Below are 72,089 nucleotides of genomic sequence, written 5' to 3'. Positions count from 1 at the left end.
AAAACTCACTAGGAAGGCTGGTCTAATTACAACCGAAACTAGGGTTTTGCAGCCACCTACACATGAAATTTCTGCGGCACGAAACAACCCAACCACAAACACACGCATGGATGTATAGCAAGCACAACGCAAATTCTTAAACCATGTTGTGAGAGTGAAAGGTTGTGCAAGTAAAAGAAAATGTTTCGAAATCCCGAAAACTACCCTTACTGGAGGTGAGAGCACTTACCTTGGGGTTCTTGGACTTACAGCCGAAGAAAAGATCCTAGGGTTTTGGAGAAGCTCGCGATTTCGGCGTTCCCTTCGTGTCTGCGCGTCCTCCTTGACAAGGTGCTCACGAATCCGCGAAAGTTCCTCGGAACCAAGCCTTGGCCGGTCGCCGAAGAAGAAACCCTAGTTTCTTCGTTGCTCTCGGCCAGGGAGAAAACGCCGCACGCGTGCAGGGAGGAAAAGTTTAGGTCAAGAGAAAATTTCGTCCCATCCTCTCCTTAACTTATCCTTTTATAACCTAGGGTTATTTTTAGGTTCGGTTATTGCTTAAGATAGTTTCGCTTCCCTTCTTATCACGAAACACCCGTTGGGACGCCTGGCTAGCCGAAACCACTTAAGACTTGGAACGGTCGAAAGTCGCGGGTTCGAACCTCGACCAAACCTCTTTATTTTTTTGCAACTTCTTTCTTTTGGTAAAAATACCAAACGAACTCCCAAAATTACATAAAAATACTCTAAAAATTCCTAAAAATCTCTAGAATATTTCTAAAGCATTTCTAAATATTTTTAAGTACTATTAAGACTCGTAATGAGGAAATTTGGGTTGTTACAATTCCCTATACCTTATAAAAACTTCATCCTCGAACATAGAATAATTCTGGATATTTCTGTCTCATGTTATTCTCACGCTCTCAAGTAACTTCCTCATGCTTCTGATTCTGCCAAATGATCTTCACTAGTGGTACTTCTTTGTTCCTTAGTCTCTTAACTTCTCTGTCCACTATCTGTGTAGGTCTGCTCTCATAACTCAGATCCTCCTGGATCTGCACTGACTGAGGCTGAATCACTTGACTAGGGTCGTGGAGACACTTCTTTAGCATGGAAACATGAAATACATTATGTATTGCTGACATGTCTTGAGGTAAGTCCAGCTTGTAAGCTACTTTCCCAATCCTTTCTGTGATCAAGTAGGGTCCTACGTAGCGGGAACTTAACTTGCCCTTCTTGTCAAATCTCATCACTTCCTTCATCGGAGCAACTTTGAGAAAGACTGAATCCCCTACTTGGAATTCAAGAGGCCTACGACGAGTGTCAGCATAACTTTTCTGTCTACTCTAGGCAGTCGCAATTCTCTGTTTGATCTTCTGAATAGCCTGAGTGACCTCATCTATCATCTCGTTTGCCTGCCTAGCTCTGATTCCATCTCTTTTCTTTCTGCAGCCTCTAACCAGCATATAGGTAATCTATACTTCCGGCCATACAATGCCTCGTAAGGTGCCATCTTCATAGTGGCCTGGTAGCTATTGTTGTAGGTGAATTCAGCTAAATACAGATACTTGCACCAACTACCTTTAAAATCTAGTGCACAAGCCCTGAGCATGTCTTCCAAAATCTGATTTACTCGTTCTGTCTGTCCATCAATCTGGGGATGGAAGGCTGTGCTGAACTTGAGTTTGGTGCCTAATGCATTCTGAACACACTCCCAAAAATGAGAGGTGAAGCGCCCATCCCTATCGGAAACAATCAACTTCGGAACTCCATGAAGTCTGATCACTTCCTTAACATATAGCTGTGTCAACTGCTCTATAGAGTGGGACACCTTGATGGCTAGAAAATGGGCAGACTTGGTTAATCTGTCCACTATCACCCATATCACATCATATCCATTGGTAGTTCTTGGAAGACCTGTTATAAAGTCCATGGATATTTCTTCCCACTTCCACTCTGGTATTGGGAGAGGCTATAGAACTCCTCCTGGTCTCTGGTGTTCTGCTTTGACCCTCTGCATGTCAAACAGGTACTGACATATTTTGCAACATCTCTCTTGAGTCCAGACCACCAGAATCTCTGCTTCAAATCTTGATACATCTTGGTGGAACCAGGATGCATGGAGTACGGTGTACTATGAGCTTCTTCTAGAATCTTCCTCCTCAATTCCTCATCATTGGGAACACAAAGGTGACTCCTCTGATAAAGGATTCCACTGTCTGATACTCGAAACTCTGAATTTTCTTCTTTTTGTATCCCTTGCTTAATCTTCTAGATATCTGGATCTTCACTTTGCTTTCTCTGTATATCCTCAAGCAAGGTTGATTCTAAGGTTAATGCAGAGAGTTGCCCATAAACGATTTTGACTCCAAAATCTGACAATTTCTTCTGCAGTGGCAATGCTAATGATGACAAGGACATCAGAGTTGCACTGAACTTTCGACTTAGTGCATCTGCCACTTTGTTAGCTTTACCTGGGTGGTAGAGGATTTCATAGTCATAATCTTTGACCAACTCTAGCCACCTGCGTTGTCTCATGTTTAAATCTTTCTGGGTAAAGAAATACTTCAAGCTCTGATGATCTGTGAAGATTCTGCACTGGACCCATACAGATAATGTCGCCAAAGTTTTAATGCGAAGACCACATCTGTCAGCTCAAGATCATGAGTGGGGTAGTTATTCTCATAGTCTTTGAGTTGTCTGGAAGCATAAGCTATAACCTTCCCTTCTTGCATGAGAACTGTTGGTTGCTACTCAGAAAACCTAACGGTTCCACTATACAAAAATTTTGTACAAAGGTCTGAACCTTTTCCTAGCTACCATGTGTTCTTTTAAATTAAACTTGGATCACCTGCGAAACTTAACACGTTTGATCCTAAGTTTAATTTATTTGTTCTTTTAGGTTTTGACTTGGATCTCCTGCGGAACTTAACACGTTCGATCCAAATCACCTAGGTCACGAAGACAATTAAATATCTATTTTCAAAATCGGCTTCCAGTACTGCATGGTGAGGCACATGGCCTTCTTGGATATGGGATCAACCACCACCAACTAGACAAACCCTTTTAAAGAAATTAAATATTTAACCTTCCCATAGTAACCCTAGGTTAACCTCTAAGAAAAATCAAATCACAAGGAAAAGAAAAAAAAAACACAATTTCGAAAACTAATTCGAAAAACTAGAATCGCATGCCTCTTGTATTTGGAATTTTTACATGGAGATAAAACTAACATGATGCGGAAAACAATATTAGTTATACCTTACTTAGTCGTATATATGACCTCTTGATCTTCTACCGTATTCCTCTTCTAATCTCGAACGTTGTGTGGGTAACGATCTTCCGAGACGAGGACCACCTAGCACCTTCTTCTTCTTTCTTCAAGTTTCGGCCAAGCAAGACTTCCAAAGGATGAAGATCTTTTTCCACCAACCAAGCTCCAAGGGATGCAAGCTTTCTCTCCTTCTTCTCCAAGCTAGGATCCGGCCACCACTTGATCTCCAAGAGAGAAGAGAGTTTCGGCCACAAGGATGGAGAGAAGAGAAAGGGAAGAGTCGGCCACACCAAGGAAGAAAAGAGGGAGAAAAATAATAGAGGTTGTTCGCCTTGAAGGCACCCAAAACCCCCCTCTTTTATAATCCTTAGCTTTGGCAAATAAGGAAATTTAATTACAATAAAATTTCCTTAACTTTCCTTGACATGAATTAATTAAGAAAAATTAAATAAAATTTCCTAATTACCCATGTCATGGCCGGCCACCTCATGGAAGAACAAATAAGACAATTTTCAATCAACCAATTAAAATTCCTTATTTGTCTCCGGAAATTTTAAAAAATAAAATTTCCCTTTAAAATCCCTTCATAGTTGATAAAAAGAAATTTCTATAATTTTAATTTTTCAACATGTGAATAATTTATAAAGAAAAATAAAATATCCTTTCAATCTACAAATAAGGAAAGAGATTTAATCTCTTTTCTTAATCTTTTTTAGAAACTTATAAAAGAGATATTTTAATTTTTAATCTTTCTTTTAAATTATATCTTCCACATAAGAAAATTTTCAAATTAAAATTCTTTTCTAATTTAATAGGGCCGACCACCTAAGCTTGGGTTCAAGCTAGGGCCGGTCACCCATGGACCAAGGCTTGGCCGACCTTAGCTTGGTCCTCAAGCTAGCTTGGCCGGCCCCTACAACATGGGTATGAAGGTGGGTATAGGTGGGTATAGTACTCTATAAATAAGAGGCTACGATAGGGACCGAGAGGAGGAATTGGTTTTGGTCTCCCGATAAAATTAAGCATCCCGTGTTCGCCTCGAACACACAACTTAATTTTATCATTAATAATTCATTCCACTAGAGAACTATTATTGAACTACCGCACCAATTCCAAATTACATTTTTGGGCTCCTTCTTATTATGAGTGTGTTACTCTCCCTGTATTTAAGATGTCGAATGTCCACTAATTAAGTGAGTTACTGACAACTCATTTAATTAATATCTTAGTCCAAGAGTAGTACCACTCAACCTTATCGTCATGTCGGACTAAGTCCACCTGCAGGGTTTAACATGACAATCCTTATGAGCTCCTCTTGGGGACATTATCAACCAAAATCACTAGGACACAGTTTCCTTCTATAATCAACAACACACACTATAAGTGATATCATTTCCCAACTTATCGGGCTTATTGATTTATCGAACTAAATCTCATCCATTGATAAATTAAAAAAATAAATATCAAATATATGTGCTTGTTATTATATTAAGATTAAGAGCACACACTTCCATAATAACTAAGGTCTTGTTCCTCTATAAAGTCAGTATAAAAGAAATGACCTTTGATGGTCATACTCAATACACTCTAAGTGTGCTAATGTAATTATATAGTTAAGATAAACTAATACCTAATTACACTACGACCTTCCAATGGTTTGTTCCTTTCCATTTTGGTCGTGAGCTACTGTTTATAATTTATAAGGTACTGATAACATTATCTTCTATATGTGACACCACATACTATGTTATCTACAATATAAATTAATTGAACAACTACAAACAAAAGTAGATAATTTGACCAAATGCGATTCTTTATTCAAAATAAATGTCTATAAAAGCTTTGGCTTTCAGTATACACTCTAACAATCTCCCACTTATACTAATGTCTAAGTTGTCATATCTACTGCCATACATCTGATTCTCATCCCCTCTACATGCCGATCGAAAGCTTTTGCTGGAAGGACCTTAGTGAAAGGATCTGCCAGGTTATCTGCTAATGCAATCTTGGCGATAACAACTTCTCCTCGCTTCACGATATCTCGTATCAGGTGGTACTTGCGCTCTATATGTTTACTTTCCTTATGGGCTCGTGGTTCCTTCGAGTTTGCAACTACACCGCTATTATCACAATAAATTGTGATGATTTTGGGCAAACCAGGAATCACATCTAAGTCCATCAGAAAGTTCCTGAGCCATACTGCTTCTTTAGCTGCCTCAGAGGCTGCCACATACTCAGCTTCCATGGTTGAGAACGAAACACATTTCTGCTTAACACTCCTCCATGCAATGGCTCCACCTCCTAAAGTAAACACATAGCCTGATGTAGACTTACTGTTGTCCCTATCCGATTGGAAATATGAATCTGTGTAACCCACAAGGAGCAAATCATCTACTTGGTAAACTAGCATATAATCTCTAGTCCTTCTCAGGTACTTTAATATATGTTTTACCGCAGTCCAATGTCCTTGTCCAGGGTTACTCTGATATCTGCTAACCATGCCCACGGCAAAACAAATATCAGGTCTCATACACAGCATTGCATACATAAGGCTTCCTACAGCCGAAGCATAAGGAACTGCTTTCATGTCCTCTATCTCCTTTGATGTCTTCGGAGACATCTCTTTAGATAGAGCTACTCCATGCCTAAAAGGTAAGAAACCTTTCTTGGAATTATGTATGCTAAAACGAGCAAGGACCGTATCTATATATGAAGCTTGGGACAGACACAACATTCTTTTCTTGCGATCCCTTATAACTTTGATCCCAAGAATGTGTGCACAATCTCCTAAGTCATTCATATCAAATTATTTTGATAACCATACCCTTACGTCCGATAATATCTTGACATTGTTGCCAATTAACAAAATATCATCTACGTATAGTACAAGAAATACCACCACGTTTCCGTTACACTTCTTGTATACACAAGACTCATCCGGACACTGAATAAATCCATATGACTGGATTACTTCATTAAACCGGATGTTCCAAGATCTTGAAGCTTGCTTTAGTCCATAAATGGACCGATTAAGCTTGCACACTAGATGCTCTTTGCCTTTTTCAATGAACCCTTCTGGTTGCTTCATATGGATGTTTTCTTCAAGACTTCCATTAAGGAAAGTTGTCTTGACATCCATTTGCCAAATCTCATAATCCATATGAGCGGCAATGGATAAGAGTATCCGGATAGACTTAAGCATGGCTACCGATGAAAAGGTTTCCTCATAATCGATTCCCTCTTTCTGAGTGTACCCTTTCGCAAGAAGCCTTGCTTTGAGAGTTTCTACCTTCCCGTCTGTCCCTCTTTTCCTTTTGTAGATCCACTTGCATCCAACGGCTTTTACACCATCAGGTGGTTCTACAAGCTCCCAGACCTTATTAGAGTACATAGACTCTATTTCAGAATTCATTGCCTTTTGCCAAGATACTGCATCTGTATCTTGGAGTGCTTTGTCATATGTTCGGGGATCAGGTTCATGTTTACCCGAGATCAAGTCCAAAGACTCTCCCCAAACCATGAATCTATCAGGTTCCCTCACAACTCTCCCACTACGACGAGGCACCGTCTGTGGTTGTGTATCATGTGTGACACGTGTTGCAGTCTCTTGTGGTACTTCATCTTGTACTGTTGGTACTAAAGTAGACGTGTCCTCTCTAAGTTCTTCTAAAATAATTTTGCTACTGGGCTTGTGATCCATTATATAGTCTTATTCTAAAAACTAGGCATTGGTGCTAACAATGGCCTTCTAGTCTTTAGGACTATAAAATAAACCACCTTTCGTTCCTCTGGGATAACCCACAAACACACGAACTTCTGTATGAGATTCTAACTTATCAGCATCTGGTTTCAGCACATGTGCTGGACTACCCCAAATCCGAATATGTATTAGACTGGGTTTTCACCCATTCCACAATTCTGTGGGAGTAGAAGATACTGATTTAGAAGGTACTAAGTTCAGAATGTGTGCTGCCATTTCCAGAGCGTATCCCCAAAATGAATTTGGTAATTCTGAATAACTCATCATCGATCTAACCATTTCCATAAGAGTCATATTCCTTCATTCTGCCACACCATTCTATTGGGGTGTACCAGGTGCGGACAATTGGGATTGAATCCTAGCCTCTGATAAGTAATTCATAAATTCTCCTAAGAGGTATTCGCCACCATGATCAGACCGTAGTGTCTTGATACTTTTACCTAGTCGTTTCTCCACATCAGCCTTGTACTCTTTGAACTTATCAAAGCACTCGGACTTGCGGTGCATTAGGTAAATGTATCTATATCTTGAATAATCGTCTATAAAAGAGACAAAATATTCAAAACCACCTCTCGCCTGGATAGACATAGGACCACACAAATCAGAATGAACCAATTCTAATGCTTCTTTGGCTCTATACCCCTTGGCCTTAAAAGGCCTCTTGGTCATTTTACCTTCCAAGCAAGATTCACAAGTTGAAAATTTTTCCAACTCTAATGAACCCAAGAGTCCATCAGCTATAAGCCTTTGAATCCTACTTAAGTTAATATGTCCAAGCCTTAGATGCCAAAGATACGCTTGGTTCATTTCAGAAGCTTGTTTTCTCTTATTAGAGTTAGAAGATGCATTATAAATTTCGATACTTTGCTTTGTGGGAGAAATTAGATTTAAAATGTATAACTCCCACTTAATGCACTAGAACAGATAATCACTTTATTTCTCTTTATAACTACATTGTTATTAAAGGAAACAGAATATCCATCCAGATACAGTTTAGAAACTGAAATTAAATTCTTTCTAAAACTGGGTACATAAAGACAATTTCTTAAAACCAATTTTCTATTTCTATCAAAAGATAAGTAGACGTCTCCCACTGCAACAACCACCACCTTAGTAGCATTTCCCATGTAGACGGTTATTTCTCCTTCATATAGTCATCAGGTTTCCTGGAACCCCTGCAAAGAATTGCAGACATGATCAGTGGCTCCTGTATCTACACACCAGGTGCTGGTAGATAACACCGCTAAACATGTTTCAACAACTAGAGCATGAGATATACCTTTATTGTTTTGATTCCTACGAGGACAGTCCACCTTCCAATGCCCTGACTGCTTGCAGATAAAGGACTTGCCCTTCGGCTTCTTCACTCTAGCTTTAGGTCCTGTACTCTGTGATTTATTCACCTTCTTTACTGAGCTAACTTGTTTCTTCTTCTTCTTTCCTTTCAGTTTAGAAGTAGAACCATTTTCAGCATAGTGAATATGAGAATTGTGACGAAACAAACCTTCTGCTGCCTGAAGTTTTGTTAGTAGTTCTGCCAATGAATATACCCTTTTATTCATATTGTAATTCAGGCGGAATTGCTCAAAACTTTTAGGTAGCGTTTGGAGGATCATATCGATCTGGGTTTCCCCATCAATTTCTCCTCTAAGGATTTGTATCTCATTCAGATAAGCCATCATCTTTAGGATATAATCCCTCACAGGAGTACCCTCTTGCATGGTGGCTGTCATTATCTTTCTCATGGCTTCTTGCCTAGAGGCCCGATCCTGGTGACCAAAGAGTTCCTTGAGATTGTTCATAATATCATAGGTTGTTGGTAAATCTTGATGCTGATGTTGCAATACATTTGACATTGAAGCCAAAATGTAACACCGCGCCATCTCATCTGTTTTTACCCATTTCTTATGATATTCAATCTCCTCTTGGGTAGATTCACCAGTGGGTGCATCAGGGCAAGGCTCAGTTAGTACAAACTTATAGCTTTTAGCAGTAAGAACAATGTCTAGGTTCCTTTTCCAATCTATGTAGTTAGGACCAGTAAGTATGTTCTCTTTTAGTATGATGGCCAGTGGGTTGAAAGTCATCTTAAGAATCACAAATAACTTTTGGTCAGAACTCTAAATTTAGAATAATATTGATTCCTCAAACAGTGTTATTTTAAATTAACCAACACCTCAAAACACCGTGAATTTTGTATGCCACGATAGTGTGGACGTATACAAATTCAACATTTGTAAAAGGAGAGTGTAACCCATTAATTCTATTATCTTGTCAACCTAACTTTTTGACAAATAAAATTAATAGTTGGTTTCCTTTGGTCACACGAATAATAGCAGTGACTCCGATGGGGAGGATACTATTAGACGTGCCTAAGTGTATACCATTACTTGACACTAAGTCCATTAATAAGATTGTGTCCCTTCTGATGGGGAAGATCATACGCTCTTAATTAACTTCCTATAGTCATCCAAAATGGAAGTTTGTTCTAGTGATCCACAAACAAACTCATCCGATATGGAGGAAGGCACTCAGAGTCAACGCGCAAGTTTGTTTGCATCACTTACAAACTAGTAATGGAGACCGTGGAATTTATTTAAAATCCCTCTCCCACTTAGTTATTTAAAATGAGCAATTTTGACTATGCTAGCCTACTAAACATGTATACTAACATGCACACACAGCACAATATAAAAGCAATAAATAGAAAAAACTAATTTTCAACTATTATGGCTTTTATCTATTGTTGTCCTCCGTGTGTCGCCATCCCTAGCTGCTGTCATTTTTGACCACCACCACCAAATCTAGTTGTCGCATCCATCTTGCTCCATGTTGCGCTGCGCCTCTGGTCCTCAAAAGGTTCCACGCCTTGCAAGATTCGATCCGCGACATAAATAGAATTTTACATTTTTCGATCCTATATTCCTCGAAGGAATGTACATGTATCTAGATCAAAAAATAAAATCCTAATAAAACTAAATACAGCTCCTGCTGTATTTTATAATACAATCATGCACACACAATAAATGCCCTTCACATGTCCAAGGGTCCAATCACACACAATTACTATAAGTCATAATAGTTGGATCCTGCATCCACAAAGTTAGCACATCCTACTATTATCCTGCCTAAATTATGTATGATATGTGCATAATTAAACTAATACCAAATACACAGAGGCAAAACCCTAGCTCTGATACCAATTGTTGGTTGCTACTCGAAAAACCTAAAGGTTCCACTGTACAAAAATTTTGTACAAAGGTCTGAACCTTTTCCTAGCTACCATGTGTTCTTTTAAATTAAACTTGGATCGCCTGCGAAACTTAACATGCTTGATCCTAAGTTTAATTTATTTTTTCTTTTAGGTTTTGACTTGGAACTCCTGCGGAACTTAACACGTTCGATCCAAATCACCTAGGTCACGAAGACAATTAAATATCTATTTCCAAAATCAGCTTCCAGTACTGCATGGCGAGGCACATGGCCTTCTTGGATATGGGAGCAACCACCACCAACTAGACAAAGCCTTTTAAGGAAATTAAATATTTAACCTTCCCATAGTAACCCTAGGTTAACCTCTAAGAACAATCAAATCACAAGGAAAAGAAAAAAAAAAAACAAAAGAACACAATTTCTAAAACTAATTCGAAAAACTAGAATCGCATGCCTTTTGTATTTGGTATTTTTACATGGAGATAAAACTAACATGATGCGGAAAATAATATTAGTTATACCTTACTTAGTAGATAATGACCTCTTGATCTTCTACCGTATTCCTCTTCTAATCTCGAACATTGTGTGGGCAACGATCTTCTGAGATGAGGACCACCTAGCACCTTCTTCTTCTTCCTTCAAGTTTCGGCCAAGCAAGACTTCCAAAGGATGAAGATCTTTTTCCACCAACCAAGCTCCAAGGGATGCAAGCTTTCTCTCCTTCTTCTCCAAGCTAGGATCTGGCCACCACTTGATCTCCAAGAGAGAAGAGAGTTTCGGCCACAAGGATGGAGAGAAGAGAAAGGGAAGAGCTGGCCACACCAAGGAAGAAAAGAGGGAGAAAAATAATAGAGGTTGTTCACCTTGAAGGCACCCAAAACCCCCTCTTTTATAATCCTTAGCTTTGGCAAATAAGGAAATTTAATTACAATAAAATTTCCTTAACTTTCCTTGACATGAATTAATTAAAAATAAATAAATAAAATTTCCTAATTACCCATGTCAGGGCCGGCCACCTCATGGAAGAACAAATAAGACAATTTTCAATCAACCAATTAAAATTCCTTATTTGTCTCCGGAAAGTTTAAAAAATAAAATTTCCCTTTAAAATCCCTTCATAGTTGATAAAAAGAAATTTCTATAATTTTAATTTTTCAACATCTGAATAATTTACCAAGAAAAATAAAATATCCTTTCAATTTACAAATAAGGAAAGAGATTTAATCTCTTTTCTTAATCTTTTGTAGAAACTTATAAAAGAGATATTTTAATTTTTAATCTTTCTTTTAAATTATATATTCCACATAATAAAATTTTAAAATTAAAATTCTTTTCTAATTTAATAGGGTCGGCCACCTAAGCTTGGGTTCAAGCTAGGGCCGGCCACCCATGGACCAAGGCTTGGCCGGCCCTAGCTTTGTCTTCAAGCTAGCTTGGCCGGCCCCGACAACATGGGTATGAAGGTGGGTATAGGTGAGTATAGTACTCTATAAATAAGATGCAACGATAGGGACCGAGAGGAGGAATTGGTTTTGGTCTCCCGATAAAATTAAGCATCCCGTGTTCGCCCCGAACACACAACTTAATTTTATCAATAATAATTCATTCCACTAGAGAACTATTATTGAACTACCGCACCAATCCCAAATTACAATTTTGGGCTCCTTCTTATTATGAGTGTGTTAGTCTCCTTGTGTTTAAGATGTCGAATGTCCACTAATTAAGTGAGTTACTGACAACTCATTTAATTAATATCTTTGTCCAAGAGTAGTACCACTCAACCTTATCGTCATGTCGGACTAAGTCCACCTGCAGGGTTTAACATGACAATCCTTATGAGCTCCTCTTGGGGGCATTATCAACCTAGATTACTAGGACACAGTTTCCTTCTATAATCAACAACACACACTATAAGTGATATCATTTCCCAACTTATCGGGCTTATTGATTTATCGAACTAAATCTCACCCATTGATAAATTAAAGAAATAAATATCAAATATATGTGCTTAATTGTTATTATATTAAGATTAAGAGCACACACTTCCATAATAACTGAGGTCTTGTTCCTCTATAAAGTCAGTATAAAAGAAATGACCTTTGATGGTCCTACTCAATACACTCTTATTGAAGTGTATACTTAAAAGTTTAGCTTTTGTACACATTTAGTTTGAAATAAAGAATCACATTGGTCAAATGTTTACATTTATTTGTTAAATGTAATTGCTCAATTAATTTATATAGTAGATAACATGGAGTGTGGAGTCACACTTAGAAGATCATGTTGTCGGTTCTCTATAAATTATAAATAGTTGCTCACGACTAAGATGGAAAGGAACAAACCATCAGAATAGACGTAGTGTAATTAAGTATTAGTTTATCTTGACTAATAAATTACACTGATACACTTTAAGTGTATTGAGTAAGATCATTTAGGTAAGTTCTTTTTGTACTAACTTAGTAAAAGAACTAGACCTTAGTTATTATGGAAGTGTGTGCTCTTAATCCTAATATAATAACAAGCATGTATATTTAATATTTATTTCTTTGACTTATCAATGGGTGAGGTTTAGCTCGATAAATCAATATGCCCGATAAGTTGGGAAATGATATTACTTATAGTATGTGTTGTTGATTATAGAAGGAATCTGTGTCCTAGTTATCTAGGTTGAGAATGTCCCCAAGAGGAGCTCATAAGGATTGTCATGTTAAACCCTGCAGGTGGACCTAGTCCAACATGACAATAAAGTTTGGTGGTACTACTCTTGGAGCTAGATATTAATTAAATGAGTTGTCAGTAACTCACTTAATTAGTGGACATTCGTAATTTTAAACACAGGGAGACTAACACACTCATGATAAGAAGGAGCCCATAATATAATTTGGGATTGGTGTGGTAGTATGGTAATAACTCTCTAGTGGAATGAGTTATTATCGATGAACTTCAGTTGTGTGTTCAGGGCGAGCACGGGATACTCAAGCTCATCGGAAGGCCAAAACCAATTTCTCCTCTAGGTCCCTGTTGTAGCCTCAATAAAGTCTCAAGTCCATCCAAAGAAAAGCCTATCTTGGTGTCCAAGAAGGGGTCAGTTCATTGCTTGGTGACCAAGCAATGGTCGGCCACATATTCTCTAGAAGTGGCCGGCCCTTGCCTTGGGCAAGGGGGTTGGTCGTAATATTTAAATTAGGAAGGTTGTTTTTGAATTTTTAAATTTCCTCAGATATTTATAATTTGTAAAAAGAGATATTTTAAAAATTTATAAAATTTTCCTAATTTAAATTAGGTCACAAGGTTTTAAAAAAGAGTTGTAAAATTTATAAAACTTTCTTTTTAAAAAATATATATTATTAGAGATGTTTTAAATTTTAAAACTTGTTTTTAAATTTTAAAACTTTCCTTTTAATATCCACATTAAAAAAAAAAAGAATTTGTAAAATTTTATTAGAAGTTTTCTTCTTTTAAAATTTTATAAAAAAATTTTCTTTCTTTCTTTCCCTTTTAATAAATGGTCGGCCACCTTGCTTGGTGCCCAAGCAAGGGGCCGGTCAAATAATTAAACATTAGCAAATAGTTGTTTAATTAATAAATCAATCTAGGATTGTTTAATTAATAAATCAATCTAGGATTGATTAATTAAAAGGAAAGAAAAAGAAAAATTAAAAGGAAATAGGAATGAGTCTAATTTTTTATAAAACTCTTTCCATAATTTTCCGTTGGGAAACTAATATAAAAGGGGGGAAGGGGAGGCCTGGAAAAATATAACAATTGATATTGTGTTGTTGGAGATCATCAAGTGGTCGACCCCTCTCCCTCTCTCCCTTTGCTCTCTTTTGCTCCTTTGTGGTGGTGGTGGCCGAATTCTAGAGAAGGAGAAGAAGCTTTCCGGGTGGTATTCGTCTTGGAGGATCGTCGCCCACACGACGTCTAAGAGGAGGCGAGGGATACGGCAGAAGATCTCGAGGTTTTTAGCATACAAGGAAGAGGTATAACTAGTATTTAATTTCCGCATCATACTAGTTAATTTTTCTTTGTATAAATACCAAATACAAGAGGCATTCGAGTCTTGTTTTTCGAATTTAATTTCGATGTTGTGTTCCCTTTCTTTTTTCCTTGTGATTTGATTGTTCCTTTTGGTTAACCTAGAGTTATATAAGGAAATTAAATATTAACTTTCCTTAAAAGGCTTTGTCTAGTCGGTGGTGGTTGCTCCCATATCCAAGAAGGCCAAGTGCCTCGCCATGCAGTACTAGAAGCCAATTTTGGAAACTAATATTTAATTGAATTTATAACCTAGGTGATTTGGATCAAACGTGTTAAGTTCCGTAGGAGATCCAAATCTAAACCTTAAAGAACATATAAGTTAAACTTGGAATCAAACGTGTTAAGTTTCGCAGGAGATACAAGTTTAACTTAAAAGAACACATGGTAGCTAGGAAAGGTTCAGATCACGTACAAAATTTTTGTACAGTGGAGCCATTGGGTTTTCCGAGTAGTAACCAACAATTGGTATCAGAACTAGGATTTTGCCTCTGTGTATTTAGTATTAGTTTGATTATGCACATGTCATACATAATTTAGGTAGGTTAATAGTAGGATGTGCTAACTTTGTGGATGCAATATCCAACTATTATGGCTTATAGTTATTATGTGTGTGATTGGACCCTTGGACATGTCAAGGGCATTTATTATGTGTGCATGATTGTATTATAAAATACAGCAGGAGCTGTATTTAGTTTTATTAGGATTTTATTTTTTGATCTAGATACATGTACATTCCTTTTATGGAATATGGGATCGATGGATGTAAATTTTATTTTATGTTCGATCTAGTTTACATGTACATTCCTTCGAGAAATATAGGATCGAAAAATGTAAAATTCTATTTATGTCGCGGATCGAATCTTGCAAGGCGTGGAACCTTTTGAGGATCAGAGTGGCGCAGCGGAACAAGGAGCAAGATGGATGCGACAACTAGACCCGGTGGCGGTGGCCAAAGATGGCAGCAGCTAGGGATGATGACACAGGGAGGACAACAATAGATAAAAGTCATAATAGTTGAAAATTAGTTTTTCTATTTATTGCTTTTGTATTGTGCTGTGTGTGAATGTTAGTGTACATGTTTAGTAGGCTAGCATCATCAAAATTCCTCACTTTAAATAACTAAGTGGGAGAGGAATTTATTTTAGTGAATTCTACAGTCTCCATTACTGGTTTGTAAGTGATGCAAACAAACTTGCGCGTTGGCTCTGAGTGCCTTCCTCCATATTGGATGAGTTTGTTTGTGGATCACTAGACCAAACTTCCATTTCGGATGACTATAGGAAATTAATTAAGAGCGTGTGATCTTCCCCATCGGAAGGGGCACAATCTTATTAATGGACTTAGTGTCAAGTAATGGTATACACTTAGACACATCTAATAGTATACTCCCCATCGGAGTCACTGCTATTATTTGTGTGACCGAAGGAAACCAACTATTAATTTTATTTGTCAAAAAGTTAGGTTGACAAGATAATAGAATTAATGGGATATACCCTCCTTTTACAAATGTTGAATTTGTATACGTCCACACTATCGTGGCATACAAAATTCACGGTGTTTTAAGGTGTTGGTTAATTTAAATTAGTATTGTTTGAGGAATCAATATTATTCTAAATTTAGAGTTCTGACCAAAATTTATTTTGTGATTCTTAGGATGACTTTCAACCCACTGGCCATTATTCTAAAAGAAAACAGACTTACTGGTCCCAACTATATAGATTGGAAAAGAAACCTGGACATTGTTTTAACTGCTGAGGGCTATAAGTTTGTACTGTCAGAGGAATGCCCAGAAACACCTAGCAATGATTCTACCCCAGAGGAGATTCAACATTATAGTAAATGGGTAAAAGCTGATGAGATGGCGCGGTGTTACATAATGTATTGCAACAGCAGCATCAGGACTTACCAACAGCCTATGATATAATGAACAATCTCAAGGAACTCTTCGGACATCAGAATCGGGCTGCTAGGCAAGAGGCAATGAGAAAACTGATGACAGCCACCATGACTGAGGGGACTCCCGTGAGGGATCATATTCTCAAGATGATGGCTTACTTAAATGAAATACAAGTTCTTGGAGGGGAAATTAATGGGGAAACCCAGGTCGATATCATCCTCCAAACGCTGCCCAGAAGTTTGAGCATTTTTGCCTGAACTATAATATGAATAAAAGGATGTATTCATTGGCGGAACTTCTGACAGAACTTCAGGCAGCCGAAGGGTTGTTTCGTCAACATTCTCAAATTCACTATACTGAAAATGGTTCTACTTCTAAGCCATTTGGTCCTACTCAATACACTCTAAGTGTACTAGTGTAATTATATAGTTAAGATAAACTAATACCTAATTACACTATGACCTTCCAATGGTTTATTCCTTTCCATTTTGGTCGTGAGCTACTGTTTATAATTTATAAGGTACTGATAACATTATCTTCTGTATGTGACACCACATACTATGTTATCTACAATATAAATTAATTGAACAACTACAAATAAATGTAGATAATTTGACCAAATGTGATTCTTTATTCAAAATAAATATCTACAAAAGCTTAGGCTTTCAGTATACACTCTAACAAGAACAGCTCCAAGGCCCATCTTGGAAGCATCACTGTAAATGTCAAAACTTTTGTCACTCTCTGGAACAGTCAAAATGGGAGCACTGGTCAGTCTTTTCTTCAATGCTTGGAAACTTTGCTCACATTTGTCTGACCATTCAAACTTCTTGTTCTTCCTAGTTAGGGCTGTTAGTGGAGAGACTATCCTGGAAAAGCCCTCCACGAATTTCCTGTAGTACCCAGCTAAACCAAGGAAGCTTCTGATCTCCCTAGCGTTCTTGGGTCTACTCCAGTTGTTGACCGCTTCTATTTTGGCAGGATCCACTTGAATACCTTCTTTAGAAATGATGTGACCTAGAAACGCCACCTGCTCCAACCAGAACTAGCACTTCAAGAATTTAGCATAAAGCTACTTTTGTTGAAGGGTCTGCAGTACTATTCTCAAGTGCGTGTCATGCTCCTCTGGGGTTCTTGAATAGATCAGAATGTCGTCGATGAACACGATGACAAACTTGTCAAGGTATTCTCTAAATACTCTGTTCATTAAGTCCATGAAGACCGCAGGTGCATTAGCCACTCCAAAAGGCATGACTACAAACTCGTAGTGTCCGTATCTGGTCCTGAAAGTTATTCTGGGTATATCCCTTTCTTTCACTTTCAACTGATGGTACCCAGAGCGCAGATCTATCTTATAGAATATTGTTGCCCCCTTTAACTGATCAAATAGATCATCTATTCTGGGAAGAGGGTACTTGTTCTTAATTGTCACTTTGTTTAGTGCTCTATAATCTATGCACATTCACATAGATCCGTCTTTCTTCTTAACGAACAACATCGGAGCTCCCCATGGTGAGTGACTAGGACGGATGAAACCTTTGTCAAGTAGCTCCTGGAGTTGTTCTTGTAGCTCTTTCAGTTCTGCTGGAGACATTCGGTATGGAGCTTTTGAAATTGGACGGGTACCAGGAACCAACTCAATTTCAAACTCCACTTCTCTGTTGGGAGGTAGTCTAGGTAGCTCTTCTGGAAATACCTCTGGATACTCACAGACTACCCGAACATCTTCTTGCTTGGGTCTTTCTTGTTCTTCTGCATTCACAATGTACGCAAGAAAACCAGTACACCCTTTAGCTAACATCTGGTGAGCTGTGAGGGAAGAGAGGAATTTCTGGGTCTTCCTCTTCGGCACTCCCGTGAACTCAAAGGATGGTTCACCTTCTGAGCTAAAAATCACTTTCCTTTTGCGGCAGTCCACCGAAGCACTATACTTGCTGAGGAAATCCATGCCCAGAATGACATCGAAATCTTGCATCGCAAGGACTACTAGATCAACATATAGCTCTCGGTCTGAAATTTTGACTGGTACAGCTCGAAGCCATTGGTTGGACTCCATGACTTCCCCAGAAGGTAGGGTCGTCAAAAACTTGGAGTTCATGCTCTTTGTAGTCACCTGTTACGACCGTGGAGGCACTAGCAGCTTTCTCTTTAGTGAGGGAGAATACTCTGGCACTGACTGAAACTGTTGGGGCTTCCAACCTTCCTTGATTGAGCTGAGGTCCGTCCAGAGTTGCAGGCATGTAGTGTAACTAAGACTTGTTCCCGTATTGCACCGCCTGCTGCTGGGATGCTTTATACTTGTTAGGGTATTCCTTGGACATATGTCCTTCTTGCCTGCAAGTATAGCATCCTGTGACACCCAAAAGACACGTCCCTGGGTGTGTTCTCCCACATTTAGGATAGGGAGGGTGCTTGACTTGCTTGCTCCCTGAACCTCCCTTCTGACTGCCTGGCCACTGCTTCCGCTTATTACTCTTGCCCTTCCAGTTCTGATTACTTGACTGGGGTTTCTAACCTCCTACTGTCTTGTCTTTTATCTTAACTAGCTTGAGTTGCATTTGTTGTACCTTGATGTTGTTCAGATAGTGCCCAGCGATTAATGCACTACTGACCAACTCTTCACCAGTCTATGGTTAGTGAATTCCACTACTCACATTAAGTGTTATTTCTGGCCTTTCAAAGTAAAATATCTTAATTACTTCTTCTTTAAATGCCTTGGCATTTTAACAAACACCTTGTGTGTCAAAATCCTTAAAGTCTTGACTTCGGGATCTACTTAAAGTCTTGGCATTTTTCATTCTTTTCTTTATCTTTCTTATACTTTTCTTAAACTCAAAATACTGATAGGGAATTTTTCCCATATGCATCTATAAGTGAAACTAACTATGTAACACACAATCATGCATAGAACTCAAAAGAAATCTGCACATATAATCAAATACTTCTAATGATTTCTCTATTCTGCAATTAATAAGGAAAAGCATACTAAATAAAAGAATTTTTAAATACTTTCTTACTTGAAGATGGCAAGGTTGGTGCTGATGTGTGATGCTGGAGAATGGGGACTGCTCTGATACCAACTTGTAATGACCCCACCCTCCTCCCTACTAGTCTGTGAGGGTGGAGCGCTACTGGACTACTAACTATGATTAACTAATGTTACTCACATGAAAATTATCTATGCTTAAAACTCTCAAAACTCAAAGCATACAATATGTAACAGCGGAAAACATACTACTCAAGCATACGTTCACAACTAAAACTATACATCAATCTGAACATGCTAGAAACTATATATATAAATCTACACAAGCATGCAACAATGGAACAACTCAGATAATAAACCAATGTGCATAGCAATTAAAAGAAAGAGTTCTAAACATAAAATATCCAATGCAAATCTAACAACATGAAAGAATGGTTCCAATATTCTGAATACAAAGTCTTAATGAATTATTAAACTAAATCCCAAGGCTTCCATAGTCCAAACATCACACATCCATCCGCACCTCCTTGTCGCCTTCCTTCGCTATAGCTTTTTCTTTCCTTTATCTGCAGTAAGAGGAAATGCAACTATAAGAAAAATTGCTTAATAAGTGCTATCTAACTCACAAAACTCGAATATGCATGTGAATAAGAATAAATCTAAAACTGAATGCTTTAAAGGAAATACTACACATGTCAGAAATGGACCCAAGAATATTAAGTGAAACTCTCTCTAGTCCCAGCACCCCATTGTGGAAAGAAGCTATCAATAATGAAATCGAGTCCATCATGAATAACCATACTTGAGAATTAGTGGGCATTCCTTATGGTACTAAACCATTAGGTTGTAAGTGGATACTAAAATACAAGTATAAAGTTGATGGATTGATTGACAAGTATAAATTCAAACTTGTAGCCAAAGGATACAAGCAAAAGGAAGGTATTGATTACTTCAATACCTACTCAGCAGTGACAAGGATTACGTCCAAATGAGTGCTGATAGTCATCGCAGCACTGTTTAACCTTGAAATACACCAAATGAATGTTAAGACTGTGTTCTTAAATGGTGAGTTAGAAAAAGAAATTTATATGAAGTAACCCAAGGGGTTTGTAGCTCTAGGAAAAGAGGAAAAGGTGTGTTGACTTGTTAAGTCATTGTATGGACTTAAACAAGCGTCTAAACAATGGCACGAAAAATTTGACAAAACAATGCTATCTAAAGAATTTAAAATAAATGAATGTGACAAATGCATTTATGTCAAACACATACCTAAAGGTCATGTAATCATTTGTCTATATGTAGACGACATGCTTATAATGGCCAGTAATCATGAGTATAAAGAAAATGTTGACCAAGAATTTCGATATGAAAGATATGGGTCTAGCAGATATTATATTGGGAATTAAAATTCTCAGGATATCCGATGGGATAGTTTTGACATAATCCCATTATGTAGAGACAGTGTTGAAAAGGTTCAATGCGTACAATCTCTCTACAGTAAAAACACATATGGATTTAAGTCAACACTTAGCAAAAAACCATGGTGAGCCCATATCGCAATTGGAATATTCTCGGATAATAGGCAGTTTGATGTATCTCACAAACAACACACGTCCAGATATTGCTTGTGTGGTAAACAAGCTAAGTCATTTTACGAGTAATCCAAACGACACCCATTGGAAAGTACTAATGTGAGTTCTTAGATATTTGAAATATATTATGAACTACGGATTACATTACAGAACGCATCTCGTTGTCTTATAGGGCTATTGTGATGCTAATTGGATATCATATACAAAAGATTCCAAATCCACTAGTGGGTATGTTTTCACAATCAGTGGAGGAGCGGTATCTTGGAAATCCACAAAGCAGACATGCATTGCTCAGTCAACTATGGAATCAGAGTTTATAACACTAGACAAAGCAGCAGAAGTGATGGATCGAAAGCGCTAGAGGGGGGCGAATAGCGCTCGTGGCTATTTTATTTTTCGAAATATCGGAATCGTAAAATTAAGTAACGCAGCGGAAAAAATAAAGCAAGCACAGAATGACGCAGATGTTTTACTTCGTTTGGAGCCTATGGCGACTCCTACTCGAAGGCCCGCGGTCCTTGACCGCTTTCGGTGGGCAACAACTATAATATTGGAAAGATTACAATTTGAATTACAATTAATACAATAAGTAAACTGATACCGACAACAAAAGATCGAAGAGTCTGAGCTTCGGGTCGTCGACGTCAAGTAGTAGCACTTCAAGGTCGTCTCGTTGGCAGCACTTCACAAAAGAAAGCTTAGAATTTGTTGTTCCTTAGCTGTTCCCTCGACCCTCTTTTTATATGACATTCCGGGCGCCTGGATCCCTTCCGGGCGCCTGGAGTGTGACGTGGCCAACCAACTAGGATGCTCCACGTGGCGAAGTCGCGGCAGGGATAAAACTTGGTCCCGGGCACCCAGACCTGTTCCGGGCACCTGGACCTCCGGGCGCCCGGATCCATCCCGGGCGCCCGGACCACCTTTTTCCAGCAGGTTCCTCTCCTGCAAAACAAGGTTAGTCCGAGCAAATACCTTGCAAGACAGTGTTAGAATCTGATAAAACATAGTAAAGAAGAACTAAGAGTCTTCGGACTGTCCGAGTCTGACTTCGGATTCCCAACCGGAAACCCTAGGTCGACCCGACGCCTATTGTTCCCTCTACAGGGAACGCGTCCTCACCTAGTCCCCTCAGGAGAGATTACCTGATGCCAGTCCGGTCCTCCAAACCAACTGGACTTTCCGCCTAGGGTTACCACCCCCTAGGACCTAGGGTTACCGCCCCCTAGGGTTTTTCTCTACCTAGGGTTGCCACCCCCTAGAACCTAAGGTTGCCGCTCCTTAGGGTTTTCCTTCACCTAGGGTTACCGCCCCCTAGGACCTAAGGTTGCCGCCCCTTAGGGTTTTCCCTCACCTAGGGTTACCGCCCCCTAGGACCTAAGGTTGTTGCCCCTTAGGGTTTTCCCTCACCTAGGGTTACCGCCCCCTAGGACCTAAGGTTGTCGCCCCTTAGGATTTTCCCTTTGCCTAACCGCAGCTAGGACTTTCCTGAAACACTTATTCAACATGTTAGATCACCACAAACCTTAACTTTGAATCCTTTGCCATTATCAAAACTTAGGTTCGATCGTCAGATGCTTCCCGCACCAACAATCTCCCCCTTTTTGATTATGGCAATCGAAATTCAAAGTTAAGTAATAATATGCAGTAAGGTATAAGTACAAGGAAAAAAAATGGGCATTACAAACTCCCCCTTAATATGACCTCCCCTTTGGATTTTTGTGCATTACAGACTCCCCCTTAATATGACCTCCCCTTTGGATTTTTGTTCCCTTTGAATTTCTCTACTCTCCCCCTTTGCCATATATCAAAAATAAGCTAGTTTTGAAAAACTTAACGTTTCAAGACAAAACATTGATTTTGCTAGAGGAGATTTTTCGTTGTGATATATTCAGCTCTTTTTAACTTAGTGAATTTTCTAACAGAATTCAAAAAAAAAATTTAAATAAAAGAGACTTGAAAGTTTTAAATTTGAAAAACTTTTTGAAAAGCTGCTCAAGATAAATGAATTTCAAAGATACCGAAGGTAAAGGAGAAGCGTTAGCCTTAGTGCTTAATAGTTTACAAATTTTGTTTTAGTAAGGTATCAGAGCCCTAAGGTCCAAGCATGAGTTAAGATTTGTTTTGATCAGGTATCAGATCCCTTAAGTACAAGCATGCTTAAACTTATTATTTCCTTCACCAACTGTCTAACCTTTAGCTACTTGCTGATTGCCTAGACAACAACAGTGTTCACTTGGTTAGTCAAGTCAAGTCAATTGATCCAGTTAGATTTGACTAGGGCTGGAAGACTTGATTTGATTACTGTTAATAAAGTATTTAACGCCCAGACTCATATTGATGCACAGAAATAAGCATTCTTGAGTCCAGGCTTTACCCTATGCATCTCACACTGTTCTATGTTTTGCAAACACAATCAAGGTAAACCTAGGTGTTTGTGAGATGCTCTGGCTGAGTCCTGGGGGAATATGATTTCTAGGGGAAAAGCCTAGGCTAAGTCCAAATTTAGAAAGTCTAGTACAGTGGGGATTTTGAAAAATTTTGCCTAGAATTTTAGAAATGTAATTTTAAACCAAAAAACATTAAGAGGACTAATTTGAAGATACCTATTCTACCCAACACATTCCTATTTGTCTTCTGAGTGTACTGAACTCAAGATCAGGTAAGGGTTTTGTAAAGATGTCAGCTAGGTTTGATTTGGACTCAACACAGTTGAGTACAATATCACCCTTAGCTACATAATCCCTTACAAAGTGGTGCTTCACTTCTATATGTTTAGTCCTTGAGTGATGAATTGGGTTTTTTGTTATATTTATTGAACTTATGTTATCAATTGAGATTTTTGTTTTTTGATATTCAAGTTGATAGTCTTTAAGGGTATGCATCATCCATAGTAACTGTGATATGCATTCACCTAGTGCTATATATTCAGCTTCAGTGGTAGATAAGGCAACACAGTGTTGCATTCTACTTGACCAACTTATTAGGCAGTGCCCTAAAAATTGACAACTGCCACTTGTGCTTTTTCTATCTAGCTTACATCCGGCATAGTCAGAGTCAGAGTAGCCGGTTAGATCAAGGGTGCAAGATCTAGGGTACCAAAGTCCTACATTTAGGGTTCCCTTAACATACCTAAGGATTCTTTTTACTAGGGTTAAGTGAGATTCTTTTGCACAAGATTGGTATCTTGCACACATACCTACTGTAAAGATGATGTCTGGTCGACTTGCAGTTAGGTACAGTAGACTTCCTATCGCACTTCGATAGTATTTCAAGTCTACTGGTTTACCTTCTAAGTCTGAGTCAATTTTAACATTAGTAGTCATTGGTGTATTAATGATTTTTGAGTTTTCCATTCCAAATTTACTAATTAGTTCCTTAGCATATTTGGTTTGATAAATATAAATTCCATCTTTGGTTTGCTTAATTTGTAACCCTAAAAAGAAATTAAGTTCACCTACTAGACTCATTTCAAATTCATTTTCCATTAGTTTGGTAAATTCTTTTATAAATTTTGAGTTGGTTGATCCAAAAATAATATCGTCAACGTAGATTTGGGCTATAAAGATGTCATTTTCAAAGGTTTTTACAAAAAGAGTTGGGTCTATTTGACCTTGGTTGAACCCTTTTGATATTAGATAGTTGGACAGTCGTTCATACCAAGCCCTAGGTGCTTGTTTTAGTCCGTACAGGGCCTTTTTTAGTCTAAAGACATAATTTGGATGTTCTATGTCCTCAAATCCTGGGGGTTGACCTACGTATACTTCTTCTTTAATAAATCCGTTTAAGAATGCGGATTTTACATCCATTTGGAATAGTTTGAATCCTTTGTGTGCTGCATAGGCCAACAGCATCCTAATGGATTCAAGTCTTGCTACAGGAGCATAGGTCTCATCATAGTCCAGCCCTTCTATTTGATTGAATCCTTTGGCTACTAACCTGGCTTTATTTCTGACTATTTCACCTTGATCACTTAAGTTGTTTCTAAAAACCCATTTAGTGTCAATTATGGTTTTGTTAATGGGTTTAGGCACTAATTCCCATACCTGATTTCTTTCAAATTGGGTCAATTCTTCTTGCATTGCTATAGTCCAATCTGGGTCTGGTAGGGCTTCTTCTATTGTTTTGGGTTCAATTTTTGAAATTAGGGCTATTTGACTCTGGTTTCTATAGGATGACCTAGTTCTGACTCTTACAGTTGGATCACCCAAGATTTGGTTAGATGGGTGATTTGTACTTGTTCTGGTTGGTCGTGTGTCATTTGAATTAGTGATTTGTTCTTCAGATTCAATAGGTTCAAGTTGAATTTCGTCATCTTTTTTGTTTATTGGATTAGCATTTTCTGTATTTTCAGTTTCATTTATAGTGTTTTCATCAAATTTTATATTTGTTGTTTCTTCTACTTTTAGGGTATTTTTGTTATATACTCTGTATGCTCTACTAGTGGTTGAGTACCCTAAAAATATTCCCGGGGTTGTTTTTGATGTAAATTTTCCTAAATAGTCTTTAGTGTTTAAAATGAAAACTCTACACCCAAATACCTTTAAATAGTTTAAGTTAGGAATTTTATTATAATAAATTTCATAGGGTGGTTTATTTTGAAATTTGTTAATTAAAATCTTATTTTGAATGTAGCATGTTGTACTAACTGCTTCAGCCCAGAATTGATTAGATAGTTTATATTCATTTAACATGGTTCTAGCAGCTTCTTGTAGGGTTCTATTTTTACGTTCTATTAAACCATTTTGTTGGGGGGTTCTAGGGCAGGAGTATTCATGTTTGTACCCATTTATCTCACAAAATTTAGTGAAGTTGTGATTCTCAAATTCTCCTCCATGGTCACTCCTTATTCTTTTGATTTTGGTATCTTTTTCATTTTTTGTAAATTTACAAAAATTGTTAAATATTTCAAAGGTTTCATCTTTTGTTTTTATAAACTTTACCCAGGTGAACCTGGAGTAGTCATCGATTATGACTAAGCAGTACTGGTTCTTGCTTAGTGACTTGGCTCCATGTGAATCAAACAGATCTAGGTGAAGGAGCTCAAGTAGATAGGTAGTTCTAACTGAATTGGTTGACTTGTGGGTGGACTTGGTTTGTTTTCCTTGCTGACATGCATTACAGATTGAATTTTCAATCACTTTTAGTTTGGGCAACCCTCTAACTAGTCCATTTTGACTCATTTTTGAAATGAGTTTTGTGTGGGTGTGACCGAGTCTTCTGTGCCATAGCTCAGTTTCCTCTTGTTGTGTTAGAAGACACTTTATTGAGGAGGTTGGTAGATAAACGGTGTAGACATTATCTGTAACACCCCAAATTTCATGATTTGGAGTCCTAAAAGACCTTATTAAAATCTAGAAATGCTTTAGAAAAATTCTAGAGATTTTAGGAATTTATAGAATATTTTTATGCAATTTTTGGAGGTCGTTTGGTATTTTTACTAAACGAAAGAAGTTTTGACAAAAAAAATGTCCAAGCTGAGGCTTGAACCGGAAACCCCTGACCCGAGCAAAACCCGGCTAACCAACTGGGCTAGCAGTTATTACTTGATCAAATAAGGATTGAATTGTATTTAAGTAATAAATAGTTAATAGCAGAATAAAAGGAGAATAAAAGGCTCGGCTGGGAATTTGAACCTGCGGCCTTTGGCTCGGTCAAATCCCGACTGACCAAGTGATCCAGCCACCGGTTCTATTTAGAAAAGGTAGGAAATTTTATTTAAGGAAGTTAACAGAATACCGGGTTATTAAAAAGAGAAACTTAAGGCTTAATTTTCCCATGACCTAAACCTAATCCTTTTCCCTCCCGATCCCTTCCTCTCTCGCGCGACAAAGGCAGCTCGAGCGGAAACAAGCCGCGGCTAGGGCACGATTCCGGCGGCCGGCGGGTGGCTAACTCGGGGTGGTTCTTCACCGTCGTGATCCTTTCATCGAGGAGGGTCGGTGAGCACAAGAGGAGGCCAGAAATCTCAAGTTGCCCGAACCCTAGAAGCACTAGAAGGTTCCTCCTTCGGCTGTGAGTCAAGGAAACGAAGGTAAGTCGCTTACTCACCTGCGGTAAGAGTGGTTTCGATTTCGTTTTGGTGTTTCCTTGTTTGGTTTCGAGTTTTGCTGTGGAGATTGTGGTTTGAATTTGTTGTTGTGTGCTTCAAAAAAATAGAGAATAAGGGTTTTGTTGTTTAGCTTGTGCTTAATTACTTTGGACCTTGTTTCCTTTTTGTTACTGCCGGTTTCTGAGTCACGCCATGAAGAAGAAAGAATTTGGGGGTTTTGGATGCTTTCTGCCGTAGCCTTCATGAAGGAAAGGGAGAAGGAAACACTTTGTTTTTGTTAGGGTACTCCGCTGGTATCTAGAGCAGTTGCCTTAGCTTGGTTAATCCTTTGCTGCCTTGCTGGTTAAATTCCCTATTCTATCTTAGCTTGGTTGATTTCCTCTGCTGCTTTAGCTTGGTTATCAATTCCTTTGCTGCCGTATATTTGTATTCTTGAATATAAGGCTTGTGAGTTAGATTATTTAGTCTTATGATTTAGCATGTTGTTGGACTTTCCTATTTGTTATTAGTTAAGCATGTGTAGTTTCTTTATTACTAGAAGAGCATGAGCAGTATTGAATTATAATGTTTCTCCTTGCTATTAGAAGAACATGAACAGACTTAGGTTTGGGTTATCTTGAAGCTTGCTGCCATAAAGCCAGATTTAGTTGTTTAGGAGAGCATGAAACATCCTCGTATTTGATTTTCTTCTTTGCTGCCATGTGTAGGAATAGGCCTTTTAACGAGCATGCAGTAGAGTGGTTTTGTGCTGTTAGCATTTCCATTGCTTAGTTTTGATATAGATCCTTCCTTATTAGTTTTATGTATGCAGATTTCAAGTTTATGTAGCTCCAATGAGTAGGAACAGCTATGTCAGTGCACGTTGCAGTTTTGGGTTTCCTTTGCATTATAACAAATCTGAACAGCTTTCATTTTAGCATACTTAAAGATTTCAGAATTGTTTCCTTTGTTTTAAATCTGTTGTAGCATGTTTGAAGAAGTTAGATATGCTTTCTTTTGATTTGTCTCTGATATAGCATGCTTATAGAAGTCAGATTTTCTTTCCTTTGATTTGATTCTGTTGTAGCATGCCTATATTCTTTTTAAGAGTTTAAGAAAAATATAAGAAAGATAAAGAAAAGAAAGAAAAAGGCCAAGGCCTTAAGTAGATCCCAAAGTCAAGACTTTAGGGATTTTGGCACACAAGGTGCTAAAGAAAATGCCGAGGCATTATATATTAGAAGTATGAAAAGATAACAAGTATTTTACTTTTATCAGTGGCACTGTACTGGACTCTCTGTCCTTGGGCTGGGCTCCCATAGTCGTCCCTAGGTTTAGATAACCTAGTAGTAACGGCTCAGCCGACGGTCGATGGTCGACGACCATAAGGTCACCAAATGGGCCGCCAAATGGGCCGCCAAATGGGTCGGGTCGTTACAAAAGTAAAAGCACAGTTGTCGGGCCCAAGAGAAGTTGATTATTATTTTGAAGTACTATAAGTATAAGTTTTTGAACAAGTAAAATGAGTTTTACATAAACATAAAGTATTAAAGATTAAGTTAGAACAAATGAAATAAAGTTTCATATAGTTCTAAAAATCAGTAAGTTTAGTTCTTTGTTCTACCATGTTTATCTAGTGGATGAGTAGTTTTCATGTTTACCTATTAGATGAGTAGCATGATTAGCCATTAGAATTACATGAGTAGATTCCTTAGCATTTCTTTGCTATTAGTTTGACATGAGTAGTTATGTTTATGCTTTATTTCTTTTTAGAGCATATAGTTTCTAGTTCTTTTCGTATACATGCACATTCATGATTTTGTGAGTTAGATAGCGCTTACTAAGCAAATTTTGCTTATAGATTGCACTTCCTCTTACTGCAGATATAGGAAAGGAAAAGATATAGCAAGGAAGGAGACAAGGTGGCGCGGATGGTGTGTGATGTTTGGACTATGGAGTAGACTAAGAGATTGAACCAGAATTTATTTAGAATGTTTTGGTTTAAGTGTTTAACATATTTAGAACTTGTGCATGTTATTATTTGGTTTGTCTTGTCGTGTATTCGTTAGAGTTGATTTTTCCTTGGTATTGTGCTTCTTTTTGATATATAAACTGCGTGGTTGATTGATATGTGTTCCAGCCGCTTGTGGCTGTGTATATTATGTCATGTATTAATGATTATGGTCACCGGTACAGGGGAGACTCTGCCGAAATTTTTCGGTAGGGTTTCTTCGAGGATTTTAATTATACCGGTTAAGTAGAGTTCGTAGATAAGTAACGGTCATCCTTAGAGAGTAGTAGTAGTAAGAAGGGTGGTCGTTACATTATCTTTCCTAGTACCCTTAAGTATGATTTTTGGATTATCAACATGTTTGACTATACATTTGGACTTGGTAAAATTGACTGAGTAACCAGTATCACATAATTGACTTATACTTAATAAATTGAAATTAAAATCTTCAACTAATAATACTTTTTGAATAATGAAATCAGAGTTAAGTTCGATATTACCTTTTTCGATTACTTTCAGTTTTCCATCGTTGCCGAATGGAACTGATCCTAGGTTCTTTAGTTTTAGCTTAGTGAATTTCAACATATCTCCAGTCATATGTCTGGAGCATCCACTGTCCAGCATCCATTGATCCAATTCCTACACATAAAGTAGTTAATGGATCAAAAGACAGTTTGATTTTGATTTTAAGTTAAATTAATTTTGAAAATATTTAAATTTTAGTCATCTCACCCGATCTATGTTTTCAATCAGGGGATCCTATCATTTTGTGAGATGAAATAGTTCAATTTTTTTTTGGGGGGGGGGGGGTTTAGTTTAACTTTATGTTAGATTCGGGTTTAGCTTTGGGTTCAACAAGTAAGCGTTCTTTGGATAAACTTCTGGACTATGGTGAGTCACAAGGAGCTCATTAAAGTAACCATGCCTTTGAGGTTTTCCAAATAGTCCTACCCATTGAACTTAATACTGAACCTTGGTCTAACTAGTTAGGATCCATTTAAGGGTAGCTTCGGTTAGTTCCACTTGGCCAAATGCACCAGGTAGAAGTCATATCTTCCTAGACATGCGATGCCCAAGCTTCCCCAACGTACTATCATCCAAAAACTTCACCAGTACTGTGTTTCAAGTTAAATCTGACCCTTTTAATCTATCATTACTTACCCTGTCGGGTAATCTACTCTTGTTTACCCATTTCGGGTAGAATAAGTTCGGTTACTCATTCGGGTAAATAGATTTTGGAGTTGTCAGCTATTCTGGACCCTCCTTCTATTTTGATTTTTGAGTTTTTGAATTAATTTCGCATTTTTGAAATTGAATTTTAATAATTGATTTCAAATTTGAATTTTGAATAATTAATTTCGAATTTGAATTTTGAATAATTAATTTTGAATTTTGAATTTTGAATTTTAATAATTAATTTCAAATTTTGAATTTTAATAATTAATTTCGAGTTTGAATTTTAATAATCAATTACGAATTTTGAATTTTGAATTTTAATAATTAATTTCGAATTTGAATTTTGAATAATTAATTTCGAATTTGAATTTTGAATAATTTTAAATTTGAATTTTGAATTTTAATAATTAATAATTAATTTCTAATTTTGAATTTAATAATTAATTTCGAATTTGAATTTTAAATTTTAATAATTAATTTCGAATTTGAATTTTGAATTTTAATAATTAATTTTGAATTTGAATTTTGAATTTTAATAATTAATTACGAATTTGAATTTTGAATTTTAAATTTTAATAATTAATTTCGAATTTGAATTTTGAATCTTAATAATTAATTACGAATTTGAATTTTGAATTTTAATAATTAATTTCGAATTTTTATTGTTTTAGCTCCCCCTGGATCATAGCCTCGATACGGTCTATTGAGGTAATGTATTTGATCCTTATGGACCCAATACTGTCCAAGTCCAACTTGATTGATCAGGTTGGACTTGGCAACCCATGCTTGGACCATTTTTCTATTTGTTCTTTGTATGAGAGATAGGTATGACCTATATTTGTTTTTCGTTTTGTACCCTAGTCCAGTTCGATTGTAGATTGCCCTTTGTGTTCCAAGAATCAAATTAAGATTCTTGGATCCCAAGGAAAATCGTTCTAAGGTTGTCTTCAAATCCTTGACTTGACTTTTCAGGTTGGAATTCTCTTCCTCAAGTTTTTGAACTTGAGTTGAGGTTCCAGTCTGATCTGGATTAGTCAAGGATTCGTTATTAGTCGTCTCTTTAAGGAGTGTTACCTCCTTTAAAAGCGACTTGATTCGAATTTTGGACTTTGCTACTTTATGCATTAAATAATTAATTATGCAATATAACCTATTTTGACTTACAGAGGGGTTTGGCCCTTCGGAAACGGATGAGGATCCGTGGCTTCTCTCGGACTCAGCTTCCGATTCGTCCTCGCTTCCGGATTCGTTAGTGTAGTCCCGGGCTGTCAATGCGAGAAAATTAGTCTGCTCTAGTTCTTCGTCGTCGGATTCCTCGGAGGAAGACTCGTCCCATGTTGCCTTCAATGCCTTCTTTCTCTTTGGTTTCTTTAGATCCTTCTGGTTCGGGCAGTTAGCCTTGATGTGCCCTTTCTGATTGCACCCGTAGCAGGTCACTTCGAATTTAACCTTCGAGCTTGGTTGGGCTTCTTTAGACTGGATGGCCTTTCTGACATCCTTTTTGTTGAAGCCCTTCTTTTTGCAGAGCTTCTTTACCAAGTTGACTATTTCGGTTGTAAGTTCATCGTCGTCTTCCGATTCTGGTTCTTCTTCTGACTCAGGTTCGGTTCTGCGCTTGATTTTTGATTCGCGCGTTCTCCCTGTTCCTGCAACCAAAGCCAACCCTTTCTCGGTCGGGCGTGCATTAGTCTGTTCGTGAAGTTCAAATTCTGCAAAAAGTTCATCTAACTTAATGGTAGACAAGTCCTTGGAGACCTTGTAGGCATCTACCATGGATGCCCACAAGGAGTTCCTTGGAAAAGCATTTAAAGAATACCTTATGATGTCCTGATTGTCTACCTTCTGTCTAATTGCATGAAGACCATTGAGCAGATCTTGAATCCGAGCATGGAGTTGGGCAGCTGATTCACCTTCCTGCAATTTGATGTTAAATAATTTATTGAAAATTAAGTCTCTTTTACTTACTTTGGTGTCGGATGTCCCTTCGTGAAGTTCAATGAGCTTCTCCCACAACTCTTTGGCACTGTTGAAGGGGCCGACGCGGTTGAGTTCTTCTTTTGATAGGCCGCACTGGAGGGTGCAGGTTGCCTTGGCATTAGCTTCCACCTTCTTAATCAGAGATGCGTCCCAATCCTCATATGGTAGTGGTTTGCCGGCATTATCAGTTGGTAGTTGGAGTCCGGTTTTGACAATCATCCAGACTTCAAAGTGAGTCTGGAGATATGCCTCCATCCAACCCTTCCAGTACCCGAAGTCGTCTCCGGTGAATAGCGGAGGCGGGCTGTACTGTAGCCTTCTTGAAGGGCCATTTCAAATCAACCTAAAAACAACTGAAAAAAATGTTCCAGGACTTGGTCCTGGCTTAGTAGTGCGGAAGGAAGAAAAATGGATCACGAACTCGGGTGGTGCTGTACCAACTCCGAGCAGAAAGCCGATTTGAGAAAAAGAATTAGAATCTAGCTATGAAGCTAAATTCTAATCGACTCCGAAAAATCTGAAAATACCATGAAAAGTATTTTGAATGGTGGTTGCACCGATTCAAAATGACCCCGCTCTGATACCAATTGATGGATCGAAAGCGCTAGAGGGGGATGAATAGTGCTCGTGGCTATTTCATTTTTCGAAATATCGGAATCGTAAAATTAAGTAACGCAACGGAAAAAATAAAGCAAGCACAGAACGACGCAGATGTTTTACTTCGTTCGGAGCCTATGGCGACTCCTACTCGAAGGCCCGCGGTCCTTGACCGCTTTCGGTGGGCAACAACTATAATATCGAAAAGATTACAATTTGAATTACAATTAATGCAATAAGTAAACTGATACCGACAACAAAAGATCAAAGAGTCTGAGCTTCGGGTCGTCGACATCAAGTAGTAGCACTTCAAGGTCGTCTCGTTGGCAGCACTTCACAGAAGAAAGCTTAGAATTTGTTGTTCCTTAGCTGCTCCCTCGACCCTCTTTTTATCTGACATTCCGGGCACCTGGATCCCTTCCGGGCGCCTGGAGTGTGACGTGGCCAACCAACCAGGATGCTCCACGTGGCGAAGTTGCGGCAGGGATAACACTTGGTCCCGGGCGCCCGGACTTGTTCCGAGCGCCTGGACCTCCGAGCGCCCGGATCCATCCCGGGTGCCCGGACCACCTTTTTCCAGTAGGTTCCTCTCCTGCAAAACAAGGTTAGTCCGAGCAAATACCCTGCAAGACAGTGTTAGAATCTGATAAAACATAGTAAAGAAGAACTGACAGTTCTGACTTCGGATTCCCAACCGGAAACCCTAGGTCGACCCAACGCCTACTGTTCCCTCTATGGGGAACGCGTCCTCACCTACTCCCCTCAGGAGAGATTACCTGATGTCAGTCCGGTCCTCCAGACCAACTGGACTTTCCGCCTAGGATTACCACCCCCTAGGACCTAGGGTTACCGCCCCCTAGGGTTTTTCTCCACCTAGGGTTGCCACCCCCTAGAACCTAAGGTTGCCGCTCCTTAGGGTTTTCCTTCACCTAGGGTTACCGCCCCCTAGAACCTAAGGTTGCCGCCCCTTAGGGTTTTCCCTCACCTAGGGTTACCGCCCCCTAGGACCTAAGGTTGCCCCCCCTTAGGATTTTCCCTTTGTCTAACCGCAGCTAAGACTTTCCTGAAACACTTATTCAACATGTTAGATCACCACAAACCTTAACTTTGAATCCTTTGCCATTATCAAAACTTAGGTTCGATCGTCGAATGTTTCCCGCACCAACAAGAAGAAGCTGAATGGCTGAGGAATTTCTTGGAAGACATTCCGAGTTGGATGAAACCTGTGTCCGCTATACTTATACACTGTGATAGTCAATCGACGATTGGAAAGGTACAGAGTAGTATATATAATGGTAAGTCTCAACATATATGTCGTAGACACAATATCATTAGGCAGTTGATCTCGAACAGAGTAATTGCAATCAATTATGTCAAGTCAAAAGATAACTTCACAGACCCTCTTACGAAGGGTTTAAGTCGAGATCAAGTATACTTCTCATCGAGAGGAATGAGACTAAAAATCTACAACTAAAATGACTATAGCGGTAACCCAACATTGTTGACTAGAGATCCCAAGATCTTGGTTTAATAGGACAATGAAGTTACAGAAGTTGTGTTATAGGACATGAGATATATTATCTCTATCCCAATCCTAGAATAAACTTGTGCTATCCTACCACATGTAGTGAGGTTAAGTGTATACTTTTAATGACTTCTATACCTTTATAAGGTGGAGTATGGTAGGAAACTCTTGATAGAAGTGTCACCTATGTGAGTGTGAAGACTGACCGCTTCAATGAAACACTTATGATCCAAGATGGTGTCCATGGCCAAAACCGAACCAACTATGAGAACCAAAAATAGGTGAGATAAGTCTTTGTGTGGGTGTTATTGTCTTAGTATACACAAACAGTTGAGCAGTTCAAGACATCACGTTCACTGCGCACCCTAGTATGCTCGATAACATTCCATTACGAAAGGTTCAAAGCCACAAGCTACCTCTCCTGATACATTAACTTATCGATTGAACTCTACTTAGGTGATAACATGCATGTAATAATTTTCGTTTATGTGGGGGATTGTTAGAAATTATAAATGAGAAATTAAAAGGTTTAAGTGCCTTTTGGATAGTTAAAGGTGACATCTTATGAAGAGGTATTGTCCCTCTTAAGAAAGGATGTGATCTACATCATCCAATTCAAAATGGATGGAAAAGATCTAATTGAACCAAGAGGTTCTTATATCCCTTCATTTAGTATAAATAAAGTCCCTCACATCCTCATTTCCCTCGGTCAATTCCTTCCAAGCAAAGCAAGTATTGCATTCCATACTTGCATTGGAGAGTTCAAGAAGCTTCTTCGGTTCGGAGGTCTTGCGATTTGTAGTGCTGCTATCGCAAGATAAAGTCGTTATATCTTGGGAGATGATTGCCGTGTTCCATGAGCACCATGTGTAGGAAAAATTCGTCTTAAAGAGATAGAGTCTAACTCTAGCCTCGACTTCGCTAAAATGATAATATATCGTCATTTTGCCCGTGCTCAGATTGCACCAATATAAAGATCCCAACAATCAATGGATGAAAATAAACATGAATTTAGAATTGGAGCTTATGCGATTGTGTCGCTTCTAGGGCTCCTGAGGCAACCATTGAACACGAGTGTTTCCCATTTGGAACAGTCATTAAACCTTATTGAGGTTGTTATTAACTCTGGCCTCTCCAACAAAGCTGACATTTCACTTGAGCAACAAACTACGCAAGACACACCATTATATATCGATGTTGTCGTGTCTTCTGTTGATGAGGATGTTAAATTGGTCAAAGCGGATGATTCTGGAAGGCCTTCTACTTGTGGTATGAACAATGAAAGAAATACAAATGATATTTTACTAAGTATATCCCGGAAGAACAGCTTCTACTTCTATTACCATTGCTTGCATGTGGAAAATTATCAGATAATGCTTACAATCTTGTGGCTGAGGTGTTAAAAAAATGGTGGCCAGTGCTCCTACAAATTGCCATTTATTCACTACAGGGCTGGTCACTTATGTGGGGAATTTAAGCATCTATGCTATGAAAGAATTTAATTTATCTGATGATGTAATGTGTGTCATGTAATGTGTGTCATAACGGAGGATAGTGCGGAGGAGAAGTTTTCAACTTACGGATACAAAAGTCCAGTAGTTGTCAGTGAATTTTATCGATTTGGTATCCGATAATCTTCCACTGAAACTGTCATTTGATAATACTTTAAACTCGAGGACGAGTTCTTTTGAATCTAGTATGACTAATACAGAAAGATTTATTAGATTCTTTTTATTATTAGGAAATTATTATTTTTTATAATTTTTTGGATTTTTAGTCTTTAGGGTTTTTTGGTAATTTTTAATTTTTAATTTTTAATTTTTATATTTTTTAGATTTTGAATTCATTTAGAATTTTTAGAATAGTGAGTCTGTCAAGAAAATTTTTCATTTATATTAAACTTTCTTTCCCTTTTTTACAAGTTAAGAATTGAAGTCTATATATTAAGATTTATTTTCTTCTTTGTATCTTAGAATTTATAGTTGATATAAGCATCTGTTTAGCTGTTTGAGGGATTATCCTCAGTTATTAAATAATATTTTCTTTTTTTCTAGGAAAATCTAAAGGACAGCGATTTCTCTTTTTGTCTTCTCTTCAATCCTGTTAGTGCTAGTTGTACAACATTTAACTCGGAGTTCTAATATATGACTAAAGTTAAAGTTAGGTTAGTTGTGATCCAATTAGTTGTGTCAAGTATGCAGGTGGAAGTTACTTGACAGATGTTGAAGTCTTGGTTGTGAACCTGATAGTGACTAAGTCCTAGTAAGTAAAACTCGACAACCAAAGTCCTAATTGGGAGTCAGGTATGAGCTAAGTCTTGGTTGAGACCAAATAACAAATTCCTAGCTGGAGACTAGGTGAATCAAGTCTAAGTGATTAAGGCTTGACAGATAAATTCCTAGTTGGGTATTAGGTGACTTAAGTCCAGGTGAAATCAGCTGAGAGCTGAAGGCTTGGCACTTAAGTCCAAGTAAAAGCAACTGGGAACTTTGGCTTGGCAACTTAATCTAGATGAGTCAACTGGAGGCCGAACATCTAAACCCAACATAGGTGTGAGTAACTTTACATTTTGTATTCTACTCATTACATGTAGCCACTGTAGAGAATCATGTTTGAAGGTTTCAGGCAATTAGATAAACTTTAGGGGTGACTGGTTGATGATAACTCTCAATAAAGGGATTTCAGAGGATCCAAACTACTATATTAGGTCCAAGCGACTGGAGCAGCTTTCAGACGACTGGGAGATAGTGTTATCAGCAATCTGAGTAAAATGGTCAAGATAAAGTTTGACCCCTGTTCAAGCGACCGGAGGGTGTCCAGTCGACTGGAGAGCTTTGTTAATGTTATCTAATAGATAAAAGTTATAGCCATGTTAGCATGGATACAGAAAACCAGGAAGGTTTCAAGTGACCAGAGGAGTCCTATATAAGGAGTTTCGAGACAGAGCTTAAAAATGAGTCATTCACTCATCTATTAATCTCTTGTGCTCATGCTCTAAGCGCTCCTTCACCTTGTGTATTGTGACACACTACAACGTGTGCATCATTTCTGATCCACATCACCTAGAATAATATTTTCATTATTTTAGTGTTGCTTTATTTGCTTTATTGTACTTTAAAAATTTAGATTCTTTTTCTAAAAGTCTCTCCACTTATGAGAAATTTAGAAATAAGAATTATATTTGATAATTGTTGTATGTCTATACTTATAGTTTGATTGATCAACTCGCATGCTTAAACTATTAGCTAAATCTATTACATACTTTTATTGCCTTTGTCTGATTTGATTGAATCAGTCTAAGTAAATTTCATTTTCATTGTGCTAACTCTAATTGATTTACCTATTTTATTTACTATATACTCATTTTAAAAATGTGTAATGCTATTCAACCCTCCTTTAGTGTTAGGTTGACACTACAAATTCTCCCCTTCTCGTCAGCTCATAGAATAATCACTATCCTGCCTAGTGCCAATAGTTGAGTCTTACCGAGCATTTGATATATCTATTGGTGCAAGGAGCACCAAAATCAAACTTATATCTTGATGTTGCTAAAGGTTCAAAGTTAAGTCTTATTGTATTCTAATTTGTTTACCAAGTGTGCAAGCTAAAGGACTTAATGGGTCTAGAGGACCTGACACCAGACCGAAGTCCAGTTAGGTCAAGAGGACCAGATAACTGACAGGAAACCCAAATAGGTTAGAGAGTACCTGATATATGGTAGGAAGCCAAGTTGGGTCAGCAGGACCTAACAATTGGTTGAAGTTTAGATGGGGCATCTCAAAAGAAGACCTGGAGGGTCAGACATCAAGTAAGTCTGTAAATGATAAGTGGATGTAAACAACTGAAGGAGAGAAAGCCAATGAGGATAAGTCCCAATGGGACTATAGGTGTTGGTTCAACTTAGATCCATTTTAAAAATCTAAGTTGAGACCAAGATTAGATCTTGGTCTTGGTAAGACAGAATCTAATATATAAATTAATTTATATATAGACATGTGCTAACTCTGTTTTGTAGGTAATTTTATTGTTTGGATTAACATGTTTATACAGAAGTTTAAAGAAAAAAAATAACTTCGGATGAACAGTACTCCAAGCGCCCTGAGTGACAGAGTGACCTAAGTGAAGGGTTTGAGGCATCTTGGATGGCTTCGAGACGCCCCAGTACAACCACCATTCGAGAAGAATTATTTTCTTACTCCATTTTTATCATTTATAGCTTTTTGCCTTAATTTAGAATTACGAGTACCCCGATTTAGTCTTGATTGCTAGTGTACGGAGTATCAGATGATTGAACCTGAGTTTTGATATTGGAAAAGGGTTCAAAGTTAAGTCTTATTGTTGTACTGATAAGTCTGATTAAGTGTGTAGGAAAGTTCTAAGTGATCTTAAGCAAGATGAAAGTCCTAGTTAAGGCTAGACAAATAAGTCCTAGTGGACACTAGGCAGGTGAAAAGTCCTAGTTGTAATTCGCCAAGGAAGTCCTAGTCTAGGGGACTGAGCAAAGTCTTGGAAGTCGAAGACGTCAATAGAAATCCTAGGGTCTAGGACACTACATGAAAATCCTAGGGGTTACGAACACCAGGCAGAAGGCTAGACGGGTTGGGGTTCGGACATCTAGCAAAAAGTTTTGAGGTCTCAGATTCTGTGCAAAAGTCCAAATGGTATGGAGAACTAGTTTGGCAAAGGGCAAACTCTCCTGAGAGGAGTATATGAGGACATGTTTCCTATAGAGGGAACAGTAAGAGTTGGTCCGACCTAGAGTTTCAGTGGAACTCAAAGTTAGGACCGGACAGTCCAGAGACTGTCAAATATTAATTCCTTTATATATTATTGCTTGTAGGACTAACTTTGTATTGCAAAAAATCAAAGGCTAAAAAAAGGGGCTCCAGGCACTCAAAACTTGTCCAAGCATCCGGGGGTCCGGGTGCCCAAAGGTGCTCCAGGCCCCCGAATAGGTGGATAGGCACCCAAATGATAGGCTGTAGTGGCATGCCTTGAATGGCTAACCCACGTCAATGGTCTGGGTGCCCAGAGGTGGATAAAGTTTCACTACAACAAATCTAGTCTTTCTCAACGGTGGATAATGGTTTTAGAAAAAATTATTGTAAATTTGGCAAAAGAAAATGATTTTTGACAAAATCGTTATCTTTAATGCAACAGTTACCCCAAAAGATAATTTTAACAATAGTTGGGACAATGGTGCAATGAACCATTGTCAATGAAAATACTTTTATAATGCTTGGAACTACGGTGCATAAACCGTTGTTATTATTCTAATAAGACAACGGCTATTAACCGTTGCCAATGAAATTATAACCGTTGTGTTTTTTCTCGCCTGAAAACTCATGCATGGGGAAATGCAAAAAAATAAAAAATAAAAAACTTTAACCAAAATATATTCTTGCATAACTCCTTTATTTACACTTCAGGCTTTAACCTCGCCGCTTCACCACTCTGCCATAAAACAAGAAAGAGAGAAATAGAAGAGGAGGATGGAGAAGATGCAGAATTTCATGACAGCCTTCTCTTCTTCCTCTCCTTCGTGTGTCGCTTCCATCACTAGGGTTGTGCCTCCATTGGTGGAGCTGGTGGGGGAATGCGGTGGAGTCACAGCCAAGAAGGCACTTGTGGTGCTTGGAAGCCTAGCAACACTACTGAAGGGGAGGGAGGCGGTGGTGGCGACAGGTGGGATCACGGTGCTCATGGAGGCAACAAAAACAGGACCAACAACTGGGAGAGAATTCGCTGTGCATGTGCTGTTGCAGCTTGCCACCGAAAGCCCCCATATCCAAGGGCTCCTAGTGGGCGAAGGCGCAATTCCACCACTAGTTGCGATGTCGCAATCGGGTTCATAGAGGGATAAGCGCAAGGTATCTCTTTTGCTTGTTTTTCCTTTATTCAATCTTCTATTAATCGTCTTACCAAAGTCGGAATTGCTTCGCAAGCGGTGATGCTGCTGGGCTACTTGCGGGAACTACAGTACTAGAATTAATCCATGCCAGCGGAAACAGGGAAAAGATTATATGGTAACCCTAAGCACTGTACAAATTTTACCATTTTGTATACATTTTAAGCATTAATAGGGGACTGTTATTAGAAGTAATGGAGTCTTGAGTGGACTAGGGCAAGTCTTGGATTGTGAGTAGTCGTGTGAATATAATTTGGTTGTTTAGTTGTTAACGGTCTAACAGTGTGCTTATATGTAAGTGGTCACTCCTACAACATTTTACAGATGTGTAATAGTAATATTGGTTTTGACAGAAAAAATTATGGGTCTTAGTGAGGATTCTCTCATTTGGACAACGTAAATACAAGATTTTTATCTAGCATAACTAAAAGTTTTCGTGAAATTAGATTCTCTATAGTAGATTGTATTTACTAGGAGTTTAGAGTAATTTCTTATAGTCGCCAATGCTTGTTGCATTGTTGCTCTAAAGGAGTGTTCAATGTGACCAAAGGAACTCAGTTGGGAACCAAAACCTAAACTTGTCTCTATAACTTAAAAGAAACACGGGTTGAACCATATTTTCATCTAGTGCAATAGATAAATCAAAGATTGGAGGTAGCTTTATATATAAGATGCTTTTTACATACAAATTAATGCCTCAATGCTGTTGCTAATTACAATTTGTCCAAAATTTCTTTTTGTACTGTGATTGGACATCCTGATGCATTGCAATCAGATAATGTAATGATAATGCTATTTCAGCACTTGGAAAAAATATGCCAATTTTATCGTGATGGTATTGATGTACTGAAGGTATTGTTATTGCTCATATTTCTTTGTAAATTTTTTGTGTGTGCATTTCATGTGCTTTATGATTGTCAATTTTGTTGTTTGAAAACTTATCAAAATATTTCAATTTTCTTTTCTTTATAATTGTGTTGCCCTTTTTTTTGTTCTGGCATTTGGTAATTGTAATTAGCTAAAGCATCCAAAATTATGAACTTTTTGATTGCTACTAGATGATATTATTTAGGTTAGATAAGAACATATTATGCATTTTCTTTCAGTTTTCTGCGTGTATTGCATCTTAGCTATTTAAATTGCATCTCGCATATTTAAATCATTAACATTTCCTAATACTAAACAAGTGACATCTTAGATTGAATTCGCCATAGAGTTCTAAATATTGTTGGTTTTCAATTTTCCTTTTCTTAAGACTTTGTTACTTTTTCTATAAACGTTCTCTTTCCCTTCATTATTCTTGTACTGCAGAATACTAATGAAGCAAATTATTATTTTTTTTTAGTTTGATCAAGGGGACATTTATCAACTATTACTTCAATAACAGAGGGTTGCATGCACATTCATGTCTACACTAGAAATCAAGCTGGTTATATGTACTTTGATATGTGTGTATTTTTTATGAATAAATTCATGCAAATAATATTGTGTGTATTTTTTAATTTGAGTGAAGAATTTTTTTTCAATTGGTCTTATTTTTTTAGCATGTTTTTAATCTCCATGCAAGGGTGAGGTCATTGGAAGTGGACTTGGAGAAGCAGAAGGTGGTGGTGGTTGGAGACAACATCACTCCATTTGAAGTCCTCATTAGTGTATCAAGGGTTATGTTTAAAAAGTTGTGGCTGGACCCTTAGTTAATTGATTGCTTAGCAAGGATAATGTAAACAAAACCAAATGCAAACTTATTCTCTCTAGTATGTTTTATAGTAATTAAAAAATCATAGCATCAATCTATTTGAAATGCAAGCAAATTTATTGAAGTATTTCTTGATGAGGTTTTGAAATCATTATATCAATTTGTATCAGAAGAGGCAAAGCTTCCAACTAGCTATCCTTTGGAGAACTCTGAAATTGAGAAAGTTCCATTGCTGACTTCAATAGAGGTCGAATCTACTAGACATGAGAATGAAAAACTACAAGTATTTTACATATGTTTGTAAGAAGTATTGTATATATGTTTTTGAACTTCTAGCTTCCAACTTTTTTGCATATGCTAATCAATTAGTGATTGGTACTTTGTGGAACGATGAGCAACATCTTTGGACTTACCCACCACACATCACCTTTGATTCCTTACCTAGTTCTTCACCATAATTTTTGACCAAGGGAATGAACTCTTCATGTAGTCCAAATTATTTGAGATCGACTCCTTAATTTATTTCTACCTAGATTTCCATGTATCAACAACGTTTCTAGGAGGACAATATGAAGTTTGAACTACCTGATATGACTCACCAAAACTGCTTGTGGGAACTATATGTGCTACAATTTATTGCTTGTTTGAGATATTATTATCCTCCCTTTTTTCATCTTTTTCATTTGCATATTAGCTGTGAACTCTGGATGAGTTACATTTTTTTTGTTGTTTTGCTCTAACAGTCGTGTCCATTATATCCACATAATCTAGAGTAATTATTACTACTTATATTATCCTCTAATCTTAACACTGGACAAGTTTTTAAGAGTATTATAGCATAACTTAGAGAAACACAATTGCTAGGATTGAAGTTTTGCACAAGGTTTATGATTTTCTGTGCATTTACTCTCCTGCAATTTTGAATGTCTTAAGAAATAACTTCTTGTAGATTTTATTCCATTTGTATGATACAAATTGTTTACCAAGCTCTATGGTAGAACTGTTCTTGTTGCAATGTCTTGAAAACTATGAAGCATACTAAAGCTTAATTTCCCATTATTATTGTAAAATATCAAAAATGGGCGAATCACCATAAGGAAATTTTTAGGAATTTTCAAAAATTTTCTGAGAATTTTTCGGAGCCCGTATGGCTTAGGTTACAGGGATAAATATTGGGTCACGGGAAAGTCTATTTAGGCTACTTCATTTAAATGAGAAAAAGTTTGATTTTCTTATTATTTCTTTTTATTTTTCTATTTCTTTTTCCCTTTTTCCCCCCTCTCCCGAGCGTCGCCCGAATGTCGTCCTGTCACGGCGGCATCGGTTGATCCATCATCGGCCGAGCAAACTCCTCTTCCTTCCCGAGCCGCACTGCCGAGCTATTCCCATCTTCTTACCGCCGGCCAAGCTTCTTCCTCCCTCGGAGTCACCATTGGCCAAGGAGAGGTTCTGTGCCGAGCCTCCACCTTTCTTCTCTTTTCCCCGACGCTGACGCCACAAGGGAGTTGATCGCAGCCGAACCGCCTGTTCCCTAGCTGCCACTATTAGAGAGGTTCTGTTGGTTCTCCAACAGAGAGGAAGCTGCTGGCACTGAGTTGGGGTAAGTTATGGTTGAGATCAGATTGGTAGGAAGTGCAGTTTGCATTTTATATATAAGTTTGTAGAGATTAGGTGTTGATTTCAGTTGTGCTAATAGGAATGATTGTTCAGGGCAGTAGATTCATAGTAGCTCCGGCCACAGAGCTCCGACAGCAAGCACCTTCAGTTAGCATTCTCCGACAGTCACTTTCCAGCTGTGAGCCAACAAGGAAGTTTCCGACTTGGGTGAGTTTTGGAGTGACTATGCTTATCATAATTCTAATTAAAAGGAGAAATGATTAGGGTTGCTTATTCTAATGGATTAGGAGTTAGATGATCCAATTAGGATTTATAATTGGATTTGGATTTAGGTTAGCTTCTCGGGGATTTGATTTAGTTAATTAATTTATATGTAATTAGCTAAACCTGTATATCATGTTGTTACAGGACTGTGATTCGATACGGGCGTCTCGACATCGGATTTGATTTGATTCGATCTATATCGGAGGCGGGTACCTTGACTTATCTATTTTGATATGTCATGTTGGTATTCTTAGGAGATTTTAACAAGTAATAATAATTATATTTATATCTGCATCGGTATGTCACTATTTGTTTCCAAGCATGCTTTGTTTGTTACCTACCTGTTTTGCATATATGCCCTGTATATTATTTATGTTACAGAGGTAGTGGCATACCATGTCATATGATATATTTACCAGATTAGACATTTACCATGTCTGCCACATGTACCTAGATTTGATGATTTGATTCATGTATATTTGGTACATGTTCTTGGACGTAGATAAGATCGGGATTTTTATACTTAGTGTCATGCACAATATCGCATGATTGCATGTTGAGCCATTGACAGCTCCATTATTGTTGAGTACATCGCCGGTTACATAAATCTGCACACACCACCACTCATAGATTAGTGGTATGTCAGGCAGGGTGTGTGGCAGTTCTACTGTTAGACTCCGCTGGTTTGGTGACTCAGCGTGGTAGCCAACAAATAGTTCTGCTCTATTAGGTTCTGCTGGTCTGGTGACACAGCGTGGTAGCCGACAGATAATTTTGCTCTGTTTGGCTCCGTTGGTCCACTCATGGGTAGTCTAACGCAGCGTGGTAGCCGGTAGGGATCCCTCCTCTGGACTGGCTCAGGGAGATTTAAGCATTACATTCCCCCACTTATGATTTGGGGTAGGAGCATAGGTGTACTCCGACAGCATCCCGTCCACTCGGTCACTCAGGAGCAATGATGGCAGAATGTACAGTTGTCACAGTCCTACCCACTCAGTCTTACCATCGTGTGTGAGATGACTAACTGGCGGCAGGGTGTGTGGCAGTTCTGCTGTTAGGCTCCGCTGGTTTGGTGACTCAGCGTGGTAGCCAGCAAATAGTTCTGCTCTATTAGGTTCTGTTGGTCTGGTGACGCAGCGTGGTAGCTGGCAGATAATTTTGCTCTGTTTGGCTCCGTTGGTCCACTCATGGGTAGTGTAACGCAGCGTGGTAGCCGGTAGGGATCCCTCCTCTGGACTGGCTCAGGGAGATTAGAGCATTACATTCCCCCACTTATGATTTGGGGTAGGAGCATAGGTGTACTCTGACAGCATCCCGTCCACTCGGTCGCTCAGGAGCAATGATGGCAGAATGTACGATTGTCACAGTCCTACCCACTCAGTCTCACCATCGTGTGTGAAATGACTAACTGGCGTCAGGGGTGACCAGGACATGTCATGGGCATCATATGCATGATGCATTTATTGTTTGTGTTTGCTGCATTTTGTTGCTGCATATTGGATGGATGCGATGGTTGACTGGCGTCAGGGGTGACCAGGACATGTCATGGGCATCATATGCATGATGCATTTATTGTTTGTGTTTGATGCATTTTGTTGTTGCATATTGGATGGATGCATATGTTTGACATGCATACAAGGACATGAGGTATGTGGTCTGACGACCTTTATGTCAGGATAAGAGGCCCTAATGAGTACAGTTTGCTTTTAGTCCTTTTCTGTTATGCATTTCCAGCTTTTATCTAGGAGATTATACTCCATATTTATTGCTATTTGTTATAGTTTACTATGCATGTCAACTAGGTATCAGCTGAGTGTTGAACTCACCCCCGTTATTACTATTTTCAGGTTGAGGCTATTCAAGAGATTCCAATCGCTAGTCCCCCACCACTGCGCGTCGCAACGAGTTCGCACATTTTGGTTTTTCTTATTATGTTAGACTATGTTTTTAGACTTGTATCTTTTGGCACTTGGATCTTGTATGATCTCTTATTATCGATGGGTTTTCGTTGGATGTATGCTGGAGATTTGTCTTGTATGGGTGTAGTCGAATAGGATATCGGATTTGTGTTTTATGGGTGTAGTTGAGTAGGATATCGGATTTGTGTTTTATGGATGTAGTTGAGTAGGATATTTGAAATGATTATCTTATCGTTGCTTAGGTTAAGATTTTACTATTAAACTGCGTGAATGTTTGCTTATTTTTATTGTTATTGTTCCGATCGTGTTGGTCGAGGTATATGTGGCTCTGAGGACATTGTAGGAAGTTTCATTTTGTCATCCGTACAAGGAAAATACTTTCGAAATTTTTTCTGACAGAGACTACCTAGAACATGACAATTATTTTAATACTTCATTACTAGACTCCAACATACTGAATATCATAAGGTTATTTGACTAATTTCATTAATTTATTCTATTTTACATTTTTGCTTCTCAAAAAATGTAATATATCCTTGAGTGTTGACTTGAAATATATCTTTACAACTGGTCCTATTTATTTATTCATTATGCACTCCTTGTTGCTTATGTGACTCGCTCTTCAGGGATTTTAACAAACACCTTCAGCATTCCAGTGTATGTGCACTTTTAGTCTCTCATTAAAGCTGTTTATAAAAGAAAACCTATGTTATTTTCTTTGAGTTTTTGTCGGCAGGTGTTTTATTTTCTTATGTTTCACTTATTTTAGCTTAATCATAGTCCAATTGTTTTTTATCTCTAGATTTTTTTTGTGTGTTTTATTTTTGGATAGGGCATTGTTATTCCATAAGTCATCTCCATCTGCCTTTTTTATTATGTTCGATAATTGTTTACAAGAGGTGTCAGCATGATTAGATGGTCATGGCCTATTGTGCTTGAAATGTGAACTATGTTCCTTTTATATTCACGATTCTACACTAAACTTTTCTTATCTTTATTTTTTAAAATATTTTATTTCTAATAAATTTTCCTATGTAATATTGACTCAGCAGTGTCATGATAGTCATGCACATTTAGGTTCATTTTTGAAAGAGCGAAATATTATAATTATAAAAATAATCATTTCTAAGTTTATTTACAGCTACATGATGATCCCATAGGTCATCCAAGTTGATATATGATGGGATACTTATCACATGAGATCATGGAATCGAAACTCAGGATAGTCGGGGCATAAATCTCCGGTCCCTGTGCAACTCACCCCACCTATCACATGCTCGTTCAGGATGCTATGATTTACCTTCCTCGTGATGATTTTGGGTCGGGTGCAGCGGAGATACTGGGGACGAGCGATTTCACCTTTTGCCACATTTACAGCTGCATGATGATTCTAGCATAATGAGAACTAAAAATTTGTAACTTTTAGAAGGAAAATTCTCGTGTGTGACATTCCAAGAAAATATTGTATCATGGTATAGTTAGTTCATTGGAGGATCTTTTTTACCAAGCAGATTCCTTGAATGTAGTTAGTTTATTAAAGGATGGTATCTTAATATCATGGAGCCGTTCGAAAACTCGAGCATCATGTAGATTTGCCTTCAGGTTTGTCCTGTCCGAAAACAAAACCTCTTGTTCCATCCGGCATCCTTGGCCATTGAAGAGGCTTGTTCGCAAATGCATGGCCTACGCACGAGTAGCAAACAAAACACCATGAGCAAACAAAGAAGCTAAGATATAACTTGAAACCCAAGTAACCTAACACTAGCATTACCATTTTGTTGAAATTGTTGAGCTCTAGCATCACTGCAGAGGTTCTGTTTAATTCGACCTCTTCCTCGACCTATATGTCTATTCCTTGGAACACCTTTGCCCTGCTTGCCTTCCTACATAAAATGTAGAGTGATCTCAATGAGAGCCCCTCAATGTGAAGATCTTAAAAGAATAACCGCCGAATCTGTCAGTATATCTACTAGAGAGATAATTTTCCTATATTCGTGCAGTAGGCTGCCCTGTAGAAAGAGATGTCCTAGATTTTGAAGGAAACTCCTGCTTACTTTAATTTTCAAAATGTAATGTTGGTTTTCAAATAAAACTCAGAGTAACCTCTTTTAAAGCTAGCATCTCATGGTTCGCTATAGAAATTTTCTCCTGGTTTGCATTTGGTTCTTCAACATGAGCTCTACTGTTCTTCTCGTATGTCCTTTTGAGGCCTTTTAGAGCAAGCCCATGCTTCCTCTAAATTCCATCTTCTCGCTGAGCTGGAGCACGACAAGTGGTCAACTCACATCAGCGGTTTAGCTGTCCGGAGGGAGTCCGGGTGTCCGGACGTGGATAAACTTCAGGGATGAAGTTTCGACGAGAGCACATCATGTCAGCATGATCCAGGCGTCCGGGAGGGGATCCAGACACCCGGATGGGTCTATAAAAGGAGACTTCAATCAACAGCTCTAGGACATTAAGGCAAACAACTTCCGCTTCTGCGCGCTACTCTGAAAAGACATCTACGAGGCTCAAAAACTGCTTCGACGATGACTACACTACAGATCTGATTCTCCAAGTCGTTGATATCTTTTTATTGTTCAAGTTACTCATTCAATTGTAATCACTCTTGTAACTTTTCGAACTGATTAGTGATTGCCTAACGAAAGCACTCTCACATAAAGGCCTTAGAGTAAGAGTCGCCACAGGCTCTGAACCAAGTAAATCTTGGTCGTGTTAGTGTTGTCTTTTTGTGTCTGTTTTTTTTGTTGGATTTTTCGGGCCGCGAAAACTACTTTTTCGCGTCGCGGAAACCCCGAAAGCCCCTAGCCAACGGATCCATGCAAAGAAAAATTTTAAAAACAAATGAATACGAGTTTCTACCTAGATCTACACTTAGATCTACAAAAGAAAAGGTTATACCTTTGAAGCGAAGCCCTTCGCGTTCCCGCTCATCCAAATGGTGTCGGATCTCGAAGTTGTCAACATAGACAACTCTCTATATGTATCCACACAAACAAGTAGGTAGAGAAAAACCACACAAAAGGTGTGCTAGCACCTTTGGATGGTTCGGCCAAGAGAGGAGAGGGAGAGCAAAATTAGAGCAAGGAAGAAGATGAAGGAATGAATGAGATTAATTCACAAAATGAAAACTTATCAACCCATTCATGTGGCCGGCCACATTAAGAGGGTGTGTAACTCCCATGGAATGTCAAGAGTCACAACTCTTGGTAACTCCCATGAGGTGGCATCCCACTTAAGCAACCATGATGATGTGAAGCATCATCATTGGCCCACTCAATGCCAACTCACCAATGAGGTGGCATAAAGTCAAGTCAAACTTGACTCTTCATCTTCCTCTCAAGTCAAGTCAAACTTGACTTAATCTCTCTCATGGTTGATCTAATCCAACCATTTAATTCAAGCCAATTTAATATAATGAATCTAATTCATTTAATTAAATTGATTCAATGAGTCACAATCCAAATTAGACTCATTAAACACATGAATCAACTTGAGTCTAACTCAATTAGCCCAATTAGGATTACTCTTAATCCAATTTGATCCATCAAATGAATCTAATCCTCTTGGTTCATCATATGAACCTAATCTCCATCTAATTGTCCTTAGTGTGTGACCCTATAGGTTCTTGTAACGTTGGCAATGCCCCTAAAACCATTTAGGAGCATAAGTAATGAGCGGTATCTAGCAACACATCATTACTACCCAATGTTACAAGAATGTTGAGATTCAACATCACCTTTGTGACTACTAATTGTGACTCCTCACAAAATATGACAAGTGTCCTTCTATCCTAGACATCTAAATTGATCAATGCGAGGCATAGACCGTGTCATCCTCTAATCAATCTAAATCTTGAACTCCAAGTAGACTCACTCAATCAAATGAGCTCAATATCCTATATTGACTCATTTGGGCATGGTCATGCACTTCGTGGTCTCACTCTATCAAGAATATCGATGTCGCTCCCGTCATATAGGAGGGATAGATCCCATCTACATCACTCACATCCCTCTGCATAATTCGTTACATACCTAGTAATCGCCTTTATAGTCCACCCAGTTACGGGTGACGTTTGACGAAACCAAAGTACATAACTCCTTATGTAGGGAATCATGGTGACTTCAGGTCTAAGGACTAGTAGTCATACTAATAGCCACATGAGAAAGTATATGACACTCATATAACGATCCATGATACTTTCTCATGGCGGGTCATTCAGTATACATTCTCCAATGCATACCCATGTGTCAACTTGATATCTCTATATCCATGACTTGTGAGATCAAGTCATCGAGTTGACCTACATGCTAGTCTTATTGTATTAACATTGTCCCTGAATGTTAATACTCGACTAGTAATGATTAAGAGTAGTGTTCCCTATATCATCCCACTATCGATTCAACCAATCGATTGATACAGGTAAGAACCTTCTACTCAAGGACGTTATTATACTTAGTTTATTTGGCACCAATATAAGCAAGTATAATAACCAAAAACCAAATATCTTTATTTATATAGAATATGATACAACAAGTCCAAAAAAAATACAATCATCAAATGATTGGCTCTAGGGCTCTAGCTAACAATCTTCCACTAGCACTAGTGTCAATCAGTGTAGGCTCTAAGCCCCAATGACCTAGTGTGACCATCATGCTTCCTCTTTGCCAAAGTCTTGGTTAAGGGATCTGCGATGTTAGCCTATGTAGGTACTCTGCAAATCTTCACATCTCCTCTCTCGATGATCTCTCGAATGAGATGGAAGCGCCGTAGTATGTGTTTGGTCCGCTGGTGTGAGCGAGGTTCCTTCGCCTGTGCTATAGCTCCATTGTTGTCACAATAGAGCTCAATAGGGTCAGCAATGCTAGGAACCACCTCAAGTTCAGTGATGAATTTGCGAATCCAAACTGCCTCCTTTACTGCCTCTGATGCAGCAATGTACTCGGCTTCTGTTGTAGAATCAGTTACTGTGTCCTGCTTCGAACTCTTCCAGCTGACAGCACCACCATTAATGCAAAATACGAACTCTGACTGCGATCGGTAATCATCCTGATCGGTCTGGAAGCTGGCATCACTGTAACCCTTTACAGCTAGCTCATCATTGCCTCCATATATCAAGAAATATTCTTTAGTCCTTCTTAAGTACTTAAGAATATTCTTGACTGCTATCCAGTGACTTTCACCTGGATCTGACTGGTATCTGCTCGTCATGCTCAAAGCATACGAGACATCAGGTCGAGTACATAGCATGGCGTACATGATCGATCCTATGGCTGAGGCATAAGGGATCTGATCCATGCGGTCTCTCTCCTCTCTAGAAGAGGGACCTTGAGTCTTCGAAAGACTCATGCCATGTGACATCGGCAGAAATCCCTTCTTGGAGTTCTGCATGGCAAACCGTAAGAGTACCTTGTCAATGTATGTACTCTGACTTAGGCCAAAAAATCTCTTAGATCTATCTCTATAGATCTGTATCCCTAGAATGCGGGATGTCTCACCTAAGTCCTTCATTGAGAAGCAACTCCCTAGCCAGGTCTTGACAAACTGAAGCATAGGGATGTCCTTCCCAATGAGTAGTATGTCATCCACATACAATATGAGGAAGACAACTATATCCCCTACAACCTTCTTGTAGACACAAGGCTCATCTTCGTTCTTGATGAAACCAAACTGTTTGATTACATCATCGAATCGAAGATTCTAGCTCCGAGAAGCTTGCTTTAGTCCATAAATAGACCTATGCAGCTTGCATACTCTGCTAGTATGCTTTGGATCTACAAAACCCTCAGGTTGTGTCATGTACACATCCTCGAGTAGGTTTCCATTCAGAAACGTGGTTTTGACATCCATCTGTCATATCTCATAGTCATGGTAGGCTGCAATAGCAAGCATGATCCGAATAGACTTAAACATCGCTACTGGAGAAAAGGTTTCATCATAGTCAATACCATGAATCTGCTTGAAATCTTTAGCTACCAAGCAGCCCTTATAGATAAGTCCATCCATGTCAGTCTTTCTCTTAAAGACCCACTTACACCCAATGGGTTTTACCCCTTCAGGTGGATCAACCAAAGTCCATACTTGGTTGGTGTACATGGATTCCATCTCGGATCTCATGGCTTCTAGCCATTTCTGAGAATCTGGTCTCATCACAGCTTCCTGATAGGTGGTAGGCTCATCCTCTATGAGCACAACGTCATCATGGTCAGACAAGAGAAATAAGTATCTCTCAGGCTGACGACGTACCCTATCAGACCTGCGAAGAGGTAGGTCTACTTGAACTGGTTGTTGTTCCTCAACTCTTTGTGGAACAACATCATCCACAACACTTTGTGGTTCCAGTTCAACTTCCATCGAGGCTTCAGTGCTAGGATCCGCATCTTGAACTTCTTCAAGATTGAATGTACTCCCACTAGTCTTTCTAGAAACAAAGTCCCTTTCTAGAAAGACTCCAGTCTTTGCCACAACTATCTTGTGCTGACTGGGAATGTAGAAGTAATATCCCTTAGTTTCCTTGGGATATCCAATGAAATAGCACTTGTCGGATTTGGGTCCTAATTTATCTGAGACTTGACGTCGAACGGAAGCCTCACAACCCCAAATCCTCATGAAAGACACTTGGGCATCTCTCCCAGTCCATATCCTATATGGTGTCTTTATTACGGCCTTGGATGGAACTCGGTTGAGTATAAAAGCTGCCGTATCTAAAGCATAGCCCCAAAGGTATGTCGGAAGATCTGTGTGACTCATCATAGATCGTACCATATCTAATAAGGTACGATTCCTCCTTTCGGATACACCATTCCACTGTGGTGTTCCAGGAGGAGTGAGTTGGGATAGAATCTCACACTCAGCTAGATAGTCACGGAACTCATGGCTAAGGTATTCTCCACCTCGATCTGATCGAAGTATCTTAATACTCTTGCCAAGTTGGTTCTGTACTTCATTCTTGAATTCTTTGAACTTTTCAAAGGATTCAGACTTATGTGTCATCAAGTACACATAACCATATCTACTGAAGTCATCAGTAAATGTGATGAAGTACCTATAACCACCTCTAGCAGTGATATTGAAAGGGCCACATACATCACTATGTATAAGTCCTAACAAATCAGTCGCTCGCTCGCTGTGCCCACTAAAGGGAGTCTTGGTCATCTTGCCTCGTAGGCATGACTCGCATATCTCATATGATTCAAAATCAAATGAGTCCAGCAAACCATCCTTATGGAGCTGGGATAAGCGCTTGTCATTTATATGACCTAAGCGACAGTGCCAGAGATAGGTTTGGTTCAGGTCATTTGACTTGAACCTCTTGGTATTTATGTTATAGATAGGGCTTTCAAGGTCTAGAATATAGAGTCTGTTTATCAGAGGTGCACTACAATAGAACATATCGTTAAAATAGACGGAACAACATTTGTTCTTTATTGTAAACGAGAAACCTTTCTTGTCCAAACAAGAAACTGATATAATGTTCTTAGTTAATGCAGGCACATAACAACAATCGACTAACTCTAGTACAAGTCCAGAGGGCAGAGATAGAAAGTAAGTCCCTACAGCAACAGCAGCAACCCGTGCTCCATTGTCTACTCGTAGGTCCACCTCGCCCTTTGTCAATGCCCTACTATTTCTCAGCGCCTGCACATCAGTACAAATGTGAGAAGCACATCCAGTATCTAATACCCATGATGTAGAAATAGATAGATTGACTTCTATAACATATATACCTGAAGTGGAAGTCTCACTTCGCTTCTTCTTAAGATCCTCCAAGTATACCTTGCAGTTCCTCTTCCAGTGCCCGGTCTGACCGTAGTGGAAGCAGGTAGCATCCTTGGCGACCCCTCCTTTAGGCTTCAGTGTCTTGCCTTTGCCCTTGGCTTGGGACTTTCCCTTGCCTTTGAGTTTGCCCTTGCCCTTATGTTTCTGAACCATCAGAACAGTGTTGGGCTTAGCCTTCTTAAGGTTCAGCTCAGTAGTTCGCAACATACTAAGCAGCTCGGGCAGTGGCTTGTCAATCTCGTTCATATTGTAGTTTAGAACGAATTGACTGTAGCTATTCAGTAAGGATTGCAAGATCAGGTCAGTGGCCAGCTCTTGGCCAAGTGGGAACCCTAACCTTTGTAGGTTCTCTATGTACCCAATCATTTTGAGTACATATGGGCCTACAGGAGCCCCGTCTGACATCTTGCACTGAAACAGTGCTCTTGAGATCTCAAATCTCTCATGCCTCGCTTGACCTTGATACAGTTGACAAAGATGTTCAACCATATCGTAAGCGCCCATTAACTCGTGTTGCTTCTGAAGCTCAGAGTTCATGGTCGCGAGCATTAGACAAGACACATCTAATGCGTCATCTTGATGCTTCTTGAAAGCATCTCGGTCAGCTCACGGGGCAGTGGCAGGAGGAGCCTCCAGAATGGGCTGCTCCAGAACGTACAGTTTACGTTCTTGAGTGAGAGCTATTCTTAGGTTTCTGTACCAGTCCAGGAAGTTTGCTCCGTTGAGCTTGTCCTTCTCGAGGACAAATCGCAGGGAGAAGGTGTTCGTATTCGACGTCATGGTAATCTACAACAGAAATAAATGCATAAATAAGTATCATATTCTTAATCATTTAATTAGGCCTTTAACTAAATGATGCTCCCACTGAATTCTATAATTCATGTGGGATAAGATCCACATCATACTAACCCTTGAGTTAGCTTTGGCTAATACGCCCAAGACTTAGTATGATCTGTAGGTAACGATTACCAATTACATCTCTATGCAACTCTTGTTTATAGGATCAAAATCCGTATTTATATTAAAACTCGAGTTAGCTTTGGCTAATACGCCCAAGAGTTAATATAAACGTGATTTTGACCTATCTACCAACCATTGGATAATGCCTATAGTTAAACTCGATCCAATTGAGTTAACTAGTTACTCAATCTAATTGAGTTGTACTCACCCATGCGTTGATAGGCGGGACCAAAATTGTCCCTCCGTACCCTACCAAGATAGTATGTGTTGCTCTGCTTTGGCAGATTCAACAACGACATGCGATCGAGGTAGTGGTAGGTATCACGGCATGGTAGGCATTACGAGTTGACGCAATTTAGATCTAATCTAAACGATGATGCGTATCATATACTCGATAGATCTAATCTAATCGAAGGGTGCATCATGTGCACGACTTAGATCTAATTTAATCGTTAAGCACTAATTAATTACTTAATTAACTAGCATGCATCACATACACACAAAAGCAATTAATTAAATAATTTTGTGATTATGTCATGGCCCTACTACGATCTTCTCAAGCCAATGAGAAGATCGGATGGTCAACCTAAGGTCAACAGCTTCTCAAGCTCCTTCCTTTAACCACCTCGTGTTGCTCGCGCCCTCCTCGTAACTCCGTCTCGAGTGGACCTTCCACCGCTTCAAAATTTACATTACATTTTGAAACTCGAGTTACATTCGAGTCTAAATCTAATTTACAACAAGAATAAAAGAGAAAGGCACGACGCGCAGGTCGTGAAAAAAAAATAAAATACAACACGCACATCACATCACGACACGCAGGCCGTATTATGAATTACAACACGAATTATCCAATCGAATTGGGTCTTTGGGCCATGACTATCACAAAAATAATATATAATTCAAAATTATATATTTCTATAATTTTCTATAATTTTTCTATAATTTTTACAATTTTTTTTACGATTACAATTTCCCGGTGGTTCCGTTTAGCGGTTTTCGGGCGCAATCGCGGAACGAATCCCCTTGCGGGGCCAGGGGCAGCGCCTCTACCCGCGATCTAACCATCGCGAGGGTTCCATTGCGATCTAACAGCGCCTTAGCCCGCTGTCCCAAAAAGTTTTGGGGTGAAACTTGGCCGTTTTGGAAAATTCTTCTCGGTAGTCGAAGCCTACAAGTATCGAAACACTTGTGCTTCGCTTCTACAAGAAAAATACCCATAAAAACTATAAAAATCATAAATTTACAGAATATTACAAAACTGAAAAGTTTTCATAAAACACAAAATAAACTCGTATTCGTCTTCGCACGTGGCTCTGATACCACTGTTGGGTTTTTCGGGCCGCGAAACTATTTTTTCGCGTCGCGAAAACCCCGAAAGCCCCTAGCCAAAGGATCCGTGCAAAGAAAAATTTTTAAAAAAAACGAATACGAGTTTCTACCTAGATCTACACTTAGATCTACAAAAGAAAAGGTTATACCTTTGAAGCGAAGCCCTTCGCGTTCCCGCTCGTCCAAATAGTGTCGGATCTCGAAGTTGTCAACGTAGACAACTCTCTATATGTATCCACACAAACAAGTAGGTGAAGAAAAACCACACAAAAGGTGTGCTAGCACCTTTGGATGGTTCGGCCAAGAGAGGAGAGGGAGAGCAAAATTAGAGCAAGGAAGAAGATGAAGGAATGAATGAGATTAATTCACAAAATGAAAACTTATCAACCCATTCATGTGGCCGGCCACATTAAGAGGGTGTGTAACTCCCATGGAATGCCAAGAGTCACAATTCTTGGTAAGTCCCATGAGGTGGCATCCCACTTAAGCAACCATGATGATGTGGAGCATCATCATTGGCCCACTCAATGCCAACTCACCAATGAGGTGGCATAAAGTCAAGTCAAACTTGACTCTTCATCTTCCTCTCAAGTCAAGTCAAACTTGACTTAATCTCTCTCATGGTTGATCTAATCCAACCATTTAATTCAAGCCAATTTAATATAATGAATCTAATTCATTTAATTAAATTGATTCAATGAGTCATAATCCAAATTAGACTCATTAAACACATGAATCAACTAACTCAATTAGCCCAATTAGGATTACTCTTAATCCAATTTGATTCATCAAATGAATCTAATCCTCTTGGTTCATCATATGAACCTAATCTCCATATAATTGTCCTTAGTGTGTGACCCTATAGGTTCTTGTAACGTTGGCAATGCCCCTAAAACCATTTAGGAGCATAAGTAATGAGCGGTATCTAGCAACACATCATTACTACCCAATGTTACAAGAATGTTGAGATCCAACATCACCTTTGTGACTACTAATTGTGACTCCTCACAAAATATGACAAGTGTCCTTCTATCCTAGACATCTAAATTGATCAATGCGAGGCATAGACCGTGTCATCCTCTAATCAATCTAAATCTTGAACTCCAAGTAGACTCACTCAATCAAATAAGCTCAATATCCTATATTGACTCATTTGGGCATGGTCATGCACTTCGTGGTCTCACTCTATCAAGAATATCGATGTCGCTCCCGTCATATAGGAGGAATAGATCCCATCTACATCACTCACATCCCTCTGCATAATTCGTTACATACCCAGTAATCGCCTTTATAGTCCACCCAGTTATGGGTGACGTTTGACGAAACCAAAGTACATAACTCCTTATGTAGGGAACCATGGTGACTTCAGGTCTAAGGACTAGTATTCATACTAATAGTCACATGAGAAAGTATATGACACTCATATAACGATCCATGATACTTTCTCATGGCGGGTCATTCAGTATACATTCTCCAATGCATACCCATGTGTCAACTTGATATCTCTATATCCATGACTTGTGAGATCAAGTCATCGAGTTGACCTACATGCTAGTCTTATTGTATTAAAATTGTCCCTGAATGTTAATATTCAACTAGGAATGATTAAGAGTAGTGTTCCCTATATCATCCCACTATTGATTCAACCAATCGATTGATATAGGTAAGAACCTTCTACTCAAGGACGTTATTATACTTAGTTTATTTGGCACCAATACAAGCAAGTATAATACCAAAAACCAAATGCCTTTATTTATATAGAATATGATACAACAAGTCCAAAAAAAAATACAATCATCAAATGATTAGCTCTAGGGCTCTAGCTAACATTCTTTTTGTCTCTTTCTTTATTTCACCGCCGCTTGTCTCTTTGAGTTTTAAACAAACGTGAAAGCTACGAGTACTATTACCCCCCCCCCTCTCCCTAACGCTTTCGATCTTACATATGATATACATTAAACAGAAATAAATTAGACGTAAAAATAGAGCCAACACCAGCTAAAGACATGAGAGAATCATCAGCGGTCATGACTAACATAGAAGATGATAAATTTATAGATATAAAAGAATTGACATTAGACAACATATGATGCGAAGCCCAAGAATCAAGGATTCAGATAGGGGAATGTATACCTGAGATACCACTAGATGGCAAACCTATGTAAGGCATGGCATGTGGCTGAGATGTAAGGAACTTTTGATATTATTTGGTAAGAGTAGCGGTTATGGAATTGGATGATTGAGTCACTCTAGAGTCTGTAAGAAGAACTACTACTGTAATGTTGGGTGCTCCAGTTTTAAGAAATCATTGTTGTGGTTGATTACCAAATTTCCATGGAGATGATAAAATCAATAGTCACATTTTTTTATCGTCGGGTGGACTTAAAAAACTCAAAATTTGATCTCCACCTTTAAAAATGTAGAAATATTTTCTCAAAGTTTCAAGGTCATCTAATGGTTGAAACTCAAGAAAATATAATTCTTCTATAGCCGTCCCAAAGAATTTTGAAAATAAAATTATTCCATGGTTTATCAAGAGAGAAGATGAGGAGATGGATTGATTCTGATACCCTGAGAACAAAACAAAAAATACAAATATAGTGTAAAAGCAAACATAAAATAAAAAAGAGAAAGAGGTATGGGTAAAAGGAAGCTAGTAAATTATATTGTTAAAAATTTAGATTTATAAAAGAAAAGAAAATATAAATAAATAATAAAATAATAATTATTTATTTATTTATTTCTATATAATAATAACTTATCATATATTAATAGGACGACAGAGCAGGTAAATAATCCTTAACATATTAGCAAATAGCTAGAGTATAATTAACTCCTTACTGTTCTTAGTTGACCTTACCGTTTTTAGATTTTTAGTTTTTAATCTTTGTCTTTATCATTATATTTGTCTTTATCTTCCTCTGTCAATATCTGTGTATAAATAGAGACAGAAATGGCGCTGATGAAACACGAGACAGCCAGGCAAGAGGAGGGAAAGGAAAATGGAATCTTCACTAGTCCTTATTCCTCTGTTATTGTGTTTCATTGTCCAGGCGGCGGCGGCTGCGGCTTATCCGCTATCAACGTCAGGGCGGTGGATCGTCGACGCTGGCTCCGGCAAGCGCGTGAAGCTGGCGTGCGTGAACTGGCCGTCTCACCTGGAGCCGATGGTGGCAGAGGGGCTATCGAAGCGGCCTCTGGACGAGATATCGAAAGCAATAGGAACTATGGGGTTCAACTGCGTCCGATTCACCTGGCCGACGTTCCTCGCAACTAACCACTCCCTCGCCAACCTCACCGTCCGACAGTCCTTCGAGCGACTCAGCGCCCTGAATTCCACCGATATCTCATTAATCGAACGCCACAATCCAGCTCTCATCGACCTCCCTCTCATCGAAGCTTATCAGGTGACCAATCAGTTATCTCCTCGCGCGATCTGTTTCCTTTAAATTATACATATTATAGATATATATATATATCTCAGACTCCGGTAGATAAATGCAATGATAATAATGCAGGCTGTAGTTTCAAATCTTGGAGACAACAATGTGATGGTGATATTGGACAACCACATAAGCAAGCCAGGGTGGTGCTGCAAGAAAACCGACGGTAATGGCTTCTTCGGAGACACCTACTTCGACCCGAACGTGTGGTTGGAAGGCCTACACAACATGGCCACTCTATTCAGATCGCATAAGAACGTGATCGGGATGAGCTTGAGGAACGAGCTGAGAGGACCGAGACAAAACGTGGAAGATTGGTTTAAGTACATGGAGATGGGAGCCGAGGCAGTGCATGCGGCCAACAAGGACGTGCTCGTCATCCTCTCCGGCCTTAGCTTTGACATCGACCTCGGCTTCCTGTCCACCAGGCAAGTGAAAGTGAGCTTTTCTAGCAAACTCGTGTTCGAGGTACACTGGTACTCCTTCTCCGACGGCCAGGCGTGGGGCAACGGCAACCCCAACGACGTCTGTGGGAGGATCTCCGGCAGCGTCACCAACAAGGCCGGCTTCCTGCTCGACCGCCAGTTTCCTCTGTTCCTTAGTGAGTTTGGGATTGACCAGAGGGGAGTGAATGAGAGGGACAACCGATATTTCAGCTGCGCCTTGGCATATGCTGCAGACAAGGACTTGGATTGGGCACTATGGACGTTGCAAGGGAGTTATTATCTCAGGGAAGGCGTCGTGGAGTTGGAGGAGACGTATGGCCTTCTCTCATTGAACTGGGCTACAGTTCGGAACCCAACCCAGTTGCAGAGGGTCCGAGCCATACAGCAACCTTTTCGAGGTCCAGGTTTCTCTGATGTTCCACCCTACAAGATTATCTTCCATCCCTTGACCGGCCACTGCGTCACACTCGACTCCTCTCGACGTCTCACCCTTGCAATAGGCCCTTGCAGCCAAAGGTGGAACTTCAATGACGACCAAACTTTGTCCCTGACGACAGGTTCAACGTCTTCCTGCATCACCGCCGTCGGGCTCGGGATGCCCGTCGCGTTGGCAGAATGCCACCGTGTGACGAGCTCCAAGTGGGCCCTTTTGTCCTCCTCTCACATGCACGTGTCCACCAAAGTTGCCGGCGGCAATGCTACTGTGTGCTTGGATGTCGGCCGCGACGGCAGGAGCTTGATCACGAATCCTTGCCGGTGCTTGGGTGGGGATGCGAGGTGTGACCCCGAGGGCCAGTGGTTTAAATTGGTCACCTCCTCCAGACTTATTAATTAATTGATCAATGCTGATCCGTGTGGAGACCGATTATAAAATTGTGTCATTTCTAATTTAAATTAATGGTTTCAATGTAATTCGATTATTTATGATTCCATTTTATAAAATAAATGGTTAAACTGATCATGTTTGAGGTACGGCGTCAGAAGTGAAATTAGTAAAATCTTAAATATATGTCATTTGGATAACACTGGGTATTAGTAACGTGAAAAGTTAAATTAATACGATAGCTCCACTGACAGCCCGGTGGTTGAAACGTGAAGTGTTTAGTGTATATGATTTTGGATTCAAAACGTTTGTATGTATCTAGCGCTATAGTCTGTCACATGACGTGGCATTATGAATATAATTAAGTATGAAGGAAAAATTATGTGTTATCCTTGTGATTCTTCTACAGGGAAACATCTTGATATTGTATTTCTCTTGTTTATAATGGAACTACGTAATGTGAGATTGGGACTTTCCGTTGATAGATTTCAACCATTTGGTCAATCGGGAAAGGAATATTCATCCTGGCCAGTTATATTAACATCATACAATTTACCACCCTGGATGTGTGATACGGTGCATGATTGGGGACTCAATAAGATGATGTGGTTAGGAGTCAAGACCACAGGCTGGTTAGAAGTCAAGCTTACGTGGAGGTCAAAAGTCCAGCCTTCGTGGCTAGTCAAAAGTTAAGCTCATGTGGTTGGTCAGAAGTCAAGCTTATGTGACTGGTCAGAAGTCAAGCTTATGTGGCTGGTCAGAAGTCAAGCATACGTGGCCAGGGTCAAAGTCTCAGCTGTCGGGCCAGTCAAGGGAGAGGATCACAAGTCGAACAAAAACCAACCTCGATAGCGATCAAGAGTAGGCCCATAGGTCAGGCACAGCTGAGGACTGAGCCCACAAACCACGCAGAGACTAGGCAAGGAAGGCCTCTGAAGCAGGTCAAGAAACAGACCTGGCGTACAGGTCGGGACATACAAGCCATAGATAACAGTAAACAGATACAGGTCTGGATACGGACCGATCGTGTAGGTCGGAACGTACAAGCCATAGATAACGGTAAATAGATGCAAGTCGGGATACGAATCGATCATGCAGGTCAGAACGTATAAGCCATGGATAACCGTAAACAGATACAGGTCGGGATACGGACCTAGTGTACAGGTCAGGACGCACAAGTCATAGACAACAGTAGACAAATATAGGTCGGGAAACAGATCTGGCGTACAGGTCGGAACGTACAAGCCATGGATAACAGTAAACAGATGCAGGTCGGGATACGAACCGGTCGTGCAGGTCGAAACGTACAGGTCATGGATAACAGTGGACAGAAGCAGGTCAGGATACAGACCGGTCGTGCAGGTCGGAACATAAGAGCCATGGATAACAGTAAACAGATGCAGGTCAGGATACAGACCGGTCGTGCAGGTCGGAACGTACAAGCCAGGGATAACAGCAGACAGAAGCAGATCAGGATATAGACCGGTCGTGCAGATCGGAACGTATAGGCCATAGATAACAGCAGACAGAAGCAGGTCAGGATACAGACCGGTCGTGCAGATCGGAACGTACAAGCCAGGGATAACAGCGGACAGAAGTAGGTCAGGATATAGACCGGTCGTGCAGGTCAGAATGTACAAGCCATGGATAGCAGCGGATCGAAGGAGGTCGAGAGGCAGGCCGGGCGTCCAGGCACTACAGGACAAATAAGTCAGGGAATCGTAACTGCTCGTCAGAGAATGTCAGAGGATAATCAGTGTGTCAGGGAATATGCTAACAGTCGGGGCTCATTCCCCCTTTGGTTCTGTCGCCAGCCTATCAGGAGGAGCCACGTGTCATTCACCGCCAGACAAAGCCTGACAGCCGATATTCCCTAACACCCGCCAGGTCCCAGAAACATCCGTTGCAGTATAAAAAGGGATGCTTTGTCCCTTATAATTGCAATCAGCAGTGTCAGCTATCCAACTAGCATCACTATATCCCTCCAGGACTACAAGGAATCTCCTATACCACAAGCCCAAGGATATAGTGCCTCTTAGGTATCTGAGTACTCTATCTAATGCATCCCAATGCGTTCTGTCTGGACAGCTGATAAACCTGCTTAATTTCGTTATAGCAAAAGAAATATCAGGTCTAGAACAATTTGCTAAATACATTAGACTACCTATTATTTGTGAGTATCTTAATTGAGACACTGTCACACCACTCTTATTCTTGTGGAGAGTTTTTAAAGGATCATAGGGTGTGACGACAGATTTAACTTGGCTATAGTCATATTTCTCTAATACTCTCTCAACATAGAGTGATTGAGAAATTGTTATTCCATCAGTTGAACGAGTCAACTTCAGCCCTAAAATCATGTCAGCACAACCCATATCCTTCATATTAAACTTACCACTTAAGAGAGTCTTAGTCTCATTAATAATAAAAAGGTTATAACCAAAAAGTAGGATATCATCTACATATAAACATAAGATAATACAATTATCACCTTTCATTTTAACATACACACATTTATCAGAGTCATTCATTTCAAAGTCAAACGATAGCATAACTCTATCAAATTTTTCGTGCCACTACTTTGGGGCTTTCTTCAAACCATAAAGAGATTTGACTAACCTACAGACTTTATTCTCATTTCCAGAAACTACATGTCCCTCAGGCTGATCCATATATATCTCTTCTTTAAGATCTCCATTAAGGAATGTCATTTTGGCATCCATTTGATGGACCTCAAGATGATATATGGATATCAATGCTATTAACACTCGGATTGTAGTAATTTTGGTAACAGGAGAATAAGTGTCAAAATAGTCGATCCCTTCTTTCTGTTTGAATCCCTTAGCAACTAGGCGGGCTTTAAATTTATCTACTAACCCATCAGGTTTTAGTTTTCTCTTAAACACACATTTACTGTTGGATCGAGACGCGCTCGAGGGGGGGGGGGGTGAATAGCGCTCGCGGCTATCGTTCGATTATCGGAATCGTAAAAAGCGTAAGAGTTAATGCAGCGAAATAAAAACAAACATACAAAGACGCAAGAAATTTTTACTTCGTTCGGAGCCTAGATCTACTCCTACTCGAAGGCCCGCGATCCTTGATCGCTTTGCGTGGGCAACAACTATAAGCTCGATAAAAGGATTACAAGATGAAGTACAAGTAAATGCAAAAACTAATTATACCGACAACAAGAATAGAATCTCGGAGCTTCGGGTCGTCGTAGACTTGTAGCAGCACTTTCGGGCGTCTTTCAAAGCAGCACGTTGAAGAAGGAAGACTTGGAATTCGATAATCTGAAGTACTGGTCGAACCCCCCTTATAAAGGGTGTTCAAGGCGCCTTGAAAGCTATTCAAGGCGCCTCCATGCTGCCGAGTCTCCCGCGTGGATCAAACTTGAAATGGTCGAAGTTCATCTCTTCAAGGCCTTATGCCCTATTCAAGGCGCCTTCCAAGGCGCCTTATGCCTCCTTCAAGGTGCCTCCATGGTTGCTTCGCAGCCAGCTCTAGCCTTGCACCCGAGGCGCCTCCAAGCTCCATGGAGGCGCCTCGGACATTGTTCATCCGAGGGAAAACTTCATTATTTTGTACCTGCAAGACATGTTAGTCCCAAACAATATCCTGCAACACAAAGTTAGCACATAAAGCAATAAATACAATAACAATCGATAGTCATCGGACTATCAGGGTCTAACTTCGGATTTCCTTCCGGAAACCCTAGGTCGACCCGACGCCTACTGTTCCCTCTACGGGGAATGTGTCCTCACCTACTCCACTCAGGAGATTTACCTGTTGCCAGTGCGATCCTCCAGATCGACTAGACTTTTGCTCAGCACTTGACCTTCCGGACTTTTTGCTGGACATCCGCTTCCCTGCTAGTCCAGTCTTTCACCTGGTTCGCGACACCAGGACTTTCCACCTAGGGTTATCACCCCCTAGGACTTTTGCCTGAAACCATCAACCTGCCAAGACTTTCCGCATAGGGTTACCACCCCCTATGACCTAGGGTTACCACCCCCTAGGGTTTTCCCTTTGCCTAACCGCAGCTAGGACTTTCCTGAAATGCTCAAGCAGACTTGTTAGATCACAAAACACCTTAACTTTGAATCATTTGTCATTATCAAAACATGAGTTCGATCGTCGGATGCTTCCCGCACCAACAATCTCCCCCTTTTGATTATGGCAATTCGAATTCAAAGTTAAGTAAACAGATATCACAAACGAATAGATTAACACATTTAACACAAGCTTAGCAATTTTGCTAAGGTAAATTCTATGAATTTAAAGTATAGGCTCCCCCTTAACTGTTGTTCCCCCTTTAATATTCATTATTTTAAGTTTGAAGTATTTGAATTTAAGTATTTTGAATTTGCTACTTTTGAATTTGCTATTCTCCCCCTTTGCCATATATCAAAAATAAGCAAAAATAGACATTTGATTAAACAAGATTTTGAAAGCACTTAATAGTTTATAACTCTCATTTCTTACTTTTAGCTAAGGGAAAGAATGATGTTGGCTCTTGGAAAACTTGGTTGAAATTATAAAATTTTAATAGTAACACTATACATAAAGGAGTACTTGTTAGAAAATTTGTTGGAGAAAATATTTTTAAAGTCGCTTTTTAATTTTTGAAAACAATGAGTTAAATTTTGCAAAACTGTGTTTTACTTAGGAATTTATAAAGTTAGAATTCAAAGTGAGCTAAGTTTTAAAATTTTGAAAATAAAGATTGGTACTTAATTTTAAACAATACTTATTAAATTTTAGGGTTGGGAGGGAGCAAAGTAGCTAAAAATTTAGTTTAGGAAGTCAGTTGGTTCTTAAGTCCAAGCATGAGTCAAGTTTAATAGATTGACTTTAAGAGGTATCAGAGCCCTAAAGATCAAAACATGCTTAACCAGAAAACTGAGTGTCCTTTACCAACTGTCTAACCTAGGGATGGCAATTTTCCCCGTGGGTTTGGGGCCCCGCGGGGAAAACCCGAAATGGGGATGGGGATCCCCGATTTTTCGGGGATGGGGCGGGTTTGGGGCGGGTATGGGAATACTATCCCCATCCCCGAACCCGCCCCGAATATTATTATTATTAATACTAATAAATAATAATATGATTTTTTTAAAAAGTATTAATAATAGTATTAATATTAATATTAAAATTTTTGAAAATATTATTAATAATGATATTATTAATATTGATATTAATATTATCAATTGACCCAAACAAACCACAGACACTAGAATAGCTCATGCCAGGTCAGATTACATGTATTAATATTAATATTAATATTGACGATAATATTGGTATTAATACATGGCAGTTAAACTTTCACCTCCATGGATTGCAATTGATGATACAGTGGCTATCATTTTGGTGTTTCTGTGTCTGTGATTTGTTTGGGTTAATATTCTACTGTTTCTGGTATCTGTGGTTTGTTTGGGTCAATTTGGAAATGGGGCGGGGATGGGGAATCCCCGAACCCGTGGGTTCGGGTTCGGGGATTCCCCGAACCCGAAAAAATAAGAATGGGGTGGGGATGGGAATGGCAAACCCGCCCCCGCCCCGCCCCATTGCCATCCCTAGTCTAACCTTTAGCTACTTGCTGATTGCCTATAGGGCAACAGCTTTCACATGGTTAGTCAAGTTAAGTCAATTTGGTCCAGCTAGATTTGACTAGAGCTGGAAAACTTGACTTGATTGATGTATATTGCGTGTTTAACGCCCAGACTCATATTGATGCACAGATATAAGCATTCTTGAGTCCAGGTTGTACCCTATGCATCTCACACCGTTCTATGTCTTTCAATCACAATCAAGGTATACCTAAGTGTTTGTGAGATGCTCTAGCTTAAGTCTAGGGGAACATGATTTCTAGGGGGTCAGCTTAGGCTAAGTCCAACTTTTGAAAAATCTAATAAATTGGAATTTTGAAAATTATTTTTCCTAGAATTTTAAAAGCCAATTTAAAAGTTTATTTTTGAACCTATGCTCACAAAACATAACACATAAGTACTCAATTAAATAACATGTCCAGACAGTCTAAAAGATCCAGGATACAATCCAAAATCTGAGTAAGATGGGCAAATCCAAGAAGTGAATAGCATGTCTAGACAGTCTAAAAGATAGAATCAAGCAAGTGGATCGTCAGCTGGAGGATCGGCTAGAGGCTGCTCGGGTGGCGGCTGAGGCTGTCCCTGACGCCGAATCTCGCCTCGGAGAGATGCGAAACCAGCAGTCATCTCGGATCGCATAGATCGAAGGAAGCAATGGCTATCTAACACAGCTCGTCGCGTCTGAGTGGACTGGATCTCGAGTTGAGTGAGTATGTCCTCGACAGAGAGTGGTGCTGAAGATGAAGGCCCGACTGAGGTGGAGGGTCCGGCAGAGGTGGAAGGATCTGTGAAAAAATCCTCTGCCAGGAAATCGGGCCACTCCTCATCCGCATCTGGTGCGTCCTCGGCCTCTGGAGCACCAGGGGCAGCAACTGGTGGTGGTTGGCCCTTCCAGGCCAGAATCCCCTCGGCAGTGACCTCTGCCCCTGCTAATCTAAGCCTACGCTGACCGAACTCATCATAAATAGTAAGTGGGATGAGTACCCCTCTAGTGATGTCTATCCTAGAGCTAGAGAATATCTGGGTCAGGATATGGCAGTAAGGCATATGAACCACTCCAGATGTAATTGTACTAGATGCAAGGACAATGTTATGAAACATATGGAGGGCTATGTCTATATCTAGGCGCTGACTGAGGGCGTACAGAAAGAATGAGTGGGACGGTCGCATCTTCGAGACGTCTCAAGATAAGATGGGTAGTATGCAAGTTGTCAGGACTCTGTACATAGCATAATCCTGAACACGAAGAAGAGTGGATCTGAACTCGGTCAGGCCCAAGGGTCTCTCTTCCCTAAATAAATGCATGTAGATATCATCTAAAGTAATGTGGGAATAGGGATCACCAAAGGGTAGGTCCCTTCTCGGATAACATAAGAATGTACACTCAGACTCCCTAAGCTCTAGGCTGGTGCGAAGTAGAGAGGGAGTAAACTGAAGGTCAGTACCACCAACTCTGGTGGAATAGGTACTATCATCAACTTTTTCAAGGTTGTGATAGAACTGGGCACACAGATCTTGGCTGACTGTAGTGGTATAGTCAACCAGTTTATCTAGATGATAGTAGTTTATCATCTGGATTATGAGTTGACAGTATTGGGACAGAAATTCTCGACCAATATATGTAGTTTTAATAGACTCAAAGGTAAACCTAGCGAAATCTATCCTATGCTGTTCCGAGGGGAATCTAGGGTCCGTGGAAGGGGCCCTAGCTGGTGTGGAATCCACAATACGACGCTTCCTATTGTTGACATTATACAAGAAAAAATTGCAAAACTAGCAAAGAATTTAGGAAATAGATAATTTAGAAGAGTTTAGGTTATACCTTGGAGGCATAGCTAGGAATGAAGGGGGAAGAGATAGGTAGAAGGCGCCTTGGTTGGGAAGAATCGGATGAAGTTGGCTTGCAGCATAACACGAACACAAACAGAAGGAAACACTTCTGTTCGTGGCAAAAGGGAAGGCTTAAGGCGCCTTAAATAGGCTCTTTAGGGTGCCTTTGGAGGCGCCTTAAGGGGTACCTTAAGGCGCCTTAAGGGGTACCTTAAGGCGCCTTAAGTAGGCGGCGGGAAATTTCCCGCCGCTGTTTGAGGGCGCCTCCTCCTTGAGGGAGGCGCCTTCATGTGCCACGTGTTCCTATTTTTTTTTTTTAAGTTAAATAATTTTTGAAAAATAATTTTAAAGTTAATTAATTTTAAAGTTAAATGATTTTTGAAAAAATATTTTAAAGTTAATTAATTTTGAAAATAGTTTTAAAGTTAAATAATTTTTGAAAAATAATTTTAAAGTTAATTAATTTTGAAAATAGTTTTAAAGTTAAATAATTTTTGAAAAATAATTTTAAAGTTAATTAATTTTGGAATTGAGTTTTAAAAATAATTTTTAAATTGAGTTTTAAAATAATTTTGAAATTGAGTTTTAAAATAATTTTAAAATTGAGTTTTGAAATTGAGTTTTAAAAATAATTTTGAAATTGAGTTTTAAAATAATTTTGAAATTGAGTTTTGAAATTGAGTTTTAAAAATAATTTTGAAATTGAGTTTTAAAAATAATTTTGAAATTGAGTTTTGAAATAATTTTGAGATTGAGTTTTAAAAATAATTTTGAAATTGAGTTTGAAAATAATTTTGGACTTGAAAATAATTCAAGTTAATTAAATTTAAAATTAATTTAATTGTTAATTGACTTGATTTAAGTTCAAGTCAATTTTAATAATTTAATTTCTTAGTCATCTCACCTGATCTAAGTTATCAATCAGGGAACCCTATAATTGTTGTGAGATGAATTATTGTTGAATTTAGGGGTCTGGTTTAACTTTGTGTTAGATTCAGGTTTAGTTTTGGGTTCAACAAGTAAGCATTCTTTGGATAAACTTCTGGGCTATGGTGAGTCACAAGGAACTCATTAAAGTAATCATGTCTTCGAGGTTTCCCAAATAGTCCTACCCATTGAACTTAATACTAATCCTTGGTCTAACTAGTTAGGATTCATTTAAGGATAGCTTCGGTCAGTTCCACTTGGCCAAATGCACCAAGTCGAAGCCATATCTTCCTAGACATGCGATGCCCAAGCTTCCCTAACGTACTATCATCCAAAAATTTCACCAGTACTGTGGGTCAAGTTAAACCTAGTCCGTTTTAATCTAACCTTAATTACCTTGCCGGGTAGTCTACTCTTGTTTTACCCATTTCAAGTAGATTAAGTTCAGTTACCCTGTTAGGTAGTTCAGTTGGGGGTGCCAACTATTCTGGATCCTCCATCTATCTTTTAATTTCGAATTTTTAATTTGACTTTGATTTTTGAATTTTGAATTTTAATTTCGAATTTTTAAATTAATTTTTGATTTTTGAATTTAAATTTCAAATTTTTAATTTGATTTTTGAATTTAAATTTCGAATTTTTAATTTGATTTTTGATTTTTGAATTAAATTTCGAATTTTTAAATTGATTTTTGATTTTTGAATTAAATTTTGAATTTTTAAAATGATTTTTTATTTTTGAATTTAAATTTTGAATTTTTAATTTTTTTTTTTGAATTTTGAATTTAAATTTTGAATTTTTAATTTATTTGTTTTTTTTTGAATTTTGAATTTAAATTCCAAATTTTTAAGATCGTTTTTCATTTTGCTCCCCTGGATCATAGCCTCGATATGGTCTATCGAGGTAATGTATTTGATCCTTCGGAACCCAGTATTGGCCAAATCCAACTTGATTGATCAATTTGGACTTGGGGACTCATGCTTGGACTGATTTACTATTTTGTTTGTTTATTAAGGATAAATAAGATTTATATTTCTTTTTTACTTTTATATCCTAACCCAGTTCTATTATAAACGGCTCTTTGTGTCCCAAGAATTATGTCAAGATTCTTGGAGCCTAAAGAAAACCGCTCTAAGGTATTTTTTAAATCCTTGACCTGATTTTTCAAACTAGAATTTTCTTCCTCAAGTTTTTGAACTTGAGTTGAATTTCCAGTCTGAACTTGATCAGGTAAGGATTTAGTGGTAGTCACTTCTTTAAGGACAGCTACTTCCTTTAGAAGTGATTTAATCCTAAGGTTTGACTTAGCTAACTTGCGTAATAAATAATTGACTAAATTATTAAGTCTAGGAATACTTACCGTGGAGTCTGGCCCTTCTGAAACGGATGCGGATCCGTGGCTTCGCTCGGACTCGGCCACTGACTCGCTCTCGGATTCGACGATTTGGTCCCGGGCCATCAATGCGAGTAAACTCGTCTAATCGAGTTCGTCGTCGTCGTCTTCCGAAGAAGATTCGCCCCATGTTGCCTTTAGGGCCTTCTTTCTTCTTTGCTTTTTGGCTTCCTTTTGGTTGTGGCAGTTGGCTTTGATGTGCCCCTTCTGGTTGCACCCGTAGCAGGTGACTTCAAACTTTACTTTCGGACTCGGTTGGGCCTCCTTGGATTGTACTGCCTTCTTCAGGTCTTTCTTGTTGAAGCTCTTCTTCTTCTTGTAGAGCTTCTTCATGAGGTTCACTAGTTCGCTGGTCAGTTCATCTTCTTCATCTTCTGAGTCGGGTTCGTCTTCTGATTCCGATTCAATTTTTCGTCGGGATCTCGGTTTGCGCGTTCTACTGGTACCTGCAAACAAAGCTACACCTCTCTCGGATGGTTGTGCATTAGTCTGCTCGTGAAGTTCGAATTCTGAAAATAGTTCATCTAATTTAATACAAGATAGATCCTTAGAGACTTTGTAGGCATCTACCATTGATGCCCACAATGTGCTCCTAGGAAAGGAGTTGAGTGCATACCTTATGATGTCCCTATTCTCGACCTTCTGCCCAATTCCATGGAGGGAGTTAAGGATATCTTGAATTCGCGCATGTAGTGAACTCGCCGTCCCGCCTTCCTGCATTTTCAGATTATATACTTTATTAAGTAAAAGATCCCTTTTACTTACCTTAGTGTCAGAAGTGCCTTCGTGAAGTTCGATCAGTTTCTCCCACAGTTCCTTTGCGGAAGAGAACGGACCGACTCTGTTGAGCTCCTCCTTGGTAAGATCGCACTAGAAGGTGCAGGTGGCTTTGGCGTCGGCTTCCACCTTTTTTATAAGGGCTGGCTCCCAGTTCTCGCAGGATGTAGGCTTGCCATCTGCATCAGTTGGTAGTCGCAGTCCCGTCTTGACTATCATCCAGGTGTCGAACTGGATCTTCAGATATGTCTCCATTCTCCCCTTCCAATACCCGAAGTCTTCTCCGGTGAATAGTAGGGGACGAACAGTGCTATATCCTTCTTGTTGGGCCATTTAGATCTGAAAAAAAAAAATAAAAACAAGAAGATATGTTCCAAGATTGAGTCTTGGATTAGTAGTGCTGGAAGAAATAGAAAAAAAAACGAGCTCAAGTGGTATTGACTAACTTTGAGTAACACCGATTTTGAAAAGAATTAGAATTTTAGCTACTAAGCTAATTTCTAATTGACTCCGAAAAACAAAAACAAATACCACGGAAAAAAATGTTTTGAATGGTGGTTGCACCAATTCAAAACAACCCCGCTCTGATACCAATTGTTGGATCGAGACGCGCTAGAGGGGGGGGTGAATAACGCTCGCGGCTATCGTTCGATTATCGGAATCGTAAAAAGCATAAGAGTTAATGCAGCGAAATAAAAACAAACATACAAAGATGAAAGAGATTTTTACTTCGTTCGAAGCCTAGATCGACTCCTACTCGAAGGCCCGCGATCCTTGATCGCTTTGCGTGGGCAACAACTATAAGCTCGATAAAAGGATTACAAGATGAAGTACAAGTAAATGCAAAAACTAATTATACCAACGACAAGAATAGAATCTCGGAGCTTCGGGTCGTCGTAGACTTGTAGCAGCACTTTCGGGCGTCTTTCAAAGCAGCACGTTGAAGAAGGAAGACTTGGAATTCGATAATCTGAAGTACTGGTCGAAACCCCCTTATAAAGGGTGTTCAAGGCGCCTTGAAGGCTATTCAAGGCGCCTCCATGCTGCCGAGTCTCCCGCGTGGATCAAACTTGAACTGGTCGAAGTTCATCTCTTCAAGGCCTTATGCCCTATTCAAGGTACCTTCCAAGGCGCCTCCATGGTTGCTTCGCAGCCAGCTCTAGCCTTGCACCCGAGGCACCTCCAAGCTCCATGGAGGTGCCTCGGACACTGTTCATCCGAGGGAAAACTTCATTATTTTGTACCTGCAAGACATGTTAGTCCCAAACAATATCCTGCAACACAAAATTAGCACATAAAGCAATAAATACAAT

At 39.1% G+C, this 72,089-nt stretch overlaps 2 protein-coding genes and 1 long non-coding RNA gene across 3 annotated transcripts; 2 read left to right on the top strand and 1 right to left on the bottom strand.

Annotated features, from left to right (window-relative positions):
- The first annotated feature begins 39,548 nt into the window (after window positions 1–39,548).
- On the top strand, window positions 39,549–40,042 carry LOC122019527 (U-box domain-containing protein 4-like). Its single transcript, XM_042576984.1, has 2 exons — window positions 39,549–39,903; window positions 39,984–40,042. Exons 1-2 carry the CDS (start codon window positions 39,549–39,551, stop codon window positions 40,040–40,042), a joined length of 414 nt encoding a protein of 137 aa, XP_042432918.1.
- A 7,266-nt stretch (window positions 40,043–47,308) lies between these two features.
- Window positions 47,309–47,697, bottom strand: LOC122018846. Its single transcript, XR_006121926.1, has 2 exons — window positions 47,564–47,697; window positions 47,309–47,343 (listed from the first exon to the last, which is right to left on the bottom strand). It is a non-coding gene; the product is annotated as an uncharacterized LOC122018846 (long non-coding RNA).
- A 10,893-nt stretch (window positions 47,698–58,590) lies between these two features.
- Window positions 58,591–60,255, top strand: LOC122019526 (glycosyl hydrolase 5 family protein-like). Its single transcript, XM_042576983.1, has 2 exons — window positions 58,591–58,938; window positions 59,050–60,255. Exons 1-2 carry the CDS (start codon window positions 58,699–58,701, stop codon window positions 60,253–60,255), a joined length of 1,446 nt encoding a protein of 481 aa, XP_042432917.1. The 5' UTR covers window positions 58,591–58,698.
- The last annotated feature ends 11,834 nt before the right edge of the window (window positions 60,256–72,089 follow it).

The sequence above is a fragment of the Zingiber officinale genome, chromosome 9A, assembly GCF_018446385.1.
Source record: "Zingiber officinale cultivar Zhangliang chromosome 9A, Zo_v1.1, whole genome shotgun sequence".
NCBI classification, from domain to species: Eukaryota; Viridiplantae; Streptophyta; class Magnoliopsida; order Zingiberales; family Zingiberaceae; genus Zingiber; species Zingiber officinale.
Note: the sequence above shows the minus strand (reverse complement) of the source record. Positions and strands in the feature narration are given on the sequence as shown.

Coding starts and splice junctions, on each gene's coding strand:
- LOC122019527 (XM_042576984.1), top strand. CDS start 39,549: ATGGAGAAGATGCAGAATTTCATGACAGCCTTCTCTTCTTCCTCTCCT. Junction 39,904..39,983: donor AGTTGCGATGTCGCAATCGG/GTTCATAGAGGG, acceptor GTCTTACCAAAG/TCGGAATTGCTTCGCAAGCG.
- LOC122019526 (XM_042576983.1), top strand. CDS start 58,699: ATGGTGGCAGAGGGGCTATCGAAGCGGCCTCTGGACGAGATATCGAAA. Junction 58,939..59,049: donor CTCTCATCGAAGCTTATCAG/GTGACCAATCAG, acceptor ATAATAATGCAG/GCTGTAGTTTCAAATCTTGG.